Genomic DNA, 72,089 nt, shown 5'->3' with positions numbered 1-72,089 from the left:
ATGAACAATACATATATTTCCAATACAGATCATGGTTCATAATTTGCCAACATTACAATATCATCAGAATTTACGTAATTTAAACTATGTGATTACAAGAAGAACGAAGACTAAACTAATCCTAATCTAAAAAAAAAAAAGGAAAGTGGTCAAGAAGCAATCATACCCAAAAATGATCTTGTGCACGAAAGCCATATGCGCAGGCGGAGAGTGCTTCAGAGTTCTATTAAGTATGAGTTTTTCCGACCTCTGTAAAGGTCCGTAATCCTTGTATTTATAGAGCAATCAAGAGCGGTTAATTCTGTGCATGTACGCCTCTAACTCATAACCGCTATCCACTATATTTGCTACGTGGTCTTGAATTATAACTTCCTTTAACCGCTCTTCCCACGTTTCTTGTTTCTTCGATTGATTTTTTGGTAACCGTTTTGGCTTAACCTCCATGTTCTGAGAGAGTCTCAATTTTTCAACTATTCTCGAGTAACACTTGCTTGTTCGATTCTATCTCGAGTGCTCCCACGTCCCACGTGAGATTTGTCACAAGTACTCAGCATGTGTTGATTTGACTTCTCGGGCAGCGCTATCAATCTTTTTCGAGTCCCATAATTTCGAGTGGATCCAACAGGTTCTTAAATGAGTCTCACAATTACAAATTATTTATATCTAATTTTTTTACATATATAATATAAGCAACTCATCTCTTGAATCCAGTAAGGCAGTACGTCTAAAATTTTCCCTGAACATATAAATAATTTCATATCCTTATATATATATATATATATATATATATATATTTTTTTTATCTCTATTTCATAAAATTACATGCCGAAAAGACCCGCAATTTTTAAAAACATACATTGTGAGATTTTTTAAGGAATGCTTAATAAATATAGGGAAACCTTATCAAGCATCGGTGCTTAATAATAAAAGGTTAAATAAGAATCATTGTAGAAAATATCGGTATAATTTATTTTAAATCGTTGAATATAACTGAAACATATATTTAAATTAATTTTAATAATAAATTTATATTATGATGTGTGTTCATAGTGTAACATTTATTTTGGTAGTAAACTAAGCAAATCTTTAATAAATGTTTCATAAAATGAATTTATTAGTTAGATTGACTCTTAAGTTTAATCTATTTTAAAACTTAAAATCATGAACCATAATTTTGTTGGATTTTTTAAAACAACCTGACCGACATTAATAAGTTGAGTTGAGAAATCAGGATAACTGATTAAAATATTAATATTAAAAAAAAATCAAAAAATGGAAATATTCAATAAAAATTAGAAAATGTGTCAAGATATCCAAAATTTGATTGAAATTATAAAATTATTTGTAATTTTTGTTTGGTGTGGATGAATTTACATTTTTATGCATACCGATAAGTGATAAATAATAATAATAAAGTGAATAATTATTATTTTATTATTAATATTATATTTAGATTAAATTGATGTTGTTTCTTTTATTGAAATCTCTTTAGTCCAATACTCAACTCAACGATTCAACCAACTTTTTAAAATGTAATTGAATTAGATTAAGTTACCAACTTTTTTTTTTTTTTTTTTTTACACTCATTACTTAACATCATTAAATTCTATTTTATTTCCTCTTTCTTTTTTTTTTAAATCAGAATTGTTATTTGGTATTAAAAAAATAGGCGAGAAAATGCGGAAGTTGATGGTTATTTTTTATTGGGTGAAAATTAAATAAATAAAAGGAAAAAAATAGAGGAATTTGACATGAAACATGTTAAGTTAATGAATTCTAAATAATGTAATCGTCATGTTATAAACTAGGCCTTCGAACAAGCTTATTAACTTAACATATTCTTCTTCAAAGCTAACATATTCTTCTTCAGGTATCCTAATAATTGAGACTTGACCTCTTGGATAGTTTTTTCGGCCACTAAAGGCAATAACAATTTAAATTTAAGGGTAGGTTTAAATAAGTTCTAAAAAAAAATTATTAGAGAGAAAAATAAAAATAAACAAATAAATCTTGTTAAAAGTTAAAATTAATTTATGCACAAATTAAATTGCAAAAGTTTTATCATGTTAATTTATTTAAGATATATCTTTTTAACTCATATAACTTATTTTAGGATTTAAGGTTTATGATTTATAAAAAGTAGGTTACACTCATCGAATATTCTAGATTAGGACGATAGGGTTAGATTCTCATAGAATTCCACTGCAGCTAGTTAAAGCAATGACCATATAAAACGTTTCAACGAAGAAAACGTGACAACAAATGTTTGAACTTAATAGAGTGCCATGCATTGACATGATCGCTCATCTTCAAGATGTATTAAAGCCGTTCGGTTCGCCATAAATCCACTCATCCACATCTACACGTTCCCACCACAAATATTAGTCTTTCATATTCAATTTTAGTTTCATTCCCTTTTCAGAAATCATGAATGATGAGGCCATACCACATTTCATTTATTCCTATATCTACAATAGAATAGTATTGTTAATAACAATTTTTTTTTTATACATTCTTAATTTATTTTCACTTCAAAACTTTAAATTCAATTCTTTTATACATTATAAAAAAAAATATCACCATAATAAATTAATCAATTCTTATATATTAAACGTGAACAATTATATAGTATGAAAGTATTTTTAAGAAGTCATTCTTCAACAAGAATGTTTGAAAGATTTTTTTAATTTCTTATCTAAATTAATTAATTATTTATTATTATTTATAAATTAAATTTTAATATTTTAAAATAAATTATCAATAATTAAAATAATCTTTTGATATAATATAAATTATTTATTTTAAATATAATTTATATAATTAAAATATCTATCAATACAAATTACAAATATAATTTATATATATAATTTATTATAAATTTTAGTTATATATAATAAACATAAAGCTTGTGCAATTCACAAGTTAAACTACTAATTATTAAAAAAGATAGAGTTTAATAAACATATGTCGTTAATATAAAGTAGATACATTGTTGTTGTTAGATTATTTAATCTAATATTGATATTTAAGGAATGACTTTTAATGAAAATATTTTTAATGTGATGATTGTTAGATTTAAAATATATTAAAAGTTATTGGGGATTATTTTTAAGTTATCAAATTAATTTCCTTCCTTCTCACTTCATTAAGGACAATTTTGACAACAAAGAAAAAGTAGTTTGAAACATTAATTAATAAATAAATGGAAGTTATGGAAGTTAAGAGGTGATCTTTTACAAAAGGACAACCTCTTTCTTTTTCTTTACTACTCTTTTTCTTCATTTCTACATTCATGGAGGGTTTTGAAAAGAAATAAAAGAAAATTGTCAAGAATATTTAAAAGGGGTTTTCAACACCATCAAGAGACCAATTATAGGAAATAAGAGAAGAAAGATCAACTATCAAAAAATTGAATTGTATTATGGATCCAGGTATGTCTTCTAAATTTCCCATAAAATGATTGAGTATAAGAATAGTGAGAAATATATTATCTAAGATCCTTCAAATTTATGGAGTATAATTATCTTGAATGATGAACACATAAAAATTATTTTGAATGATGAACACATAAAAATTATCTAACGGTTGTCTCTATTTTACTTTTACACATTTTTATATTTACTTATTATCTTTTAAATTAATTTTCACCACTCTTTATATGCATCTCATAGAAGATAATTAATTTTTTTCCCTCTTCATCTCAAGACTACATGAACCAATATATATATATATATATATATATATATATATATATATATATATATATATATATATTAAATAAACATATAGCAACATAAAACATTTCTTTCTCACTAGTATTCAACAAATGATTTACTTATATAATCTTAAAAATGAACAAAATCATTATAAATATTATATGCCAAAAAAATATGTCTGTTATATTATTACGATATATAAATAATATAAAATATAAAGATATACTAAATTATAAATATATTATCGTATTTGTATGTATGTCATAATAATGTATGAATTAGTAGTATAAGAGCATAGGCTGAGAGAAGGAAATAAGTTTGGACATTTGGGTGGGAGGAGAGCGTTTGTTATGCTTCAAGAACACCTTCTGTCTCTTTGAGAGCCTCTGTTAGCTGACTCTCTGCCCAGTACCTTCCAGAGATATTAGTTTCTTTTCTTTTGTTTTTTTCCTTGTATTTTTTTTTTTTTGTTTTCTCTTGTTTTTTTTTTTTTAAAGAGCATGTTTAAAAAAATATTATAATCCAACATTTCAGTTATTCCTTTTTTTTTATTTTAGAAAAAATTTTGTAAAACAAATTGTATGTTAAGAACAACAACTTAAATTTATAAATATATAGTATTTTAGCATATGCAATGGACACACTAAATATTTATTATGTGTATTAAATTTTGTAATAAATAAAATATACAAATAAATAGTATGTTTGAATATATAATTATATTTAAAATTTGTATAAATAGATAATTTTAAATATATAAATTATATTTAAGATTTATAATAAATAATATATATTATAGTATAATATTATTTTCATTTAATTATAATTTATTTTAAAAAATATTAAAAAATAATAATTAATAAAATTTAAATTAGATAAAAAATTAAATTTTTTTTAAAAGTTCTCTCGTAGAAGAAAAATTCTTAAAAATATTCTAGAGATTCGAGTTTAATATATAAAAGTTGATTAAAATTTATAATAAATTATATATATATATATATAAATACTATGTTTAAATATAAAAATTATATTTAAAACTAGTACACATAAATATTTTTAAATATATAAATAATATTTTAAATTTATGATAAATAATTTATATTGTAAAAAAATATTTTTATTTATTAATAATTTATTTTAAAATATTAATGTTTAATTCATAGATAATTATGATAAGTAAAAATTGAATTAGATAAAAACTTAAAAAGAATTTAAAAACTCTTTCATTTAAAAAAAAAAAAAAAAACTCCCTAAAAACACTCTCACACAAGACAAGGGTTCGTGTTTAATACAGAAGAATTATTTTTTTTCTAAAAAATAATTTATTTTTATAAAATTTATGATTATTTCTCAATAATTTTTTTAAGTTGATTTATTACATAAAAACTAATTATTTTATTGTATCCAAATAAAATTTAACATCTTAAAATTATTAATTAAAAAATTTACCAAAAATAAAATTTCATTTTGATTATAATGATCAATTGTAATAATAATTGATTAATCATATAATTAATTATTAAAATAATACAATTTTTCAAACACGTGTATAATATATATTATATAACCTTGAGCGAAACATTATAAATACATATTATAATATACGTAATATAAAGAAAAAAAGTAAAAATAATAATTCAACAAGAAAAAAGTAAAAATAACAAGGCATTTTACGCAGCTGGAAAAACATTATGCTAATACTAGTAGGGGAAATTATGAGCTGTTACTTTATTTATTTTTATTTTTTTACAAATAAGAAGTATAAGGATACACTTAAAAATAGAAGAAAAAAATATTTTTTATTACACATCTCCTTTATAATAGATATAACTTATAGTTCATGAGAGGGAAAAAAAAAAGAAAAGTAACGGCGTGAATCTGGAAGTATAGGTAACATCATTATTCAATTTTGGCGGAAAACAAAATTGATTAAACAATGTGTCCCAACTCCTAATATATAGGACACTGTTTTATAGTGTCCTGTTTTATGTCTTCAATCTTCATCCACCCAAGTTGTAGCATAACAACTCTTTTTCGTTTGACCTTAACATTTATAAGTGATAGGCATATATAATGCTAGATGGTCGATAGAAATTAGATGCCACTGTGTGTTTGAAATCCATTCAACAAATTTTTACACATTTTAATGTACTAAATAAAAAAGTAACTCTTGTTTCATTTAATTAAAAGCAAATCAGTCCCATTCAGTGAATTCTCTTTTTGTTTTTTTGTAACATGGCAAAAGTGAATGAAGTGGGAGATTATTAGTTTAGGAGGAGAAAGTTAAAATGATATTAAAGAAAGTCAATTAACTTTGTATAATACGGGTCGTATTTCTGTACAAGTTGCACTTAATTATTTGTTGTAGTCCTGTGACTGTGAGCCACCTATCAATTTAATTTCACTATTTGCAGTTATTATAACATGCAGGTTGGTGCCACACTGCCACCTATGTCTAAATCATTTCCTTTTTCTGCCTTCCATAGTTATACAGATGACTAGTTATAAATACGGTTATGTTTGGTTGTATATTTGTCCCATCAAATCCAGCAACATTATGATTTATTTTACAAGTCAAGTGTATATTCTGAATATGCACCATCAGCACAAAAATATTGTTGATGTTAATCTCTAACATAAAAAATTAATGCCACTTCTTTTGAATGAGATAGATTTCTAATTTTATGTTTCTTACACTTCCATATATCATATTATTATTACTATAAAAAAAAATAATAAAAGAAAAGGGAAGCACGTTATGTAAGCTTTTTAATTACATTGAATATGTAGGGTGGATTTTAATAGTTTTAATTTATATATACAGAAAGTATAAATGTTTTTTTTCCTATATAATAAATTAAATTCTCTTCTGAAATATACAGTATTATATTTCCCAATAAATTGGAGAGTATGACATTTCTCTATTTTTTACTTTTTATTCAAGTTCCTTTTTTAAAAAAATATATTAACAAAATATCTTTTACATTTTTTTTCTATTCAATGGAGGGTTAAAGCCCAAACTTACAAAGGAATGAATCGGGGTACAAAAACCTTCAGAACATCACCCAAAAGTACAACGGTTACACACATAGGTGGGATATGCAAAATATGAAATCCAATCGGGCGATGGTAAGCAATAGAAGTAAAAAAAATAAAAATCAGCACTTCTATTTGCTTCCCGATAGATATGAGAAGCCTTGACTCCCCCAATCTCTTGACATCCAATTTCCGAACACTATCCACAATAGCACGAAATGGATGGCAAGAAACAACTCCATGATGATTTATAAATTGTATTGCAATTTTGGAGTCATTTCCAACCCATACTTGTCTGATCCTTGTCTCCCAAGCCACATGTAAAGACTAAGGAATACCGTACAATTTTGTCATAAGGACATTTGAAACAACACATGTTGCATGCAAACCATTGTCTTTCATGGAAGCATCAATGTTCAACTTAATCTAGTCAAAAGTGGGGTTACCCAATGTAACATTGTGTTAGCTTTATTAATTAGTTATATGATATATGTGATTAATTATTGTTGTTTTAGAATTAGGAGTCAAGGGATCCTTGAGAGTTAAATTGTTGTTGAGGTAGTTTTAATTAGGGTCAAGTTGACCAAGTGTAAGAAAGTGTATATAAGATTTTTCTTAAGACGTGAATCTCATAAGTTTATATCTTAAGAAAAGTTAAAGAGAAACTAGAGAGATAAGTTTTAGAGTTAGAGAAAATCTTTGCTCTTTCTAATTCTTCTAGAACCTTGTAAGACCTTTCCCTCAATTGAGCAATGATAATCGATTGTTAGATTCGAAGCTTGGAAGCTAAGAATCTAAAGTTGACAGTCGTACAAAGTTTGAGTTCTTCTTCCTTCTTCCTCGCCTCTTCTCATTTTGAAGTGATTTGAGGTAAAGGGAGTTTGTAGATTGAAAGTTGTTGATATATAATTGTTGTTTGTTGTTTGGAATCATCATTTGTAGTTGAAATTAAAATTGTATGAAATCATGAGATGACGAGTTATTGGTTCCTTGAAGGTGTTTTGGATAGAATTTGATGACTTTTGAATTTAGATGAATGCATGTTGTATTTTGTGTTGGAAATGGATCATATAAGTTGTGTATGCGTTGTAGGTTGTGATGCATGCTGGTTTAGATGAGTATCTTGTAGTTTGAGCCAATTTGAGATTTCTACCAAGTGCAAAAATCTTCATCACACTGGGTGCGGCTTCATGGCGTTAAACGTGACTTAAGTTAGAGGCTCTTCGCCTAAACAATGGTAGAGCGGGATTGGTAGCGTTAAGTGTGAGTTAGTGAGAAACTATCTGACTTTGTCATGTTGGGCATGGAAAAAAGAGACGTTAGGCATGATTGCTCAAGGAGCTTTCTCACTTGACGGAGTTGAACTCAGGTTGAAAGGCATTAGGCATGAGCAAGTCAATAACTTTCTACCTAGACAATGTTAGACACAAGTTTTATGGAACGAGTGTGATTTAGGTAGAGGTTGTCTACTTGTGTAAGGTTGGTGTATGTTTATCTATGTCAAACATGATTAACATAGGGGCTCTCTATCTCATCCACATTGGATGCATGTGGATTATTGTCGACTTTGGGCAAGCTAAAAACTTTCTGGCTCAATGATGTAGGGCATAAGAAGAATGACATCAGACGTGATTCGCTAAATGAACAAACTCGTTGATATTTAACTTAAGTGTTGAGAATGAGTGTAGTATATTGATTACTCGTATGATTTACAATGTTGTATGATTGTAGTTCATTATGCATTGATTTAGGATGATGTATAATGATGTCTAAAGTTGCTTTAGTTGTAAGTTGATTATGAATGAAAGTTGTTTAAGTTGTAAGTTGTTTGTTGATTAAGATGTTAAGTTGTATAAACATGTGGTGATGAGATGCATGTTTAAGTTGAGATACATAAAAGTTAAAGAAGACTAAATTTGTTTTAAAAATTAAAATATCTCATTGTGTGGATATAATTTGTGGTGCTTTGAGAGCCAAGAGTTGAAAATCCTCTAATGAGTAAGTTGCTTTTTGGATGTGTAGTTGTTTTTAAGTTGTCTTCTTTAGGTTTTATATGAAAATAGTATGGTGTTAGGTCGAGACATACTAATTATAAGGTGACTAAATGTATATATGTATGACATTAAGGTCAAACCATATGTATACAAAATGACCAAACTGAATAATGTATGAAGTTGATGGATAAAATTTTTAAATAATTGTTGGAAAGGTGAGAAGTACTTTGAGGATATTCGATGAGGCTTACATATGCATGTTAAGGTCGTGATAGACTCATACTCAAATTGTTTTATCCTAACAATAATATTAGATTTTTCTAGTTTAAGTAACAAAACCTTAAAAATTAGTTTAAGTTGTTTACCAAGTGCTTAGGGAGGCCTAAATTTGTATCTATTAGACCTAGTTGTGATAGGTTAGATGTATTGATTTGATAGGGTCAAGTCATTTATATTGTTTACCTTTGTTGTAGGAGAGATTCATAAGTTAATATACATGATGATGCATTAGTTGTTTAATATTGTTTACGTTGTGATTAAATTTGTTTATGTTTAGAATGTTGTTTATGTTGTAAATGTTGTAAGTTGTATTTGATGATTGAAAGTTGTGAATGATATAGTAAGATAGTTTATGCCATGAAATAGTTTGATATTGTTTAAGTGGTTTAAGTTGAACTTGATTGATGAAGTTGTTATTTTTGTATGTTAATGATGATGTTAATTCTTTCACAAACTTATCCTTTCTTTTTCTTTTGATTGGACTGCAATGATCATACTTAGTATGGAAGTAAGACATGATTAGCTTGGATGGCTTGGATTGTTGGTGTATGGTCAAGCTAGAGATGACTAGTTTTGTATATACTACTCTAATTTAGTATGGTTGTGTATAGATGCTTGACAGATAAGGTTTAAGTTTTCAGTACTTATTTATTTTAATGTATATTGTATATATGTACATGGTATATATGTAATCTCATAAGGGGTTATATGTTTTCCAATCTTATAAGTAGGAATTATTTTAAGTTTGTTGCACACTATAGATATATTTATTGCGTAAATGTCTAAGTATTTATTGCATGAGGAACTTTATATTTTTTTGTTGCAGAGTAACTTTATTATATTAAATATAATGACTTATCGGATTGTTACATTCAAGCAATATTCTAATGTTAATATACCTAACTGCCATCATTAAATTCGCACGATATCTTCACTAATGACTCACAAAAGTGAACTCTACTTCAAATGTCTCTACAAATACGCTATAAAGAAGGAGAGCAATTTCCAAAAGTGATGTCGCTATGTAGATGTCAAATTCTATCTTTTACATTTTTAAATATGTTATAAGAAGAGGGTTATAATAACACCAATGTAACTTTTACTAAGTATTACACCGTTCAATAACTTTATATTAAAAATTTTGCAAATCCAACCGTTAGATTTAAAGTTCTTTAATCTTAGATCATATATACAAAATTTTATATTAATCCAATATGATTTGATACTTCATTCTTATAAAATAAAATTAACGTAATATATACATCTCAAAATATACTAAAATATCAACACTTTGATTACCTTCAAGTTCTTGTTCAATTTTAACAAAATTTGATATAAACATATAAAGTGATATGAACTTTCAATCTAACGATTAGATTTACAAAATTTACATTTAATATAAAATTATTAAGTAATGTAATACTTAGTAAAAATTATACCAATATTATTATAATCCTCCTCTTATTTTATAAATATCTTTTACATTATTATTATCACTTTAGAGATATAGGTGTAACATATTCCTTTTTCGTGAGTGGTCTTATATGTTGATTGCATATTATAATTAATGTATCAATTAATTAAAATAGTTTAAATTTAATTTGGTCTTTTGATTTGATATTTAAAATGGGATCCTATGTGAGTTATGTGTTTTTTGAGTTGATCCAATTTTGGGCTAATTTTTAAAATATTTTTGTAATTATTTTTGTTGACAAGTGTTTATTTTAGAGTAAAAATAAAAAAAAATAGATAATTATATTATTGTATTATTTCATTTACTAAAAATTGAAAAGTGGTATTTGTAACGACCCGCCGTGGTCCCTACACTTAGTGGAATCGCACTAAAAATAGTGAACTAAGATAAATAATAAAATTGGATAACTTATAAATACAAAAACATAAAAAAAAATATAAGAATCATTAAGTTTTTAAGTAATAGGTATTTATACAGTTATCCAAAACTACTATCTCCTAGTGCCGGTCAAGCACAAAACTGTTACCCAAGGTGGTAACTCTAACACGAGGATCAAAACTCCCTGTCTCGCAGCGGTCACCTCAACTCCAAGTTAGCCCTGACCTGCTCCCATACCAAGTATGATCATTGCAGTTCCACCACATGGAAACAGAAGGGTAAGCTAGAGTTCAAAAATCAATCATACAAGTACAGACAATAGTCTATACCATACAATCATCCAATTATTAATCATGTTCATAGAGTCACACCATACTCTATCCAATACTACTCATGCATCCATCAATCATGAAGCAAGACACTACACACTTCATCATATTAACAATCATGCAATAAATGCATAACAATCATCATCACAAACGACCATACAGTTCAACATAAAAACCCAACTCATTCGTACAACTTAGAAGCAACTTTAATACAACAACAACAACAATTATACAACTTAATATTTAATGCGTCGTCACGCATGTACAACTGGGAGATTTCCAACAAATGAGGTTGAGCAGTCTAGGTGGCATAAACCCTACTGAATCCAACATTTGACCTATCTCAACCAGTTCAGGTATAGAACAACGTTAGGAACTCCGAAGAGAACCAGGTATAGACAACAATAGTTGATTGCTCAGGTGTGTCACTTAGACTTTGAGGTCTAGTACTACTATCAGGACAGAAGGGTTTGGGTATGAGCCTACCACGACCTTGGCTAGCATCACCAATCCACATATGGAGTTAGCCCACCCACTGTCCTCCAAGTACCACGCACCCTCCAGTACCTAGTTAAAGACTACATCTCTAACTAGATACCTTATTCAAATTGGTCATTCAACCATGACTTGGATCGACTAATTCCATGTTCCCCACACAGTACTAAGGGATTCAACTTTAAAACAACTTTCAACTTATCACCTTAGTACTATGTATCTCAACATAGGACACATATCTTCACCATATGTCCCCAACTTTTCAACTTTACAACAATAGACACCATAACAACTTTACAACAATAAACATCTGGCGCTTGTAATCGGTATAGCTCGGCCTGGCCCCTATACCGTGGTCGCTTTGTACACGTGTGCCTCGACCTTGCCCACACACGGGATCAACTAAGTCCTAGAGGAGAACAATACAATGTCCACTCCAAGGGACAACTTCCCAAGGAGGGTTTTTCAACAAATTGAGCTCTCAGAGCACCACAACTATCTCAATCCACACAATAGGATGAGCAACTTCGAAAATATCTCCCCTAGTCCTAGTGATCAACAACTTATCATCACAACTTAATAAACGTAACAACTTAAACAACATATAACTTTTCAGCAATAAACATCTTATCAACTTTACAGCAATATACATCTTAACAACAATAGACAACTAACAACATGCAAATAACTTAATTAAACAACTATAGTCATTACAATATCAACTTAATGCAACTTAACAACTTTATAAACAACTTTAGCAATATACAACATATTTAAAATTCATCTATCATGTCAACTTATATAAACAACATAAATCAACTTAAGCACCCAACAACTCAACTATTTCAACAAAAGAACACCATGCATAAAACTTCCCTAACTCTCCTGAAATTAAATAACCTACATTCTAGCTTCCCTCACCTGAAGATTGGTTCAAAATAGCCAATAACTGAGAAGAAGTAGAATTCCCTTCCGAAGCTCAACCCGAAACTTCCATCCTCCCAAAGCAAGTTTCCTAGTCTGAATTTCAAGAAAATCCAGAAGGCGTTAGTGATCTAGAGGAGAAAATGAATCATATAGAGAAATTTGGGAGAGAAAGGAGTTCACAGACCCAGAGTCCTTCTCTCTAAAACTTTTCTCTAAAAACTCACATTTCCTCTTCCACCACAACCCCTATGTATAGAAATTCCGGAGTGGCCAGAACAGCCTGTTCCAAATCCGGAACGGCCCATTCTGCACCTTCACATCTCGTACAAAAATCACATGCAGAACGGCCCGTTCTAAAATCAGAACGGCCCGTTCTAGTATTCATCCAGAACGACCCGTTCTCCATCCAGAACGGCCCGTACTCCCTCCGAAACGGCTCGTTTTGGGGTTTGGAACGGCCCGTTCTCCCTCCAGAACGGTCCGTTCTCAACTAAGTTTTATAGGTCAATTCAGTAGTTTGGAACGATCCGTTCCAGTTTGGGAATGACCCGTTCTGGACTACTGAATCAGTCATACTGAGCTTTTGGACCTTCTAAAATAACCTACTACGTTACAGTATTATGGTCATCACCACAATCCTTTAAAAAAATTGTTATCAAAATATTTTTATATTTTTAATTATATTAAAAATATTCTTTACATCATTATCTTAGTGTTATATTATCTTCTTTTATGAATTTGTTTGATATGTTGATCGCATATTATAATTAATGTTTCAATTGACTAAAATAGTATAAATTTAATTTAGTCTTTTAATACGATGTTTAAATTTTAATACTTTTCTAACAGATCCAATATTTTATGGCTGATTTTTAAAATATTACTGTAATTATTTTTTGTTGAAACGTGTTTATTTTAGAGTAAAAATAAAAAAAAATTATGTAATTCTATTATTAATTTCATTTTGAACAAATTGAAAAGGGATTTTATGATCATCACTCACCCTTTAAAAAATATTATAAAAATATATTTTAGATTTTTCAATTATTTTAATTCTTTGCATTATTATTATTTCAAAGATATAAGTATTACATTATTTTTTTGTGGTTGACTTATATGTTGATTACATAATATTATAATTAACGTATCTATTGACTAAAATAATTTAAATTTAATTTTTGGTCATATATGCAAGTTATGAATTTTTTTTAGCAGATCTAATATTTTGTGGCAGATTTTTTAAAATATTATTGTAATTATTTTTGTTGGTACATGTTTCTTTGATCGAGTTAAAATAAAAAGATAGATGAATTTGAAATCACGTGCTCCAAGTAACATTTGTTAAAATCAAATATCAAAGTTTATCTTAAACAAATAAAAAATTCATATAGTAAATATCAGACACTATTTTTAGTCTCCTTTTAATTTTAAGTTCTGTCAAGAAATTTTTTTTATAAAAAAAAGTGAGTAGTCTAATATTCTTTCAAGTTTAAACTCCACATTTTATCAAGACAGATCAACTCAACAGGATATAAAAAAATGAAAATAAAATAAAAAAATAACTCAAGAGACATTTTTACTTTAAATAAGAGAATTATGTGTGAAATCTTTTTAATTTTATCGACATATGAAACCTTTGCACTTTATAAAAATTAATAACAATTAATTTTTTGTTATAGACATAAATTTAAGTCAAACTCACTCATTTTATAACCTTTACTTATATATCTTTGGAGATATTCTGCTTAAATTAATTTGAAACATTATTCTGAGACTAAAATATTTATTCTAATTAAAATGTTACATTATTTTGAATTTTAGTATCACTTTTGTTTCGGTGTAAAAAAAAATATAGATATTTAAGTTATTTTATATTATATTATAATGTTACATTAAAATTCACGGAGAAAATTATATTAAATCCGTTGCAAAAACTTATGTTAATTAGGAATTAAATCACTAATTAATCAAATATAGCCCTCTTTTCAAATACTAAAAACACTAATTATCCATTTATATATAACAAAACAATATTAATCCTTGTTTTTGTTTTTGGACAGAAAGAATTTTTTGTACTTGAGTTGATATCTGTTATATGTTGCGTAGGTTGAAAAGAAGACCAGAAATCGTCAACAAGTTAGTTTTCTGTTGTAATCAAGAAGTTTTATGAGAAGACCAGAAATCGAAAACACTGTGCCCCAAAGTTAGCTTTCTGTTGTAATCAAGTTTTGTGAGAATATAACAGGACTGGATTTCCATAGTGTAGTGATCCATCTAGACACCAACCAGAAAAAGATTGAATTGAAAAAGAAAGAGAGAGAGAGAGAAAATCATCTCCCTTGTGACGTTGTCACTTCACTAGGATATCTGGTAACGTTGAGGTTCTGTAGTTGCTGTATACACACACAAAAAAAAAAAAAAAACCATCAGACATTTTACCATAACGTTCGAAATTATATATTGACTTCACTTGTAATATGATCAAAATAATATTTTTTTTAATGTTATTAGTATAATGTATATAATTTAGAAGTAATTCTTATTTTACAGATTAATTTTATAAATTAAATTGAACTGAAAATTCATATTGAGTAAAGATTTGGAATTATTATTAATAATTAGATTTATGCCGAAGAGGAAGAATGAGAGATGATTCCTATCAATGACTAAGCAAACTCATGAAAAAAAAAAGTTTATAATAGAGGTATAATAATTCTTTATAGGTTTCTTGGGTGGGTCCAAACTCAATAAGATTAATATAAATAGTGATAAATAAGAGAGAGAATATAAGTGATTTTTGACTGTATTTCCTTATTTTCCCTTGTATAGGTAAACTTGAAAAGGAAGAATAAGAGATAACACCGAAGAGTCTTCGGTACCTATCAATGACTAAGCAAACTCATGAAAGAAAAAAAGGTTATAATAAAAATAAAGTTAATCATCCATAAATTGTTAGCGTAAAATTTTTTTACACTGATAACCAATCATATCTTTTAAAAATGGATGATTAATTTATAAAAATATAATGATTCTTTATATGGATCTTGACTCAATAAAATTAATATAAATAATAATAAATAAAAGAGAGAATATAAGTGATTTTTGCATGTAATCCGTTATTTCCTCTTGTACAAGTAAACTTGAAGATTACAACTTGGATAGAACCAAAATGATTTAAAAGGAGACTTGACACAAGAAAATTACAAAAGTACCTCTGTATAAGTACAAAATTAATATATAAATTGAAAATAAATAAGAATTGTAGACGAGATTTATGAGTCTGATTTAAATCATTTAACACTTTCAACAAAAACATAAATGGTGCTTTTGATTTTCCTTGTTGACGTGAAGAATTTATTGTAGGGTAATTTTTAAGTACTAAGCTCTAATAAAACCTTAAAACTTATTTCTAATGAGTTTCTGAAATTCAATTTACATAAATTTTTTATTTAGAAAAAGAAAAACATAGTTGGTAAACTTGATACCTAATTAATTTCTTTAAATATGTTGTCACTGCTGTGATTCCTAGCCATGTATAGAAAAACTTTTTTTAGAGACAAAATCTTAATCCAATATGAAAACCTTTAGACTTCCAAAGAAATTACTGGTGTCTAAATATGGCATGAGAATATCTTGGTGAGTTGGTGAAAAAAAATATATATATACCTGACTGAATTAGAATTGATTGGCCTTCTGAATTCTGATACAAATTAAGCAGAAGTAGAAGAAACAGGTCATGTGTCGCTGACGTTCCCGAACTACTTTGAGTGCTTTGAGAATCGTAAAAATTGAGGTACTTCACGTGGGTTCCATTCCAATTTTACACAGCATCATGGGCCCCATAACTTTCGTGTGTAAGATCAAAAAAATAGTGTAATTTGGTCGTTGAGGGAATTCAATTATCAACAGCTCTTCACCGGTGAGAATTTAATACACCCAATCTTTGGTCCAAAACAAGGGAATTTGCAACCTGCAACCTTCCAAACCTTGTGTTTATAACTACACTCATGCTTTCCTTCCCCCATCATCTCATCGCTAACTCCACTGGCCCCACATTCATCTTATTATTGACCCATATACTTGTAGTAACCTTTGCTTCCACAACATGCACATGTGTATAAATATATACACATAGCTTTATACAGTGATCTATTTGTATTCAGACCAAAAAAGGAAATTAAGCTTTCGGCTTTCACCACAGATTTGATTTTTCTCTATTTGTGTGATAGCAATATGGTGGGTATCTTTTCGTTGGTTACAGGGAGGCCTGGACCTAGTGGTTTCGGATCTGCCTCAACTGCTGAACATGTTACTGAAGGAATTGATGCCAGCAACCTCACTGCAATTATCACAGGTAAGTTTTTCGCAATGTTAATTAATGTTGCTTGCTTTTTGACTCAGTTTCATAGCATGCTAATGTTATAACTTAAAGTTATGACTCTCGCATGGTATAAATTTTTTTTCATGATTTTACTATATACTTTCATGTCTGTCTTGTGTTGGCCATTTCGTGTCTAGTGTCTTCATTATTTCTCTTGCTTTTGTTTTATTTATTTTATTGGATCATTCTGTGTGTGAATCAATGGTTTACATGTTGTTTATCAGTGTCTCGCATGGTATCAACATGTGAGTTACAGTGGCAGCTTGAGGCTGTGATTGGACCCAATTGCTCTGCATATGATCACAGAAATGAGAATCCTCTGCAGCCGCATTTTTCTTTATCCAGAATCTCAATTATTCATCATATTCTTTTTCCCCTCTTATTACTGTGCAATTGATTAGTCAAAACAATAAGAGAAACGATGATTTATAAGAAGACGAATGTCTCGATTAATATGAATCTTTTTGGATAATGATAAAAAGCAGATCCAAATTCAGCATTAATGAATGTTTGATGGTGTAGCTTGATTCTCTATTTGCGGCAATGTTTCAAGTGTGCAAATGTTTCTGATTTAGAGTCTGTTTATTTTGTCTGGTTGAATCTTGATTAAACTATTATAATTTAATTAGCTGGTTTCGAAACACCAACCTATTCCTAGGACTTGTTATGATTGGTGAGACACAGAGACAAGGTTTTCTAATTTTACTTTCTGTTTCTACATATAATTCTAAAATCATAGCATTATTTTCCTTTTCTTGGTATCACGGATGACAAAAAATCGAAAAGTAAACACACTATCCATATGATTTGCATTAAAAGTTTAATGGATACTTGCCGATAAAATAAACATTTTTTATTTACCTACTTATTAATGAGACATGATGGATACCCAAGATATTCATGTCGGTGAATACTCGCCATAAGAAATGATTTATTTTTAGTATAAAAATTCACAAGAATTTAAATACTGAAAACATATTTAATTTTCAAGTCTATTATTTTTCAACACCTTTTATCTCTGTCTCTAACAGGTGTAGGCACTAGAGATGTCAAACGACCATTATCTGTTTTGAAAATTTAGATGGATCTAAAACCTGGTTAAGATCCACTTTCAGTCTCCAGTTCTTATAATATTTCCAAGGGAAAAAAAAAAAAGCTTTTGATCATTTTTTTCCCTTGATTATTTTATCATTTTTCTGTTATATTATTTTATTATTTTTATTTTCATAATACTAATTGAACCAAATGGTATATGAAAAATTAAATAAAATATGGCACTGGTACAAGATGTCTTTAATAATTTTCGTAGTTATTGATCCAGAGGAATAGAAAGTAGGTAAGCCAACATCTCCTACCAAAAGCTGTAGTTAGGCAACAGTTACCCTTGAATCTATTTCTTCCATACTAAACTCAGTATGAATTAATATTCAATCTTCCTTGGAATAAATAGTTATTAAATACATGTCATTCATCTCAGTACGGGGGCAGGTGGAAGAACTTGAGAAACAATGATCGATGTAGATACTAGATACACGATCAAATTCAATAAGTTTATGAAGTAGCAAAAGTTTGTAGATGAGAATTCGAAACATACATAAATGAAGACGGATGGTGTAGTTGGATTGAAGATTAATTGAAAATGATGTATATTCCAATAGAGCATGATTATTTAATATAGCTAGGAAAAGATTTAAATATATATTGATAATTTGTATAATAATCATTAAGGTTGATTTTCAAGTTTGGTTAGAAAATAAGACGGAAACATAAAAATTTGCATCTAAGTTTTCTCCGATTATCATAACGCAGGAGGAGCAAGTGGCATTGGGTTGGAGACAGCGCGGGTGTTGGCTCTTCGAAAGGCCCATGTCATTATTGGTGCAAGAAACATGCAATCTGCAAAGGAAGCAAAACAACTCATTCTGCAGGAAAACGAGTCAGCTCGTGTGGACATCATGAAGCTTGACCTCTGCTCAGTGAATTCTGTCAGATCATTTGTGGACAACTTCATTGCTCTTGGTCTTCCTCTCAACATTTTAATGTACTTTCTTTAACCCTCTCTCTCATTCTCAATAACTTAGAATACCCCCATTAGTATTTGGTTTTGAAATATACTAAAACTTTATAATATTGTGCAACAAGATTAGAAGTTACAAAATGGTCGTAGAATATGCTGTTTATTAAAAAGTAAAACAAATTTGAATAAATAATAATTTTTATTTAAATTAATAAAATAATTTTACTGAATTATCTTATACTTAAAAAAGAGATAATAAGTAAAACATAAAGACGGTTTAAAAATATGTACGTAAAAATATTAAAAGTTCGTCCTTCTGATATGTTGACAATTATTTGACATTGTTGGTCTTGGTTTCAGAAACAATGCTGGAGTCATGTTCTGCCCCTATCAGAAAACAGAAGATGGGTTCGAGATGCAGTTTGCAACAAATCATCTTGGTACTAGCGTCTCAGCACTTGTGTATATATATAAATGTTTGTACTCCAATTGTTAGTATTCTTATTTATTACCTTTCTTTTTAATTTCTCAGGTCATTTCCTCTTGACGAACCTTCTTCTTGACAAGATGAAACAAACCGCAAAAACCACTGGAATTGAGGGCAGGATCATAAATCTGTCTTCAATTGCTCACGTTTACACCTACGAAGAGGGGATTCGATTTGATAACATCAATGATGAAGATGGGTATGTAACTATGAATGCTAATTACACTTTGAATCCACTCCCACTCTCCCTCAGAATAATTTTTTACGTGCATAGTTATATAATGAGATCATGTGATCCGGATAATTTCTAAGAACATCTAATCATATTTTTCAATTTAGACAAAAACTAACAATATGTTACATATTTGAAATTATTCGGGTGCCACCATGTAAAACTTTCTGTCCTTTCTGCAGGAAAACTATAGCTTAACAATTTTATTTTTGTTTTACCAATATTGGTATAAATTTTCAGATACTCTGATAAGAAAGCCTATGGGCAGTCCAAGCTGGCCAACATATTACACGCAAACGAGCTTTCTCGTCGCTTCCAGGTGAACCTACCGTATTGAATATTGTTAGTATCTTAAGGTTAGTAGGTAAAAAAATATAAAACAAATTTTTTTATTAAAAATTAAGATGTAAGTAAATTAATGGTACTTTTGGATAAAATCTTTCCATTATTTTTATCAGTATATATCCTTATCATTTTTGTTTCCCTCATTTATTGATTGAAACAGGAAGAGGGTGTTAACATCACAGCCAACTCAGTTCATCCCGGGGTGATAATGACTCCTCTCATGAGACACTCTTCTTTACTTATGAGTACGGTTGTCCAAAAATTCGTACAAATATTAATAATAAAACAAAAAAAAAAACAGTTAATATTCTTTTCGTTGCTTATTTGTCTAAGACAATTAATGATATAATTTCATGTAGACTTTCTGAAGATGTTCACCTTCTTCATGTGGAAGAGCATACCCCAGGTATATTATATTCTATTTGTTTTCCTCCTTCCAGCTAGGATTGATAGTCTAAAACAAATGTTGCATTGGAGGGTGTTGAAAATAATTAAAGTCACTCATGGATCATAATATCATGTAGTTTCTAATTTTGACCAATTAAGCAGGGAGCAGCCACAACGTGCTATGTTGCTATACACCCCAACCTGAAAGGGATAACCGGGAAGTACTTTCTGGATTGTAACGAGTTTCAACCAAGTGCACTTGCTTCAAACCAACTCTTAGGAAGGAAACTCTGGGATTTTAGCAACAAGTTGATCAATTCACTTTCAAAACCTTGATTCTACCTGCTGCATGCTCCAGTGTTTCTCCCTTTACGTCTTCGTCATGCTTAATTAATATAGCCACTACAAATATAAACATAAGTTCTATATGTGAGGATATTTCCCCAACATATTATTCGTTATTTCTTCACTCTATATTTTGTAGAGTTTTTTATTTTTATTTTTTTTTTATTTTTTTATTTTTATTGTATCAAGCATATATATTCTCTAAATATAAAGTAAGAAAGAAAAACTAAGACAGCAAGCTATGTTGTGTATGTGGATGAAGATGAACGTTGTTAAAACTGGACCGTATAACTAATAAATATTAGTTTCAGAATCAGTCGATTGTACTCACTGATTGATTCATACTACCCTAACCCGTCATTACAGACAATTCTACAGTTGAATGGTCAATTCTAAGATTCAGGTGACATATAATTGCCTTGCATAGAAAAACTTTGATGTCCCATCTGCACACAGTAGTAATCTTTTGTTCTATATCAAAGACATTGGCATGTGGATCGATAAATTGAATTAGGTTTAATCATGCTGCCATAGGCCCACAGCTCTTACTACGAAAGCAGAAGCAGCAAGAATTAATTAGCGCCGCAAAGAGTGGTTGAACAGTGAAATCGATGTGGGACTTGGTGAAAAGGTGAACAGGGAAACACGGTGACTCCTCCAGTTAGATTAGCAGAGGCCATGAACAGATGAAATTAGAGTGTGGAGTGGGAGAGAAATTATTTCCTAGTTCAAATCTTAAATATTTTTATTATATAACATGTATTTAAAATTTTTTTATAAAACTATTAATATTTTATAAAAAATAATTAGGGACAATGTAAATAATTTATGGCGGAGTTGTTGGTGGGGGCGAATGAGGTGTGGTTGTAGGCTAGTGTGAGGCGTAGAAATATAGGAGTGCTTTGTGGGTTGGGTTTAGCATGTTAGGCAAGAAACTGGAGAGCCAAATCTTTAAGCCCTTGTTTGCTTCCACTGATTTACTGTACACGATAAAGGAAAGACGAGGATGGAACGTGTTTGTTTTCAGCGAAATACGAAGAAAGAAAAGCGAAGAAAAGCGGGAGAAGCGTAAAGAGGCTTCTTCGATAAACCGTGAAAAAAAGCGAAAAAAACCACGTTGGCAAGGATTGAAAGACGTAAAAACCCTTCTGAAAATTACGTGCATAATCGATTATGCAGGACACATAATCGATTATGTGCCATGCATAATCGATTATGTTGGCACATAATCGATTATGTGCCACGCATAATTGATTATGCAAGGCACATAATCGATTATGTGCCAACATAATCGATTATACGGGCCGTTCCAAAATTGGAACGGCCCGTTCCAAACTACAAAAACATGTGTATTTTAGTATCTTAAAACGGGTCGTTCCAAAACTGGAACGGGCCGTTCCCAAACCAGAACGGGCCGTTCCCAAACCGGAACGGGCCGTTCCATAATAGTAAATTAGCTTAAAAACCCTAGTTGAGAACGACCCGTTCCACTTTCTTAAAAATGCAACATGTTAAAATTTTCTTAATTTTTTAATTGGTAAAAATTAACTTCTAAAATTAACAAATATATCTTCATTTCATTCTAATTTATGTTAATAATTTATCAAATTTTTAATTTATTAATTAACTTTCAAAAATTTTATTATACATTTTTTTATATTAAGAAAATTCTATTATTTAAATATTGACATCAAAAAGTGAAAATAAAATAAAATAAAATAAAATAATGTATGCTTATAAAATTAAAATAATAACACTTTCATAAATATTAATAAAATAATGTTAAAAATATAATTATCATAATATATTTTGTTATTATTATTTATTATTATAAATATTATTATTATTATTATTATTATTATTTATTATAATTAGTAGTATTATTATTTATTATGATTCTTATTATTTTTCTAATATTTGTTATTATTATTATCATTATTTATTATTTTTTTAATAAATTATACCTATTAATATAATTTTATAGTAATTATTATTATTTACAATAAATAATATTATACTCATTTTTAATTTAAGGGTAAAAGTGTAAATCACGTATTCATCTATTAAATTTTTAATTTTTATCTATCATTAAATTTAAAGCAAATATTTAAATTAAATTATTTTTAAATTAAGATTTTATATTTATTTTTTTAGTTAAATTTTTTATATTTATCTTTTAATTATAATAATTATAAACTTTTTTTTAACCTAAGGGCAAAATAGTAATCTTATAAAATTATCAATTAAAAAATTTATTTTTATCTATCACATCAATCAATTCACTCACAAACTTTTACAAACTTTCTCTACACTTTTCATTCACTTTCCCTTAATCCAAACAACTTCACTTTCCACTCACTTTCCCTTCAAATCCCTCCTTTTCCACTCCCCTTTTTCCATCCTCAAATTCAAACAAAGCCTAAAGAAGGGTGGTTGAAGGGAGATAGTAATTAACTGCCTGCACAGAGAATTTCACTCACTTGTAGAATGATACCAATGTTTTTCTAAACACCAGAAAATGTTAGCAACGTATATTTGAAACTAACATGCAGGAGTAAATTCACACTAGCTATTACAGAGCTTCAATCACCCCGGGATTCATCCAAAGAAATTAAACTGCCCTAGCATGCATAACCACAACAATCGCCCCGTGAGGTTAACATGAACAAATTCCAAAGAGAAAAAAAACGCCTTTATTTCTAGTGATTTTAATATAGGACAAAACTAAATCTCATAAATGGTAGACTAACAAATCTTATGTCCAGGGATAACTTTTCGGTATTAAATTTTAAAAATCTACAACCGGCTTTTAGTGGTGACATTGTCTATCGTGATGGTTTATATGGTTATAGTGTTATTGAGTAGTGGAGGACTTGCTTTGAATATTTTAGTGTTCGAAAAAATGAAAAAAAATATGATATTCTTATTATTATTTAAATATTACTTACAAATGTGATTTTTAAATTTTAATATTTAAATAACAAACAATTAAACACATATTAGCTTAAAAATAATGACTAAACATATGATTTATGCATCTAAAACTATGACTTATTCTTTTAGGTCATTGTATAATTAATAGGTCGATAAAAATAAGGATCGATAATAATGACATGTTACAAAGAAGCTTATGATAATTGAAAAGTAAATGTTTATGATTTGATTTTGAGATTTCAATAAAATAAGAGAGGTTCGATTTAAAGAATATAAAAAAATTAAAGAAACTAAAAATAAAAAAATAAAAAAGTTTAAGGTAACTTTTATTTATAATTTTAAGTTAACACTTATGAGTAAATTTTTGTTGAAAAGTGGATACATCATTTATAAATTAATTGTTCATAGAGATGGATATACAACCTAATCCAATTTATTTAAGATTTGGTATGTGAAGCTTGCATTCTTAACAAGCCAAATAGGTCCAACATGTGAAATAAATACTTTTTTTTGGGCATGTATCCATCCTGCGAAACCTGTAATTAAATATATGAAAAGTCTACAAGCCTAATGAAAAATTAAAAATTAATTCTTCCTTTTTTATGCTAAGAAAATATAAGAGAGAAATACATTAAAAAAATATAATATAAAAGTATAAACATCAAACATTTTAAAATAAAAAAAAATTATGAAATATAAAAGTTTACACATTTAAATCGAAATGTTAAAGTATAACATATCAAACTTGTACATTTAATTTAAATATATTAAGATAAAAAGGTATAATATATTTTAAATAGAAAATATATTAAATTCAATACTTATTACTTTTTACTTATTTACTAATGTACATAACACTAAAATCACTCATATTTTAAAGTTCTCACATAAAGTTAGTAGAAATAATAATTCTCTTAAACTATGGGACATAAACAGGTCAAGTTGGATTTAAACTATTTTAGTATCCAAACTAATTAATTTTATTCGAGTTGGGTTGGGTTTGTGAATTATTTTTAAGTGACCCAAATCAAAATAACTCGATTGCTATCAAGTTGGGTCAAGTCGGGTCATTGGGTACTAAACAATCAAAAAATAAATATATTTTTAGAAATTAAAATAAATATAAATAGAAAAAATACTTAATTCAAATTTTCATACACGAGTTAAAGTACAAATAACATTATGATAATTATAAATGAGAAATTTCAAAAATTTCAAACAAGCAAATATTATGTCATACTAATTAAATTTTTTTGAATTACATAGTATGTGAAATTAAATTATCCTTTTTACTCTATTATCTTCTTCAATCTGATCAATCAACTCCTTACTACAACATTGGTGAAAAAAAAAAGTAGAATTGAATATATGTAGTGGAGTGTATTATGCCTTGTGTTATGTGAGATATTTTTAATTTAATTTAATAATTTATTATAAGTCGGATTCATCATGTAACTAATCCCTTGATTGATCATTACCTAACCCAATTATAATTGGATAACATAAAAATTACCTAACCCGATCCAACCCACAAAAAAATAATTGGGTTGGTTCAAGTATTAGATCCGTGAGTACGACATCACTCACTTGCATCCTTATCTTAAACATGTCAATCTACAGAGCTTGTAGGTTAAGCTAGTGAAATCTGCAAGCTTCATAGGCTAGGCTTAATTTTTTCTATAATTATGTAAATTTATAAAAATAAATAAAATAAAATAAAACAGGCTTGTTAATTGTGTAGGTATGAGCTAACCTACAAACTTGAGCCTATATACCCACTCTTATTCTCAAGACACAAAATATAAACAAAATCATCATTAAAATAGTCACCACATCAATACACATAATAATCAATAACAAGAATAAGCGATTAAAATTAACTACCGCTAATCAATATGTAAATAGCATCAATGGAATCATTCCTCACCCCCCTCCCCCCTTTATACCTTTAAATTGTTGGCTTGGGAACTGAGGAATGAGGATTGTGTGACGATGAGATGGTGATGATAGTGGTGATAATGACAATAGTGATGATGGTAACAATAGTGATAATGACAATGATGGTTGTGATAGTGGTTGTAATGGTGACAACGATAATGAGAGGGTTAGTGAGTTAGAAAATTTTAAAAGATTAATCTTATAAATGAGAGAATATGATACATATTAATGAGTGTTTTAATCACAACTTTTAATTTTAATATAACGGTTGAAAGTGATTCTTTTCATTCTCACGTAAAAATGTCATTCTCTTAACATTAGTCCCTTGTATATACACACAAGTACTCATATACACACATTTAAGTGAATATTTTGGAAGTCATACGTAATTATCTTAAATTTAATAATATTTATTATTATATTTCTTACGAGATCTATTTGTCTGTCACAAATTCAACGCATTCTTCACATGATTGTTCATCCTCAATGAAGGTAGGATTTCATATTCATTCATTTAGCAAGAAAAAATAATTAAAACTTTAGCTATTAAAATATTGTATTAGTTTACTTTTCTTTTATTTTAATTTTATCATTTTTAATATTTTTTTTCATTTTTATTGTTACTTTGAATGTTTTATAAAAATGTAGAATCATTTCTTTCAATTTTTAAATATTAGAAATTTTTATGATATAAATTCATTGAAATCTAAATTTTAAAATATTTATTATATTTAAAAAAAAGTTAAATTATATTTTGGACCTAATATAATATTTCAATATGTAATTTTGGTTTCAATTTTTAATTATGTAATTTTAACTTGACTGGTAAATGTTCATTTGTCGCAGATCGAATATTACAGGAAAATTAAAAGTAAAATTTAGTCTAAAAAATCTTAAAAATCATTACATTTTCATATGATTAAAATGTTACACGAGTGCAAATTGGTCTTTAGTTATCAGTTTAGGGACATTGTGTGGATCATGTCCATGAATAAAAAAACATTCCTATATTTTTCTTTTTTCAAAAAGCCTGTATGATCTTTTAAATATATGAAACTTTTTTATGTAAAAATATTTTTTTAAAATTTTCAATCCAATACACTTTAATTTTGATTTTTTATACAATTTTTTAATCACAAGATTCTTACTTTTAGTACTTTTATAAAGATGATGCTCCATGTAAAGACTAATAATAAGAAATTTTCATATTCAACTCAAACAATAATTTTTTTTCTTGTCACGGGTATCATTCAGTCCATTAGATTAGAGACTAATCTCACTCATAATATTATTACTATTGTTGATCTGACAATTTTTCACATTCAATAAAAATCAAACATGAATTATATGTTAAATTATTTTTATATGTAAATACAAAATGTCTTACCACTATGTATTGGATTTATATGACTTATATAGTTAGTTATTTTTGTTTTCTAATTTCCTTCTCTTGTATATATATTGGCTTTGCCATTCTAAAATACAATATATAGATGCATTTTTCAATCATTCACTTTTCCTTTCTTCTTCCTCATCTCATCATGATGTTCAACTTTTATCATTCTTTAGTACCTTTGTGTGCATCTCTATTCATGTATCTGAGTTCAACAAGGTATCCGAAGAGATTATTCAATACGATCCAAGATCCATTCCCCAACACTCAAACTGCCACTCTGATTGATTTCCTTATCCACTCATGGCTGATCAAGCAAAAGATCCAAGCCAAGATGTCTCCAATCCTCTTTTTCTACATCATTCGGATGGGCCTGGCCTTGTTCTTACATCTCAACCTCTTGATCATAAAAATTACACCACGTGGAGCAGAGCAATGCAGGTTGCCCTTTTTGTGAAAAACAAATTGGCCTTCATTGATGGTACCCTCCCGAAACCTGCGAGTACTGATTCAACCTTTGTTGCTTGGAATCGTGCCAATAACGTCGTCATCTCTTGGCTCTACAATTCTGTCTCCAAAGATATTATTACTAGCATCCTGTTTGCGTCTACTGCCCAAGAAATTTGGCACGATTTAAAAACAAGATTCTAAAAAAAGAATGGTTCTCGCATCTTTCAACTTCGGCGCCAATTGATGTCTCTCCACCAAGGCATGGATGATATCAGCACATATTATACCAAGCTCAAGTCAATCTGGGAAGAATTATCCGGCTACAAACCAACCTTCCAATGCACCTGTGGAGGACTTCAGCAACTTCAATCATTTACTGAATCTGAATATGTGATGTCATTCTTGATGGGTTTGAATGACTCTTTTTCTCAAATTCGGGGTCAAATTCTCCTTTCAGACCCCTTACCCTCCATTGGAAATGTTTTTTCTCTTGTTCTTCAAGATGAAGCCCAACGTGAAATTGCTGTCACTTCTTCTCCCCCTGTTGCTAATTCAGATAACATTGTCTTTACTGTCAACTCTTCACAACCAGCAACTAGTAGGAATAGATTCACCAAGAAAGAAAGGCCCAGGTGTGCACACTGCAACATATTGGGGCACACCAAAGATACGTGTTACAAGCTGGTTGGATATCCTCCAAATTATTTCAAGAATCATACTACCAATACTGTGAATCAGGTTACGGGTAGCCCTGATAACGTACTTACTTCTCAGTCTTCAAATTTAACTCCTGATCAACGTCAACAATTAATCAACTTTCTAACAAATCAAATGCAAGCTGATACTACCTTAGATGCAATTGCTACTAATGTGACAGGTATCTGTATGAATGTTGCTCTAGATAATAATTATCATACATGGATCATAGATTCTGGTGCAACCTCTCATATTTGCTGTTTTAAACATTTATTTCATTCTTATACTGCCATACATGATTCGCATGTCCTTTTACCAAACTCCACAAAAGTTAAGGTAGAAGGTATTGGAAGTATCAAGATTAATGATGATATTTTCCTTCATAATGTGTTTTACATAACTACATTCATATTTAATCTTTTATCTTTTCTAACGTTAATCAATGAAAATTCTTTTAGATTTACTATGGAACCTAACTCTTTCACTCTCTAGGACCTCAAGACATTGAGGAAGATTGGCACGGCTAAACAGCAACAAAGATTACTGGTTTTTGAGTTTCCTACATGCACTTTTCCTTCCAATTGTATCAATTCTTGTAATGTTGTTACCTATGATACTTGGCATAAGAGATTAGGACATGTGCCTAAATTTGTTTATAGATTGATTGCTAATAAAACTGATCTTAGTTCTATTGATTCTAGTTATCACTGTAGTATTTGCAATATTGCTAAGAAAAATAGATTACCTTTCTCTAATTCTAATAAATTTAGTCCCAATTGTTTTGATTTAATCCATTCTGACATATGGGGCCCCTTTAGACAACCCACCTATGATGGCTTTAGGTATTTCTTGACTTTGGTGGATGATAAGAGTAGATTCACTTGGGTTTACATGCTTCACAATAAATCTGATTGTATTCATATCATACCCCAGTTTTTTGCCTATGTTGAAAATAAATTCCATACTAAAATCAAAACATTTAGATCTGACAATGCAAGAGAACTTAATTTCAAAGATTTTTTCTACAAAAGGGTGTTCTGCACCAATATTCTTGTGTTGAAAGGCCTGAACAAAATAGTGTTGTTGAACGCAAACATTTACACATATTGAATATTGCTCGTGCCTTAATGTTTCAATCTAACTTCCCTATGACCATATGGGGAGATTGTGTTAAAACTGTTGTTTTTCTCATGAACAGAACTCCCAGTCCTATTCTAAACCACAAATCCCCTTATGAAATTTTATATGATAAATTTCCTAATTATTCTAATTTCAGAATCTTTGGTACTTTATGTTACGCTTCTACATTACTATCCAGCAGACATAAATTTAGTCCCAGAGCCACTACAACTATTTTCATTGGGTATCCTCATGGTTATAAAGGTTATAAACTTCTCAACTTGGTCACACACCAAACCTTCATCTATAGAGACGTGAAGTTTTATGAAAACATATTCCCATTCCAGACCAGCAACTCCTCTGCTCCTACTCCTAATGGTTTTCACAATCACATCACACCCAATACACGCCGAATCTTATGATGATCCTGATCCTACACCTACCATTATCAATCAAAACATTGCAGAACAACAACACATGATACCTCCTGCAACTCCCCCTGAACAACACCACCTAAGAAGTCCAGCAGAGTTATCAATCCTCCTGGTTACCTCTCTGATTATCACTGCTACAATGTGACCACCAATAACAGTCCCCTCTATCCTATTCAAATCTCCATCAGCTATTCCAATTTATCCAAAAGTCATACACATTACCTCTGTCAAGTTTCAACCAATTATGAATCCCAAACTTATAAGCAAGCCATCAAATTTCCTCACTGGAAGCAGGCAATACAATATGAACTTACAACTATGGAAGTAAATAACACCTGGTCCATTACCCCTTTTCCTCCTAACAAAAATCCTATTAGCTGCAAGTGGCTCTTCAAATTAAAGCTCAATTCAGATGGCATTGTTGCCAAACACAAAGCCAGATTAGTTGCTAGAGGCTTCACTCAACAATATGGATTGGATTTTCAAGAAACTTTCTCACCAGTAGCAAAAATAACCACTCTCAGGTTACTTTTATCCCTTGCAGCATCTCAGCATTGGCACCTTGCTCAACTTGATGTCAACAATGCATTTCTAAATGGCAACCTTGCTGAGGACATCTACATGCAAATTCCTCAAGGTTATACTCATCACATCCTTCCTACTTCCTGTGCCCCCTTAGTATGCAAGCTACACAAGTCTATATATGACCTCAAACAAGCCTCAAGAAGTTGGTTCAATAAATTTAGCACCACACTAACTTCTCAAGGATTCAACCAGTCCAAGTATGACTACACCTTGTTCACTTAAGGTACCAATTCAACATTCATTGCCATACTTGTCTATGTTGATGACATTGTTATTGCTAGTCCAAACCCTGTTGCTATCACCTCTGTCAAAGACATGCTCCACCGACACTTCAAATTGAAGGACCTAGGTGATTTAAAATTTTTCTTGGGTTTGGAACTATCAAAATCTAAGTCAAGGATTTTCATGTGTCAAAGACATTACACTCTCTCCATTCTTGAAGACTGTGGAATGTTGGCCTGCAAACCCTCAGTTGTTCCTATGGAAGCTTCGTTGAAACTACATGTTGAATCTGGCACAACACTCTCTGATCCAGGTGCATATAGAAGGCTTATAGGGAGGCTCTTGTATTTAACCATTTCTAGACCAGATATTAGCTACACTGTTCACAAATTGAGTCATTTTGTCTCTGATCCTCATTCTGGTCACATGGATGCTGCTCATATGCTATTAAGATATCTTAAACACACTGCTAGTCAAGGAATTTTATTCAAGACCAATTCTGACACTAAACTTCATGCATATGTGGATGCAGATTGGGGTTCCTGCATTGATAGTAGAAGATCCACCACCAGTTTCTGTGTTTTCTTTGGAAATTCTCTTGTTTCCTAGAAAGCTAAGCGGTAGAATACTGTTAGCAAATCCTCTGCAGAAGCAGAATACATATCTCTAGCATTTGTCTCTACTGGACTAACTTGGTTGAGGAATTTACTCACTAATTTTAACATACATATTCCATATGCTACTGTTTACTGTGACAACCAGGCTGTTATTCACATTGCTTCTAACCCCACATATCATGAAAGAACTAAACATCTTGAAATTGATCTTCATTATGTCAGGGAACAAGTGGACAAAGGTGCTCTCAAGTTAATCAGTGTCAGAAAACATCATCAACTAGCTAATATCTTCACTAAGTCCTTACCCCATACTGCGTTTCTTAATATCTTGTCCAAGCTGGGAGTTGAGAACATATTCCTCCCATCTTGAAGAGGGGTATTGGATTTATATGACTTATATAGTTAGTTTTTTTTTCCTTCTAATTTCCTTCTTGTTGGGTTTTCTGGGCAAGCGCACCTAAGTCTCTGTAGTATGATTAAAAGGTTGTTGATCCTCAAAGACTTGTGAAGTAAGCTATGATTTCTATTATACTAATTGATACTTGTAAATTGGAAATTGAGTAATTACACATGTTCGAAACTTGCTGTGAATAATTGATCAAACTTAAGTAACCAAAGGATAAATTAATTTGAGGAAAACTGATATGAGAAACAGTTGGGATTAGATTTCATCAATCTCCCTCCTATGCATTCCTATTGATTCTTTCAAAAGATTCCATTACTCATTGCCATTGAGTTCTCTAAATTCATTCAGACCCAATCCCTTGGCATAAGAAATTCTAAGATATTTAACTCAATGAATGATTCCTCACTTCATTCAGTTAAATATCCCGCATTAAGAGTCAGAACTTGTTGCAACTATTAATTTCAAGACCATCCCTGGCTCTCAAAACTAATAGGTGATTCGTTCCAAGTCTAGATTTAGAAAACGTTTTCCAACTCAATTCTAAATCCAAAATCAAAGATAAATGATCAGTTCATCAAAGCATTAAGAACAGAAACAAATCACTGACATAGAGTAATAGATGAGATATATATATGAATCAAAGAGGAATGCAAAGGAGTTTGACGATTACATCAATCCTAACCCTAGAGCTTAGTTCTCCATAGTACAAGAAATCACCAAATAACAAGATGAAAGGTAGAAGAAGAAAGAGATCCTTTGAAGATTCACGTTCCCACATGCTTTATTTCCTCCCTTCTCTCTGTTCTCCTTTTCGTGCAGCTAGATGATGCTCTTTTTCTCTCTCCCCTGGCCTTTTATAAGTGCTGGAATTAAAACAGAGTAGGCAGGAAAGAGAAGAATCCGCTCAGCGCCTTGAAACGGTTGAGCGATTTGAAGAATTCTTCATCATGAAGTAATCTGAAGGGCTGAGCCGTTCAAATCCGCTGAGCGCCTGAGAGATTCTTCACAGTTAAGCAAGCACAAGGGGCTAGGCGCTTCATATCCGTTGAGCGCCTAGGAAGCAGAGAGCGCAACTTCTTCCAGGGCCAAAACTGCTCAGCGCCTTAGAGTGGCTGAGCGCCTCTCCTTTGCTGCATTTGTTGAGCTCTCTAGCTTGAAAGCGCTCAGCCTTTTTAAACGGCTGAGCCGTTTGCCTCTAGATTTCAAAACCTACAAAATAACACAAAATTTGATCAAAAGATTCATCGCTCCCTGTACTAACATAAATCAAAAGTCCCTCTTTGATTCTAATCATATATAGACCAAAATAATATCAATATGTACAAAAATTGTGCTAGATAAGTGTCTCAAATTTATATTTAATCAGATTAATTAGACACTTATCACTTCTCTTCTATAAATATTGGCTTTGCCATTCTAAAATACAAGATATAGATGCATTTTTCAGTCATTCACTTTTCCTTTCTTCTTCCTCCTCTCATCATGATGTTTAACTTTATTATTCTTCAGTACCTTTGTGTGCATCTTTGTGCATGTATCTGAGTTCAACACTATGTCAATCCATCAAAATAAATTAAAAAGTAAATCACCGTTAATATTTAATGGGCTTCAATTTATTATGTTCACAACTACCATATACCATGTACATACTCCAACAAGAGTGAAATCTTTCGCACGACACAATCTGAACACTTTTACTTCATTACCTATCACATTAGCACAATTTTATCTAAGCTAATTTGGTTGATCGATGGTGAACTATTTAAATATTTTGTTTTGAATTGATGGTTTATGCGATCACATGTTTTAAATATTCTATACTTATATATCAAAAAGACAAGATCTTGATACTTCTTTGTTGCTTCAACACGAAGCTTTTTGAAGTTTTTGTGAAAAGGTGAGGGTTCATCCCCAACAAAGATCGTTTTTGCTTTAAGAGATGTGGATTTGAAGATAATTTTTCCATTGGTAGTTCACTTTCTTTTTCTTTGTTTAAAAGTTTTCAGGTGCATGATTTTGTATTTGTTTTGGCAAACATCTAATTGCCTACTTGGAAGACTTCTATGAGGACGTTAAACTCAAGACGATGGTTGTGTTGTTATAATTTCACAAAATTGATGAGATTGGTATTATTTTGCCTCAATTTTAATGACAGGTGTTTTCATTATTTTTAATTAGCTTAAATCTAATTTTGATCTCTAAATAATAATTATTATAAATTTGATCATCTAATTTTTAAATAATATTATTTAACTGTTAAGTACTTATAACTATTTTTTGAAAATTATATATGTAAAAGTTGTGGTGTGTTTATATACATATCATTGACTTTTAAATTTAATTCTTATACATATATCATTATCATTATCATTATGATTACTATTATTAATAATAATAATAATTTCAAGAGATTTCAAGAGATAAGATGCTGATTCTCAAGAGATAAGATGTTCATACCACAATATTCAAAATACTTTTGAGGACAAGATTTTCCCGAGATTTTTCTGCCATAGACAAGACATAAAGAAGATGCCTCTACCATTTCAAAATATGTCTCTGCCATCTATAGCGATAGACTAGGCTTCTTTATAATAATGTTTTTACTATATTTCGTTTTCCAACTTTGCCCTTAATAATTCAGGATATTAAATACCCTTATATGTAAATTAGATATGTAGTGTTAACTATAAATAGGACTCTTGGATGTATACCAAGGTATCGAGTGTTTCTAAGAAAATAAAACGCTTGCTTTGCTCTCTTCATTTCTTGTTGCAATCTTTCTCTACTTTCTGTAAGTGTTTCATCATGATCCTTTTTTCCTTTACCATATTAATAATTATATTTTGTTCATACATCAGTTCCTGTATGTTTCCGTCAATAATGGTATCAAAGCCTTGAGTTCTGATATTTTATCATTTCTTATTCTTAATCCTACTTTGCTAAATAGTTTTCCTATAATCTTGTCATTTTTAACCTTCTTTGGGGGAAGTAGTAGTTAAGGTTATACACTCTTGTTGGTAGTCCCGGCAGTAAAACCCAAGTGTGGTAGTGAGTCCGTTGGTCAACCATGGATAGAGGCCAAGCTGTTACACCTATAAAAGAAGCGTAAAAAATGTCAAGGTTATTTGATTCTATTAGTAATTTAGGATTAAAGAATAAAAACAAGCAGGTAGTTATTAGGAATCCTAGTCAACAAGATGCATCCTCATCAAGTTCACAAGACATGGTAGAACAAGAGCTTAGAATAGCATAAATAGAAAACTCTCTCCATAATTGGTCAATACCCTTAGTCAAAAAATGTGAAGTTTATAAACAACGTAGTATATGGTCTACTAATCAAGATGAAGTTCATATATTAGAATATAGTTATCCAGGTACAAAGACTAACAAGATTATTAATTTATTAGAACAAACAGTTTTAAATGAGCACATTAGAAAGGGGTATAATTTTATACACCTAGGATTAATTCAAGTAGCAGCAAAACCTAATTATAGATTAGGAGTTAATAGTCCAATATTATTGTTACTTAGGGATCTTAGAATGAAACAGTTTTCTGATTCGATAATAGCAATATTAGAAAGCAACTTGCATGATGGTCCCGCCTTTTTTAATTGTTATCCAAATTTTTCAATGAATATTAGAAATGAAAAAACTTGTAACGCTTTAAAATTGTATGTCAAAATTCCAGATGAGATATTAGATGAAGAGTCAGGACCAATACAGATAATCTTTAGAATTTATTACAAGGTAACTAAGATTGATTATAATTATAAAGCTTTAAGGTCTTCGCCTAAAAATGAAACTATTTTAGTTGAAGCCAATCTGAAAAAATCCTCCATACAGGTTCCAAGACGTCTTAGTCATGAAGAAGTTATTAGTAAAATCCCTGAAGATTGGTATTTAGAAGAAATAGTAGAAGAGCCTAAAATATATAACACCCAGGTTAGAGATATTATTCAAGAAGGAACCAATATTAGATTAAGAATGAATAGGTCAAGATCACTAAAAATACGAGAACCTCAAATGATTTATAAAGGTAGTGGCGCAAGACATTCAGTAGATGGGTCAAGCATTAATATAGATCTTACTAAATTAGATATTAATTCAAAAATAGCTAAACTTGTTTATCATCAAGATATAGAAGATTCTGAAGATTATAATCCTACTCCATCACAGGTATTAAATACTATTACTCAAGAAGAACCTTTTAAAATAGATAAAATATGGATTAATGAAAATTTTAAGGCAGATTACAATAAAGAAAAAAGAAATTGGTATTTTTCAACATTTACAACAGATAAAACAATAGAGTTTAGAACTTTATATTATAATTTTATGGAAGAACAAGAGATAAATGTTTACTTTTTTTATTGGTTTGCAAAATTTTGTAAAGACAATAAAATAGATTATCCTTTTAAAAAACATATAAATCATCTTTCAAATATTGCTACAAATTGGACGACTATTGATAATAAAATAATAAAATCTGAATATCCTGCAACATTAGGAATAAAATTTATAATAGATAATTCATATATAGAAGCTAGTCCTTATAAAATTATTAATGAAACCGAAAAGGAAGTCAATAAAAAAGATATTAAAAAATTACATTCTCAAATTAATTATTCTAATGTTATGTTAGAAACTATGTCAAAACAGTTAATTAGAATAAAAAATCAAGAGCATTCTAGCAGTAGTAATTCCATGGTCCTCACTAAACCCTTAGTTAAGCTCATTTACTAGCTCAATACTCAAATAGAAACTATAAACCTTGAAAGTAGTACTGATAAAAAGATAGAAGAAATTAGAAAAAATTTAGAACAATTAACCTTAAAAAAATCTTCCTTAAATGTTATAGAAGACCTTTCCCTCAATAAGCTAAGAACCTATCCCAAGCTTAAAACTTATTATCAGAGACCTTCTCCTGCTGATGTTCTTTATGAAGAACGAGGAGATCTAGTTCAAAATAGTTATTCAGGTAGTGATATATGTAAATGGAATATAAATGGTATGAGTGAACAAGGAATATTAGATTTTATTTGTCAAATGACTATGGCAGCTAGTGCTTACAAAAGAAGAGGAAATTCAGATAGAGCAACAGCCATGACTCTTGTCCAAGGATTTACAGGACAATTGAAAGGATGGTGGGATAATTTTTGCACTCCCTCTGATAGATAAACAATATTAGGAGCAATGAAAAATGAAAATGAAGAAGATGTTGTAGCAACTCTTATCTATACTATTATTCAACATTTTGTAGGAGATCCAAATATTTTTAAAGATAGAGCTGCTAGTCAACTAGCAAATCTATATTGCCCAATAATAATAATGTCTGATTAGGTGGTATAAATATGTTTTTATGTCAAAAATTACTCTTAGAGAAGATGGATTTCAAGGATTTTGGAAAGAAAGATTTATTGCAGGATTGCCAAAATTATTTTCTGAAAAGGTAAAATCAAAGTTAGAAACCCATTTTGTTAACCTAATACCCTGTCCATCTTTAACCTACGGACAAATTCATAGTATAGTAATTGAAATTGGTATTCAAGTTTGTAATGATTTCAAACTTCAGAATAGGATTAGAAAAGAAAGTACCACCAATAGGAAAGAGATAGGTAACTTTTGCCAACAATATGGAGTAGAATCTATTAGAGCACCAAGTGCCCAGCATAAAAGACAGAATAAGAAAAGAATAACTTTTCAAAAGAATCAATACAAGCCTTATAAAAAATTCAATAGATATCACAAAAAGAAAGATGAGCAGCAAGGAGAATCGAAACAAAAATCAAAAACAAAGTATAATAATAATAATAAGAATAATAAAAAGAATATTACTTGTTGGAAATGTGGAAGAGCATGTGATGGAGGAGGCCCATGGGCCAAAGGCCCAACTACTAGGGCTATGGCAAAGAGGATCCAAGAGGAGTGGGCCCAAGCTCAAGGAAAGTCCATCACATTGTTTAGTTGGGCTTTGACTCAAGCCCAAGTAGAGTAGGAGTAGTGTAGGGTTGGGCCTTAAGGCCTTGTATTTCTTAGGGCCTTGTATTTCTGGCCATTTAGTTTAGGATTTACATTTAATGGTCATTTGAATTTAGAGTTTATTTAAGGTTGCATGTGTATTTGCATTAGAATGTAATTAGCTTTACATTTGATGTGCATTTCGGCCATGTGCAACACATGCACATGGTGTGACCTAAATGCAACTCAAATGAAAGCTTAATTACATTCCAAATGAGGTGCACATGGTGTGAATCCGGGTTTGGCTCCAAAATTTGAATTTTGAATTCAAATTTTGGCCGCCCAAGGTTAAGTGAACCATACCATGGTTTCACTTAACCTTAGGCTAACCCATGGTTCCTTTAACCTAATTTTTTCCTATAAATTCAAAGTGGCCGAGAATTGTATTTACTTTTGGATTATATACATGAGACTTCTCACGTTAGAACTCTCTCCCTCCGAAAGTCACTCTATCCTACCTCTACCCTCCTTGAGCTCCTCCCTTTGTAGAGCTAGGATACTTCTCCTTCTTCCGGACTTAGCTTGAGCAAGCATAGGTCATATTGGTGCTTCTTGGAGTCTTCCTCCTTGACATCTCTCCAAGGAATCCGAGAAGCATTGAAGGTGTTCTTGAGGATTCACAAGTGGAACCTCATCAGCTTGTCATTTTGCTAATAAGTGTATAGTTCAACAAAAGATTAATGAATTAGAAATAGATGAGTCTATTAAGAAAAGTCTTTTAAATGTATTAATAAATTCAGATCCCGAAAAAGAAGAAGACAGTTTATCTTCATCTCTAGAAGAAGAAAGCAATACTGAGGAAATGATTTATCAACTAGAAGAAGAAACTTCTAGTAGTATAGACGATGTTGATAATGATTATTGTTTAGGACCAGAATTATGTACTTGTAATAATTGTAAATCCATTAATATGTTATCCTCTGAACAAACTACAACTTTATTAGAGATAGTTCAAAAATTAGAAGATGGTTCATTAAAAGATGAGTTTATTAGTCAATTAGATAAATTAGTTAAAAAAGATAAAAGAGAACAAGAGGTAATTCAAGATATAGATTTAAAAGAAATATATAATAGATTTAGAAAACCTGGTCCAATAACAATAAAGGATTTACAAGATGAAATAAAAATTTTAAAACAAGAAATACAAGAGTTAAAACAAAATGATATTGCCTTAGAATATAGAATATTAGAACTAGAAGGTCTTAAGTTACAAGAAAATTATAAACCAGTAAATGAAGAAGCTTCAACCTCACATATGAATTATTTAAATTTAATATCTGTTCATAAATGGTATTATAAGATTAGGTTAATAATAGGACAAGAAGAATTTAATTTAATAGCCCTAATAGATTCAGGAGCTAATATAATAATAATAATAATAATAATAATAATAATAATAATAACAATAATAATAATAATAACAATAATAACAATAATAATAACAACAATAATAATAATAATAACAATAACAACAATAACAATAATAATAATAACAATAACAACAATAATAATATTAACAATAATAATAATAACAATAATAACAATAATAACAATAATAATAATAATAATAATAATAACAATAATAATAATAATAACAATAATAACAATAATAATAATAACAATAATAATAAAAATAATAATAATAATAATAATAACAATAATAATAATAGCAATAATAATAATAACAATAATAATAATAATAATAATCTATACTTACTAATATATAAAGGAGATACACTTTTTAGTAACTACCTTGGTCTCCACAATTTTTGGATTATTATACCCTTCTATTTTAAAAAAATTAGAAAAAATATTTTTTTTATCAAATTTAAGAACTTAAAACTAATAAATTAATCATAATATCAATTAGATTAATATACTTTTATTATTTAATTTTAATTTTAATTTTATTTTATATAGACCATTTTATCTTTTATTTATTTTTCAATAATTATTTTTTTTATGAGTAACTTCTCATTTTTTAATACAATGCAAGCATGAAGTACCTTTTTTCTAGTACTAGTAATAATAATAATAATAATAATAATACTAATAATAATAATAATAATAGTAAAAATAATAATAATAATACTAATAATACTACTACTACTACTACTAATAATAATAATAATAATAATAATAATAATAATAATAATAATCATAATAATCATAATAATAATAATAATAATTATTATTATTATTATTATTATTATTATTTTACTATTAATAAAGGGATTATCCCATTTTGTGTCCATATTTTATTGGACAATTTTATCCTTATGCCTATCTCTCAAATTACTATTTTTTTTTCGACTATTTTTTTCTTCAAAAAATTACCTTTATAGTACAACTCTTTCTTATGAGGTTGGCCTTTATAAAGGTAAAATGATATCTCCAATTGTAACTCTATGCCTAAGACTAGGATTGAGCTTCAATCCTTAGTTAAAGAAGTGTCAAATTATTTGAACCAAAGACTTTTGGTTCAAACTTTCTTATTATTAATTCATCCTTTTTTTTAATACAAAGAGGTATAAATTATTTTTTTTACACAAGTAGTAATAATTATATACTATTAATAAAAGGGATCATCTCATTTTGTGTCAATATTTTATTAAATAATTTTGTCTTCATAATTATCCCCTCAAATTACTATTTTATTTCTCTTGTACATGTATTTATATTTTTCTTATATATATAATCAAATTACATCCAAGTATATGACATACCGTTTACAAGTTATTGAGTAACAAGTAACCAACAAAATAGTGTCTTATGAGTCCTCCATGTGATTACTATATATTTATCACAATTTAATGAAAATATTATTTAATTGCATTTCCTCGAAAGATTACAATAAATACACCACTACTCCACTATATGATATTAAATGATGACTCCCACAAAAAAAAACTATAACATATTAATGCTGACATGCAAAAGTTACCCATACAACTTCACCATCATTGAATTTGTATCTCTCAATCATCCATCATCACATTCCAGTTAAATGATCGGTAATGCTTTTAGGCACATCAACTTTGTCGTATATATTTTTCACTATGTAATTTGTTTGTCCACAATACATGCAAATGTGTTTGCAGTGTATTGATTGAACAAGTAAGAAAAGGTAGGATCATATATCTAAAGCCACAACTAGTTGGCAAAAAGAGTATCTCGTGTAATTTCTTCTAGATTCACACACTTATTTTGAAAGACACATTTATTGCTTTTATTCCATATAATCCACACCAAGGAGCACCAAATAAATCTCCACTTAATGTTTGTAGTACTAATTCTTCCTGACATAATGTGTTGCAAAAAATTTGCCTTTGCATATGCAAGGGAAACAAATTGAATACCAAGCATTGAGAATAATGAATCCCAAATCCCTGCAATAATATTACACACAAATAAAACATGGTTCAAAGACTCATCTTGTCTTTCATAGAAAGGGCATGATAAATCTCCCTCATTAACCATAATATTTTCCATTGTCAAATTCTCCTCGGTTGCTAATCTATCTAACATAAACCTCCATTAGAAGAAAGTCACTTTCGGTGATAATTGCAACTTCCATAATTAAACAAAAAGTTTCTTCTTGATGTGATGGATATTATGAAGCATGTAATGCCTCATATGTCAATCTCACTGAGTATAGGTTGGATGTCTCTTCTAGTCAAATCCAAGTATCCCAAGTCTCCTTGCAAGGCTCTAGGTCTTCAAACTAACAAAGGAAGTGATTAAATTGTCCTCTTTCCCACTTGAACCATTCTCTCCACCAAGAATCACCCTCCCAAACACCCATACCACCAATTGTTGTTGTCCTTGGATAAGATGCTTCCAAGGATTGATCTCCAAGTCATGGATCTCTCCAAAACCTCATTTTCTCTTCATCCTATGTCTTCCATTATATCATAATAGCAAATCACTTATTATTATTTGACCACTACAAACCTTGCACATATCCCTTTACCACAAAGATAATGATCTGTTAAGTTACACTTGAAGGAGTCCCCTCCAACCTTCATATTTACACTCCAAAATTTCATAACTAATTTATTTCCTATAACACTACAAGAAAATTACATATTAGCAAGGGACTATTCTCTCGCTATTTCTTCTCTAATCTCTCGCTAATCAGATTTGCGATAGAATAGTAAAGGAATCGCAAGAGAACATTCCCTCGCTAAATACACATCCCTCGTTTATCTGTAGCACATAGCATTGCCAAACCCTCACTAAGTTCCTCACTAATTGTATTAAGGATGCTTATTGTGTACCTCGCTAATTTGCGATCAGGCTTCCCCATTATTCCCTTGCTAAGGGCTTGCAAAATATCACTCTTTAATTTTTAGTTACTCCCTTGCTAATTTTCCCTCACAAAGCACTCTCTATTCCCTAGCTACATTTCTTAGCTATGCTTTCGCAATTCCTTCGCTGAATTTCCCTCGCAGACCCTTCTCTATTCCCTCGCTACTTTTCCCTAGCAATTGTCTCGCTATTCCCTTGCTATATTTCCCTAGCTATTCGCTCTTTATTCTCTCGCTAAGTATCCCTCGCAAACCTGAGGTTAGCAGAAATACACATAGAAGGGGGGGTTGAATATGTGTTTGTGTGAACAACGATATTTTATAACTTTTTCGCAACGGTAGTGCTCTTCGTCCACTGCACTTTTGAATATCAGATGATTAACCAGAGTTTGCTTAACTTACTATCAATGCGTCTGAAGATTTATCGTCCACTAGAGAAAATGTAAAGGTATTAATTGAAGCTCTTACATTTCCTTTTTAAAATGGTTTCGTTTAAGGATAAGTGGCAGATGAAACTTTCAGTGCAATAAGTCTGTTAAGCAAGGTTGGCGTCTTCGTCTAAAAGTTGTTTTAAAGCTATATAAACGTTGGACGAAGTATTTCACAAAGGTTTCATCAATAAGGAAAATTTGTGTCTAAGTAAGTAAGGAATGCAATCATTTTATACTGGTTCACTCAACTGTGCTACATCCAGTCTCCTTCAACTTGAAGGGTTCCACTAGATATAAGATGAAGTACATTGAGTATTATCGTCCACTCCTGGACTTAAGTATTCTCGACCACTCATGGCCCTGAGTATTTCCGACCACTCCTAGCCCAAGTATTCTCGACCACTCCTGGCCCGTCGGCTTCACTCACCAACACTAGTATTCTTAAACCACTTATGATTCTCCAAGTATTCTCGACCACTTCTGGCCTGTCGGCTTCACTCACCAACGCTAGTATTTTCTTATCAGCCACTTCTAGCTAGCAGTGAGTATTCTTTGACAAGCCCATCCGGGCTTTACAAGTATTCTTTCCCTAGCCTCTTCAGGCTTTACAACTGATAAATGTATAGTCAGGTTCAAGTGTATTGGGTTACTCTCACAGAGATGATACATATATGATCTACACTCACTAAGGTTTGCTACCTTAGTTTTACAGAGATTTTGAGTGTGTGGGTTACTCTCATGGAGAGGATACATAAGTTTACAACACTCATGGAGAGCTGAGAACAAATTCAAGAGATGAGTTGGAACAAGATTGTAAAGTTAGAAGAAATGGTTTTGAATGGTATCATGTTAGAGAAAGGGCAGAGAAGAGGAAAAAAATGAGTCTTTCTACTTTCAGGCCACACAATCCAATATGTATGTAAGCAAAGGAAGAGGAAACAACATCAACATTAAATCATACTTGAAACGTCGAAAGCGAGGGCGAGTGGTGCATGTGGCTAAGCGGAGAGGTGCGCAGTGGAGTGGTGTGCACGACTGAGCGAAGCAATGCGCGGTTCAGCAGAGCGGTGCGCGCAGCTAAGCGGAGCAGTTCGCGCGGCTGAGCAAAGCGGTGCGCGCGGCTGATCGGAGTAGTGCGTGTGGCTGAGTAGAGCTATGCGTGTGGATGAGAGGAGCGGAGTGAGAATTTTCAGGGATTGGGTGAAAAATTGGAGGGATAGGGTGAAAAAAAAACTGTGCGAGAAAAGTTAAAGAGGGAAAATGATAAAAAAAATTTCAGGAAAAAAGGTATGTAAATTTGGGAGGGCATAAACCCCCTCAAAAAATGATAAAAACCACCACTATTTTCATAATTTTAGGCGTTTCCCAAAAACGCCGCAATTCATGTTAATTTGAGGGGGTTTTGAAAACCTCCGTAAAATAACCTCCACTAAATAACATTTTTTTTGTAGTGATTGACATTTTCGAACACCTTAGTCTACAGAGATAAAAATACAACATTACATTGTACATATGACTATGTAAGTTCATCTCTGGTCCTTTTCTCGTGGGCTTGATTTCACTCTTTTTCTTTTTATCGAAAAGCCCAGGGCAAGGCATAAAATCATTCTTTCGTTGCTTCTTGCCTAACCTCTTTCGTTTTGATGTTGTTGCATATTTATAGGCCTGTCGCAACCCGAAAATTTCTGATCTTGCGGCTAATGGTTTAGACATCCTTTTAAAAGTCTCATCAATTAAGGAATGCCCGGACACCAGACTAATCCTTAATTAATGATTTTGAAAATAGGTTCATGGAGTCGCCACCAATATTTTACTCAAAATATTGGAAAAAGAAAAGGTTTTTAAAAGTCTAATAATGGCCTTGATAACCAGATTTGGGTTCGGGAGTCGGTTACGTGTAGGGAAGGTATTAAGCACCCCTACAACGCCCTTAATCGGTACCCTATGACGAAGTTAACATTATAAATAATAATAATATAAATATTAAATCCCCTTTTATTGATGACTATTTACATGCTTGAAATTTAAATTAAACAATTGACTCTAAAATATCTACATGATTATTTTTATTATAACAATGTAAAATAAAAGAAGAGAAAGATAAAACAAGAGATTGATGAGTAATACCTCGTAACAAGCTTTATTGGATCTTCAACTATGGAGGTTTTAGGTGCTTTGTGGCAGCCTTTCACACTACAATAAGCCTCACAAAACTCAAGAAGTACAATAGGAGAGAGAGAGAAAAAAAAGGGAGAAATTTCGAGCTCTAAGTTGCTTTGGACGAAATTATTGGAGGTCCCTTGAACTGTGCCCGAGATTTCTTATTTATAGGCATCAGATGTGGGCCGGAACGACCCGTTCTGGATTCGGAACGGCCCGTTCCGGATCTGAACGTTAAGTGTTAACTTTGTACCCTAGAACGGCCCGTTCTGAAATCAAAACGGCCCGTTCCAGAGAACCAGAACGGCCCGTTTTGATTTCAGAACGGCCCGTTCTAGGGAACACTTTTTAGGCCATTTGATGGGTTTGGAACGGCCCGTTCTGGCCTAGAACGGGCCGTTCCAACCTAACTTTTTTAGTCCTTTTGATTGGTTTGGAACGGCCCGTTCCGATTTTGGAACGGCCCGTTCTGGGCCACTAAAAAAATTGATTTGGACCCTCTGATGTCCTATTTTGCTAATTGTATGCCCCCGGGGCCCCTCTTTACTTGTCCTTTGGAATATAAAAGTGACATACTTGGTTGATATTAAGAGATGGTCTGATATCAGTATTAAGTCATTCCAAAAGCCAACCACAAGATCATACTCGTGGAGTATAAAAGTGTCTGTTTCCAACATGTCTATAAATCATATGTATATGAGCAGTGCTATGCTCTAAAATAGTGTTGCGTCATAGGTTAAAACAGTGATGAAACTACAAACATTGAACAAATCATATTAAGGTTTAAAAATTACCAAAAATAAAAAATGTACCTAGCAGATTCTCTTTCCAATACCATCTCACTATCCTGTATACACAAACCAACAACATATACTTTGCACCACTCCACTTACAAAAAAATAAAAGACATACACCAAAACAAAAATAAGGGCTTAATTGAAAGTGCAAGAAGAAGCATAATCTATTTAACCCAAAATTCATCCATACATTTAAAAAAAAACCCTAAATTCACCCAAATATCCAATAACCAAAAGAAAAAAAAACTCAAATAATCAGCACGAGACAAAGTTATGCAGTTAGCTAGCAGCTTATCCAGCCTCCTATCTAACATCAATAGCAAAATGTTCACCTCATCTCAAAAACCCAAACCACAACAATTTCTAGAGGTGCAAATCATCAAATTTTTTTAAAATGTGTTATGTATAGGACTATTTGCGAAACTAAAGTGAACGTTAAGAAGGGGAACGACAAACTTACTGAGGGATCAAAGGTCTTGAAGATATTGAGGAATGTAGGAGTTTTTCTTGACGAACAACTGGAGAGGCTGTGCCGCCAAGATGAAGAGTGCTTCGAGGAGGTGGTCGACGTTGTTCTACAACGATTAGGAACGGATGAGAGAGTTACGGATTAGGAACTGACGAGAGGGTTAGGGATTACGGTGGCTATTTGGTGAATGTGATTTGTTTTTCAATTTCTTTTTTACGGTATGTTTATAATATACGTTTTACAAATAATATAAATTATTATATAATGTCAAAAAAAATTTTAAACAATATAAATAGAAATATAAATTATTAATATATTAGTTTTTATTTGCTAAAAACTTATTTTCATTCTTTAATTTGTTTCTTAAGTTTAATTTCATAATTTTTATTTCAAAAGGTATTAATTAATTTTTTATTTGTTAAAATGTATTCGATTCGATTTATTTTAAAATTAAATTTATTCTTATATTTTGAAAATATTTGAAGTTAAAAGGAAAAGAAATTTGATTAAATTAATGTCATTTTAAAAAATTAAAGATTCAATCAAACCTTTTCAAAAAAATTTAATATTTAAATAACAAAATTAATTATTGAACCTTTTAAAAATAAGATAACCAAATTCAACTTAAAAAATATTAAATATAAATAATATAAATTATTATATATTATAAGAAAAATTTATAACTAATATAAATAGAAATATAAATTATTAATTGTTATATTAGTTTTTATTTTTTAAAAAAATTCAATCTTTAATTTTTTTTCTTATGTTTAATAACATTATTTTTATTTTAAAAGGTATAAATTAAGTTTTTATTTATTAAAATGTGTTGAATTTGATTTATTGTAAAATTAAATTTGCTCTTTTTTTTTTTTGAAAATATTTGAAGTTAAAAAGAAAAAAATTGATTAAATTAATCTTATTTTTAAAAATTAAAGGCTGAATTCAACCTTCTCAAAATAAATTTAATAATTAAATAAGAAAATAAATTATTAATCATTTTAAAAATAAGAGAACCAAGTTCAACTTAAAAAATTATTAAATAAATAACTTATGTTATATATTGAATTTGAACAATTTAACCATTGAATTAAATGTTCTAAAGTTATAGATGAATTTATAGAATTTTCAAAATAAAAATAAAAATCATTTGATATGTTATATAGATTCAAAATTTAAATGTTTTTGTGATTATCCATTAATTTGAATTAATGAAACAAAGTATCAAATGATTTTTAATTTTTAAATTTTTAAATTTATCCAACCATATTTTTAAACTCAAACTCGATTTGATCAAGATTGAAAAATATAATAGATAAGTTCAAGTTTGACCCAACTTTATTATACTATATGTTAGTTTTAAATAGAGTAAATATTTTTTAAAACCAACTAATATAGTGTAAAGTTAAATTTGTAAAATAAAGGAAGTGCAAAATCTAATTTAAAGTATATTTTTACTATATATTTTAAAAAATAATTTTATTACCAATTACACTATATGATGTTTTAACTTATTTTATTGAGTAAATTATGTTAACCTCTGTAGACCCCTAAAATTGTCCGGGTCGGAAATAAAAGCTTGAAGACTCTCGAAGACTGAAGGATAATCAACCAGAAGGACTCCTCGAAGGCCCTAGGAGGGTTCTCTGTAGGTCCAGAGGTCTTAGAATAGCTCAAAATAAAGAAGTGGAGGGAAAAAGCCCAATACGGCCGTACTGAACTCAATACGGCCGTATTGAAGCTTCAATACGGCCATACTGAAGTCAGTACGACCGTATTGACACTTCAATACGACCGCTGCGAACTCAATACGGGCGTATTGAAATTTCTGACTTTCAATACGACCGTATTGAACCCCAATACGACCGTATTGAAGTTCAAAAATTTCAATACGGCCGTATTGGCCCTGTAGGCCGTACTGCGCCTATTCCCTATAAATATGACGTCAATTGGACGTCATTCCACACTTTTCAACATAGTTTGAACCCTCTCCTTGAGTATTCTGGGGTTTTTGAGCAGTGTTCTGCCCTAGAAATCACTCGGAGAGTTGATCCGACGAAGTTCTTGAGCCCCGAGCCATTTTGCTTGAGGATCGAACCTAGTCGAGGGGAAATCTTTTGGATTCCCTTAGTTAAAATTTTGTTCTAGGAAAGCGAGGAGCGGGCTTGTAGAGCGAGGGAACGCCAAAACGCTTCCCAGTTCATTTTTTAAAAAGCACGCTTCAAGAGGTTTCCCTTCAATCCTTCCTTTTACTGCTTTCTGTGTGCATATTTAAACTGTCATCATGTAGATAGTCAAATCATAATTGTTTAGAATAAATAGGGGTAATTTAGTAATTTTACGCTGTTATTTTAGAAAATAATCTGTCATAGGGAACCCGAAAGGGGCGCTGTGGGGTGCTAACACCTTCCCCACGCGTAACCGACTCCCTTACCCAACTCTGGTTGTAGTGGCCAAAGTTGATTTTTAAATCAATTGCCTTATCCCTTTTTCCAATGTTTTGAGTAAAACATTGGTGGCGACTCCGCGAACCCTCCTTTTATGAAAACCACTAATCCATGGAGGGTCCCGCTTGGGATTAATATGGATTAGTGAGCCTTTTAATAAAATTGCTCGTTTGACGAGGTCTCAGTTTGAGAATAAGTCATTCTAGCAATCCACTATTTTTAAACAAAATAAACGAGTCCAACCATCCTTCGCGAATGCCGAAAGCCCGTTTCGGGTCGGTGGCGACAGATGGCGACTTCACTGGGGAAGCCTCGAGAGTCAGTCCCATTTAGTGACAGATTATTTTTAACAAATAATAGTTAAAATTACTTTATTACCCCTCACTTGTATGATAACATGTTTATCTATTTGGCTTTAATAACTGTTGTATTTTTAAATTTACGCAATTGTTTGAAATAAAAACTGTACACAAACCTTTGCACACAACAGTTCCCTCTATACCCGGGGGCATGAGTGATTAACCATAGGGAGTGGATGTTAGTACGGCCGGTTGTCGAATGGGTCTATAGGTGCCCGTAGACCGTTGTCGGAAAACATCACTCAAGGTGATAACCATGAACTTGAGTCCGACGGTGCGTTGGAACTTTCCATCGACCTACGACGAGAGGAATTGGGTCCCTATAATGGGGGCACCTTGGGGGCCTTGGACTGGTGAGAACAGTTAGAACCTACCTTGAATATGCACCATTTCTGCAGGAGACCCCTACCTCGTGATTCGCTCGTGACTGTTCGTGGATGAGTGAATTGTTTGTGTAAATGTTTACGTGCAATTGTTTGTGCATTAATAAATAACCTCGTGATAAGGTCTAAAAATAATCCCCATGCATAAAAAACCATGACATGAGAGGAAAGACCATGTGTGAAAATATAATAAAAGTGAGAAGCATGTACATCATTACCAATAAGACATCATGCATCCTCATAAAAACATACATTTTAGGATCACCAATACCTCTTGACATGAGTGAAAGAGACCCATGACTATAGAGATTCTCCGTTGGGGAGAAATCATAGACAAAGAAGGGTGATAAACTTCCGTCTTAAAAAGGCAGCGCCTTAAAGATGGAGGTTTATCAAGCTCATGTTAAAGAGTGTATTCATTCCGTAAAATAAACTAACTAAACATTCATTTTAGAAAGTGGCTGGTCATCTCTCTGTCCTTACGCGCGCACAGAAAATCAAGAAAATGGAAGCATTGGAAGAGCAAAACAAAAAGCTCACAACCGAGCTTTCACAACTTAAAGAGCAAATGGCGCAAATGATGGAACTCATGCGTCACCACAACGTCCATGGATCTCATCACAGTGAGCATGGGTCCCATCATGAGGAAGAGGAGGAAGAGCATGAAAAAGATCCTCCAAACGCCGTACCCCTTGGGGCAGGAATTATAATAAAAGAGCCCGAGGTATCAAAGGAACAATTCCATGCCCTCGAGGATCGGCTAAGGGCTATGGAGGGGCACGACTTTGACATTAAGGATGCCGCCGACATGTGTTTAGTGAGGGACATTCAATTCCCTCCTAAATTTAAAGTGCCAGATTTCCCAAAGTACGTGGGATCGACTTGCCCTAAAAGTCATCTCACCATGTACTGTCGCAAGATGGCTGCATATGCCACAAATGAAAAGCTCTTGATCCACTGCTTTCAAGAGAGCTTAGCTGAAACTGCACTCAACTGGTATATGCAGCTAGATGGAAATCTAGTACACACATGGAGGCAGTTGGCCGACGCCTTCCTCAAGCGCTACAAATACAACATCGACCTAACACCCGATAGGTCTGATCTTCAAGCCTTGAGTAAAAAGAACGATGAATCCTTCAAGGCGTACGCCCAACGTTGGAGGGAGTTGGCGGCACAGATAGAGCCCCCACTGTCGGATAAAGAGACGGTGTCCTTATTCATCAACTCGTTGACTGGTCCCTATTACGATAAAATGATAGGGAACACAACGACACTCTTCTCGGACATCATCACCATAGGAGAAAGGGTGGAACAAGGACTTAAAAGTGGGAAGCTGGCTAAGCCTTCCCAATCATATGAAGCTAAGAAGGCCTTTGGGAAGAAGAAAGAAGGAGGAGTCAACACTGTAACCATTGCTCCGTCTTCTTCCGCTTCGAAGTCAGGCAAATCGCAAAACAACTCTGTGAAGAAGTTTGATAGACTTCCGACCACTTACAGCGATCTCCTGCCGAAGCTAGTGGAGGCGCGCCTTATAGCTTACATTCCACCAAAGAAGGTGAATCCACCCTACCCCGATTGGTACAATCCACAAGACAAATGTCTATACCACTCGGGGGCACAGGGGCATTCAACGGAGAACTGCCGAGCTCTCAAGTATAAGGTCCAAGACCTTATCGACGCTGGGTGGGTCACTTTCGATTCGACGGCGCCCGATGTGAGCAAGAATCCTCTACCGCAGCAGGAGTAGAGAGAAGGGCAAGCCATGATAGGGCCCCTCCACATTTTTTCTTTTAGGGACTCATGATCAGTACCCGAGATCATGAGGACCTTTTCATGTAAATAAAGGGTTTTGTACAGTTTTACACTCATATGTCAATAAAAAGGCATTTTTCACGCATTATTCTCTCATTTTGTTCTATTCTCTCTCTCTCATTAATAAACTCTAAACCTAAACAGAACCAATAAATAATTATGTCTGTGATTGCTCGCTCTGACCGGGATCTGAAAGCCGAGGGTGAATGGGTTGAGTTGGACAGTGATGAGGAGACCATCTCTCCGGATCTGCAAAGACTGCTAGATCAAGAAGCTCGTCTACTCCAACCGAATCAAGAAGAATTGGAGACCGTGAATTTGGGGCAGGGTCAAGAATTGAAAGAGGTCAATATTGGGACCCGTATCAGTGATGGAATAAAAACGCAATTAATTCAATTATTGAGGGAATACAAGGACGTATTTGCATGGTCGTACCATGATATGCCCGGGTTGGACTCCAACATTGTCGAACACAAGTTGCCCTTAAAAGAGGGGTTTCGACCTATTAAGCAAAAGCTTCGACGAATCAAGCCCGAATGGTCGTTAAAGATTAAGGAGGAGGTAGAAAAACAATTGGACGCGGGATTCTTGGTTGTATCCCAGTATCCCGAATGGCTGGCTAACATTGTGCCAGTCGTCAAAAAGAATGGGAAGGTTAGAGTGTGTGTTGATTATAGGGATTTGAATCGTGCCAGCCCAAAGGACGATTTTCCCTTGCCACATATTGATACACTCGTGGATCACACCGCCACAAACACACTCTATTCCTTTATGGATGGATACTCGGGGTATAATCAAATCAAGATGAATATAGAAGACCGCGAGAAAACTTCTTTCATTACACCCTGGGGAACTTTCTGCTACAGGGTGATGCCTTTTGGACTTAAAAATGCGGGGGCCACCTACCAACGAGCGATGGTGACTCTATTCCACGATATGATCCACAAAGAAATTGAAGTATACGTGGATGACATGATCGCAAAGTCAAAAGACGAAATGGACCACATCCAATATTTGAGAAAATTATTCAATCGGCTTCGTAAGTATCAGCTTAAGCTAAACCCGGCTAAGTGTACTTTCGGAGTTCGGTCGGGTAAGCTTCTTGGGTTCATCGTCAGTAAAAAAGGCATAGAGGTTGACCCCGATAAAGTAAAGGCAATAATGGAAATGCCTCCTCCTAAAACTGAGAAAGAAATTAGAGGATTCCTCGGCAGGGTGAACTACGTCGCAAGGTTCATCGCACAGTTGACTGACACGTGCAAACCAATATTCAAGCTGTTGCGCAAGAATCATTCCGAAACTTGGGATGAGAATTGTCAACGAGCTTTTGACAAGGTCAAACAGTGCTTGGCCAATCCACCAATATTGGTGCCACCTGTCGAGGGAAGGCCATTAATCCTCTATCTGACAGTGCTTGATGAGTCCATGGGAGCCGTGCTAGGGCAACAGGACGAAACTGGAAAGAAAGAACAAGCCATCTACTACCTGAGCAAAAAGTTCCTTGATTATGAAACCCGCTACACGCCGTTAGAAAAGACTTGCTGTGCGTTGGCGTGGGCAACACAAAGGCTCAGGCAGTACATGATAAGGCATACTACTTGGTTGGTTTCCAAAATGGACCCAATTAAGTACGTGTTCGACAAACCAATAATCACTGGGAAGATTGCCCGATGGCAAGTGCAATTATCAGAATTTGACATCATACATGTCACACAAAAGGCCATCAAAGGCAGTACCCTAGCTGATTACCTAGCACATGGGCCGACCAATGATTACCAATCCCTTCAGGATGATTTCCCCGACGAGCACATAATGAGTATACAACATGAAGAACTAAAAGACGATGCGTGGACCATGTATTTTGATGGAGCCTCCAACATGCTTGGACAAGGGATTGGGACAGTATTAATTTCCCCGCAAGGAAAGCATATCCCCTTAACGGCAAGACTCAACTTTGATTGTACAAATAACATGGCCGAATACGAGGCTTGCGCGTTAGGAATCCAAGCAGCAATCAACAATGGTATCCTAAAGCTCAAAGTATTTGGAGATTCGGCTTTAGTCATTCACCAACTGCGAGGTGACTGGGAAGTCCGAAATCCTAAACTGATACCATATGTTGAGCATATCAAAGATTTGATACAATTTTTCCAAAGTGTCATCTTTGAATACATTCCAAGGGAGGAGAATCAGTTTGCTGACGCTCTTGCTACACTATCATCGATGTTCGCCTTGGATAAGGAGCATGAAATGCCCATCATCAATATCCGGCGGCACGATAAGCAAGCGTTCTGCCTACTGATAGATGAAGCTGTTGACGATCATCCATGGTTCCATGACATCAAACAATATCTGTCAAAAGGGGAATATCCTGATATGGCTAGTGATAATGATAAAAAGCATATCCGAAGAAGGGCCATGGGATTTCTGTTGATTGGAGAAACCCTCTACAAAAAGAATTATGACTCGGTCTTGTTGAGATGTATAGACCAAGTCGAAGCTCAAAATGTAATCAAAGAAATACATGAGGGGGTTTTCGGTACCCATATTCCCGGGCCTGCAATGGCTAAGAAAATCCTCAGAGCAGGATATTATTGGTCGACCATTGAAAAGGATTGTTACCAATACGTCCGGAAATGCCATAAGTGTCAAGCATATGCCGACAACATTCATGTCCCACCAACGCCACTCAATGTTCTGGCTTCACCATGGCCATTTGCAATGTGGGGCATGGATGTTATTGGACCCATCGAGCCAAAGGCATCCAATGGACATAGGTTCATCCTTGTGGCCATTGACTATTTCACCAAATGGGTAGAAGCGGCATCGTATGCTCACGTGACCCGAAAGGTGGTAACATCCTTCATCAGAAAGAATATCATATGCAGATACGGTATTCCTGATAAAATCATCACTGATAATGGATCCAATTTGAACAATAAGATGGTGGAAGAGCTGTGCAAAGAGTTCAAAATTCAGCACCATAACTCTTCCCCATATCGACCAAAGATGAATGGGGCAGTTGAGGCAGCCAATAAGAATATCAAGAAGATAGTACAAAAGATGGTTGTCTCATTCAGAGACTGGCATGAGATGCTACCCTTCGCTCTCCACGGTTATAGGACTTCAGTACGTACATCCACAGGAGCTACTCCATTCTCCCTTGTTTATGGAATGGAGGCAGTTCTGCCGATTGAAGTCGAGATACCGTCTCTGAGAGTAATCATGGAAGCAAAACTTTCCGAGGCAGAATGGGTTCAAAGTCGATACAACCAATTGAACCTTATCGAAGAAAAACGACTGAACGCCATATGCCATGGTCAAGCCTACCAAAGGAAGATCAAAAAGGCTTTCGACAAAAAAGTCCATCCTCGGATCTACCATGAGGGAGAGCTGGTGATGAAGAAATTACTACCAGCTCAAAAGGACAAAATCGGAAAGTGGGCCCCAAATTACGAAGGACCATATGTGGTGAAGCGAGCTTTCTCCGGAGGAGCATTGATTCTCACAGACATGGACGGAGAAGAACTTCGATACCCAGTCAACGCTGACGTGGTAAAGAAGTATTATGCTTGAAGACGTTGCTTGCATCAGCCCGCTAGGATGAAAACCCAAAAAGGGCATCCTAGGCAAAAGTTAGGGCAAGACAAAAAGCCCGCCAGTACAAGGGTACTAGGCAAAACAAAGGCAAAATTATCCCCGCTAGGACATGTCCTAGGCAAAAATTAGGGGCAAAAGAATAAGATATAAAAACAAAGCAAGCAACGATCACTTGAACCGAAAACCAAAAGGCGGTTCAAGTGATAATCTTCTAGAAGCAAGCGTCTTGCAGTATCTACACTCCTGGCTCAGGCATCTCACCCGAAACAACTAGGGAAACGGGAAGAGCAGCAATTACAGATATAATTGTTTAAGCCAAAAATGTATAGCCAACCTTGGCCAGCCATTCTTCAGAAATTCCCTTTGTAAATCTTTCTGTATAAACATTTGTGAATATCAATAAAATATCCATTTGTTTCTTTTCTTTCTTGACCTTGTGATTATGCCTTTAAATTGATGTTTTTAAAAATTGTACGAAACTCTTAATAATCGGTCAATAAAAGAAAATTGGAGGGGTTCCTGTAAAATCCATAATCTCCTGCATAAAGGCTCACAAAAATACTCCCTCGCGTCAATGACAGAAAGTCCTCCAAGAAGAAGAGGATAGGGAGAGCCACTCACTTTTCTAAATAAATGAACAAAAATAAAAAAATTGTATTGCATTTGTGCATCACACACACATTAGTTGCACATTCAAAGACCTTATCATGAGGCAACTGCATAAAATAGAAAAATAGAAAATTGCTTGTGTATGACAGCAGCAAGCAAAATACAAAGATTCAGAAAATCGGCAGCATCTCTCAGAATAATTGAGCCTGGAGAGGCTTGCCGAAAGAATACTCTCAGAATAATTGAGCCTGGAGAGGCTCGCCGAAATAATACTCTCTCATAATAACTGAATTTAATTTAAATTCTGTACAGCAAAAGCCAAAAACATAAAAAAAAAAGGCAAGATACAGAAAAAGCCAAAAAATAAAAAGGCAAGAATACAGAAAATCCAACAACCAGTTCGCACAGAATAACTGAGCCTGGAGAGGCTCGCCGAAACAATACTCCTCATCCCCCACATCTCAAAATAATTGAGCCTGGAGAGGCTCGCAGAAATAATACTCCCCAGAGAAACCTCAACTCACGCTCTTGGACTCAAAATCCCCAGCAAGAGCTATCAAAGCAAAATCGTCAAAGACCCCAATGGAAGTACGATCACCCAAACAGAATATCCAAGTCAAAGGACTTAAACTTCCTCAGTGAAGATAGCTCTCCAACTCGAGTGTCGAGTGAGGCTAAGCCTGTAGAGGCTTCCTAAATAATACTCTGGGATACATAAGATCCCCAAATCCCCAGTCGCCTACTCAAGAGGCATCCCTGCAGAAGGAGAAGAAAATAAAAATCAATAATCATTCCCCAAGTGGAATCTGGCTCTCAGCCAATCATTGAACGTCAAGCTGATATGCCTAACAGAAGAGGCTAATCAAAATCAACAACAAAATCCCCCAGTGGATAACAGCCTACACAGAGGCAGCAAAATCAGAAAACAAAAAGAGTTACCCGAACAAGGATAACCGGGATACTCCACCAACGTCGAAAGGACGTCAGCCAATCATAAGGCACCGCTCACATCAGAAAGAGCATCTTTGTGTCTATACCCCAAAGGAATCAGAAATTCTCCAGAGGGCACCAACTACGCAATGGAAAGTTGGGACACAAGAACCTATGAGTAACTGCACATCCCCTAGACGGATCCCTGCGTTATCCAGCCCTTAGTGGCACAAAATCAAAAAACAACCGTCGAAACAGCATCGTGGACTGTGGAGACAAAATCATCACCAAATCCCTGGAAAGGAGATATTCACGCTACCCCGTCGTCACAAACACGGAGGTATGCAGCCTCCGGCTCGGACAATGAGCGAAGCTATCTCTGAAAAAGGGTACTCACCGCCTACCGTTGTCATAAAGGTACTTAGCTTCCGGCTCGAACAAAGAGTGAAGTTAAGCCTGGAGAGACGGTACTTACAGCTTCCAGCTTGGGCAACAAGCAAAGCAAGGCCTGGAGAGGCAAAACTCATACTGCTCACCGTCGTCACAAGGGTGTTTAGCTTCCGGCTCAAACAAAGAGTGAAGCTAAGCCTGGAGAGACGGTACTTACAGCTTCCAGCTTGGACAACAAGCAAAGCAAGGCCTGGAGAGGCAAAACTCATACTGCTCACCGTCGTCACAAAGGTGCTTAGCTTCCGGCTCGAACAAAGAGTGAAGTTAAGCCTGGAGAGACGGTACTCACAGCTTCCAGCTTGGGCAACAAGCAAAGCAAGGCCTGGAGAGACAAAACTCACACCGCTCACCGTCGTCGCAAAGGTGCTTGGTTTCCGGCTCAAACAAAGAGTGAAGCTAAGCCTGGAGAGGCGGTACTCAACCATCAGCGTCATCAGAGGTGCGTTGATGTCCAACTTCCGGCTCGAGCGTCGAGTGAAGTTGACCTTGGAGAAGGTAAACTCAGCTACCGAGGATGTCAAAAGCGCCGAGGTATGCACCCACCTGGAGAGGCTACTCAACATTTTTCCACCGGAAGACGCTACAAGTCAGAAGGTCGGCACAATACCCGGACAATTGGGTCAACTCCTTTACTTGTCAGCCGATACACCAAAAGGCCGTCCGACTAAGTAAAGGGGGGGCAGCTGTAGACCCCTAAAATTGTCCGGGTCGGAAATAAAAGCTTGAAGACTCTCGAAGACTGAAGGATAATCAACCAGAAGGACTCCTCGAAGGCCCTAGGAGGGTTCTCTGTAGGTCCAGAGGTCTTAGAATAGCTCAAAATAAAGAAGTGGAGGGAAAAAGCCCAATACGGCCGTACTGAACTCAATACGGCCGTATTGAAGCTTCAATACGGCCATACTGAAGTCAGTACGACCGTATTGACACTTCAATACGACCGCTGCGAACTCAATACGGGCGTATTGAAATTTCTGACTTTCAATACGACCGTATTGAACCCCAATACGACCGTATTGAAGTTCAAAAATTTCAATACGGCCGTATTGGCCCTGTAGGCCGTACTGCGCCTATTCCCTATAAATATGACGTCAATTGGACGTCATTCCACACTTTTCAACATAGTTTGAACCCTCTCCTTGAGTATTCTGGGGTTTTTGAGCAGTGTTCTGCCCTAGAAATCACTCGGAGAGTTGATCCGACGAAGTTCTTGAGCCCCGAGCCATTTTGCTTGAGGATCGAACCTAGTCGAGGGGAAATCTTTTGGATTCCCTTAGTTAAAATTTTGTTCTAGGAAAGCGAGGAGCGGGCTTGTAGAGCGAGGGAACGCCAAAACGCTTCCCAGTTCATTTTTTAAAAAGCACGCTTCAAGAGGTTTCCCTTCAATCCTTCCTTTTACTGCTTTCTGTGTGCATATTTAAACTGTCATCATGTAGATAGTCAAATCATAATTGTTTAGAATAAATAGGGGTAATTTAGTAATTTTACGCTGTTATTTTAGAAAATAATCTGTCATAGGGAACCCGAAAGGGGCGCTGTGGGGTGCTAACACCTTCCCCACGCGTAACCGACTCCCTTACCCAACTCTGGTTGTAGTGGCCAAAGTTGATTTTTAAATCAATTGCCTTATCCCTTTTTCCAATGTTTTGAGTAAAACATTGGTGGCGACTCCGCGAACCCTCCTTTTATGAAAACCACTAATCCATGGAGGGTCCCGCTTGGGATTAATATGGATTAGTGAGCCTTTTAATAAAATTGCTCGTTTGACGAGGTCTCAGTTTGAGAATAAGTCATTCTAGCAATCCACTATTTTTAAACAAAATAAACGAGTCCAACCATCCTTCGCGAATGCCGAAAGCCCGTTTCGGGTCGGTGGCGACAACCTCCTCTGAGAGATGAGTGTGTTCTAGTTATCTTCACTATTATGTTAAAATATACAATTTAGTACATTTAATTTAATGTAATTAGTGTAAATTACACTCTCTTTCTACAAGTAACATAAGTATTACATTATTCATTCTTCATATATTAAAATATCAAATAAATTATATTTTTATCCCTTACATATAACACAATTAACTATTATATCATAAAACACTAATTTTGTAGATATTATAAAATATTTTTATATAAATTATATCTTAATACTCATATATTACCTTTAATATATGTAATTCATATTATATAATGAAAATGTTATTTTATTTAAATATTTATTATTAACAAAATACATTAACTACATCTATTAACTATTGTTTTAATACTCATATATTATCTTTAATATATGTAATTAATATTATGTAATGAAAATTTTATTTTATTTAAAAAAAATAAATTTACTATAGTCAACTTTGCGAGGGAAAGACGAGAAATACTTTCCCTCGCTAAATAAACTTTTATTATCTCTACTTTTGTGAATGATTGGCGAGAGAAATTTTTCCTTACTAAAGTAAGCTTTACTATTTTAATTATAGTGACACATTAGTGACCAAAGTATTTCCTCGCTAAAATAAATTTTAGATTTTTCTCTTTAGCGAGGGATTAGCGAAGGAAATTTAACCTCGCCAAAACAAATTAAATATTCTAGACATTTTGTGAAGCATTAGCGAGAGAATTTGTTTCTCGCTAATTATTTGTGAGCAATTAGCGACAAAATTTGTGTTCCTCGCAAATTAGCTAGGACTTAGATAAAGATTATTTTTTATCGTGAATTTGTTGCTATTTAGCAAGGGAATAGCTAGACAAAATTTCTCACGTTAAAATCCCTTGCTAATTAACAATTTTCTTGTAGTGTAGTAAATTATGTATATAATTTAATAACATATTTTTTTTATATTCTATAAGCTAAATAATATTTTTTGTGTTCCTCTAAAAATGATCCTTGGGCGATTGTCTCGCCATTCATGCTCAGGGCTGCTTCTCAATAATGTTGAAGGTGGCAGTGGTGGACTAGTAATAGTCATGATGTTGATAATGCTAGTGATAGTGATAGTGACAGTGATAGTGATAGTGATAGCGACGATAATTGGTTATAGTATACTTTTTTATAAATAAAATTCAAATTCACAAATCATTTTTTTTCAAAGATGAATGTAAAGTATTTCTAATTTACAACCACTCCATAAAAAAATACACTTTCACTTTCTTTTTGACTAACAATGGCAACAAACACTCTTTCACCTCATTTCTACACTTTTGGTTTTCTATTTTTTTCCTCTCACAGTTCAAGGTATCAATAACTCAATTTTTCTTTTTGTCCCCAACCTCTAAGACTTCAATATCTCCACCAACCACCTTTCTAATGAGATACCCTAAAATAAGAGAGGGTGTTTGGTGGGTTTGTATAGAATGAAGTGAATTTGAAATTATGAGAAGATGAAAAGACTTAACATAATAAAGAGACCAACAAATTGTTAATTCGAGTAATACCGAACTCGGTCTCTTTAAATAAGGTTTTAAGTTCAAATTTTGTATATAAAAAATGTTGAAAGGAAAGATTTTATTAAAAATGGTTAGTCAAATTCCCCAAAATAATGAAGAGAGAACAATAATAATTTAGATAGAGTCATATTTAATTAAACAATAAAAATTGATTGATAGTAAATAATTAATACACATCAACATGTACAAATTTTTAATCTTTTAATAATTATTGATTATTTTAAAATAGTAAATAATTATCGAATGATTAAAACATATTTAAGTTTAAAAAACATTACAAATATGATGATAATAAAAATTTAATTTTTTTTTCAAACATAAGTTAATAATTCTTTTTTTTTTTTATATAGCAATTTGAATAATATTTTAAAATTAAAAAATTCCACGTGATCTTATGGCACCAAAAACCACCGATTTTTAAGGGCATGGACGCCAGTAATTAATGGTAAAGGTAAACTAATAAACTTGTTGAAATCGAAGTGAACTAGCCTCTTACCCGAAACTCGAGATTTTCTTCTGGTCCTCATCCGACAAGAGAGTCGCCGATATTTCACTCCCATCCACATTCCACACTCTTCACTCTTCACTCTTCACTCTTCACTCACCGCATTGCACATGTTTGTGAAATTGTCTCAATGACCCTCTCCTCCCTCCACTCCCACGCTCATCCTCTTCCCTGCACCTTAGTAACCCACCACCACACAACAACCCCATTCTCTTTCTCATTCCCCTTCTCTCCCACTCTCCGCTGCCCCCTCCTCTCCGCCACCGCCTCCGCCTCCCACCACCCTCTCCCCCCGGACTTCTCCCCCTCCCAGCTCCTCGACCTCCTCCGCCGCCAACCGGACTCCTCCTCCGCGCTCCGCCTCTTCCAATGGGCCTCGGCCCAGCCCAGCTTCGCCCCCCACCCCTCCATCTTCCACGAACTCCTCCGCCACCTCAGCAGCGCCGGCTCGGTGGACTCCATGGTCTCCCTCCTCCACCAAATGAAAACCTCCTCCTGCCCCCTCGACGCCTCCACCTTTCTCACCCTCATCGAAACCTGCGCCACCTTCCACCTCCACCACCGCATCAACGACGTCGTTCACCTCATGGAACACGACTTCGGCGTCATCCCCGACACGCGCTTCTACAACGTGGCGCTCGGCCTCCTCGTCAAGGCCAACAAGCTCAAACTCGTGGAGACGCTGCATTCGAAAATGGTCACTGACGGGGTCACCCCCGACGTGTCCACTTTCAACGTCCTCATTCGGGCCCTCTGCAAGGCCCACCAGCTTCGGCCCGCGATCCTCATGCTCGAGGACATGCCCAATTACGGCCTCAGGCCCGACGAGAAAACGTTCACCACGCTCATGCAGGGCTTCATCGAGGAGGCTGACTTGGACGGCGCCTTGAGGATTAAGGATCTCATGGTGGAGTCCGGGTGCGCGCTCACCAGCGTTTCCGTCAACGTTTTGGTCAACGGCCTTTGCAAAGAGGGTAGGGTTGTGGAAGCTTTGACCTTTATTCATGATGAACAAGGGTTTATCCCTGATCAGGTTACTTTCAATGCTTTGGTTAATGGGTTGTGTAGGACTGGACATATTAAGCAAGGTTTGGAGATGATGGATTTCATGCTTGAGAAAGGCTTTGATTTGGATGTTTACACTTATAACTCTCTTATCTCTGGCTTGTGTAAATTGGGTGAGATTGATGAGGCCGTTGAAATTCTCCACCACATGGTTTCCAGAGATTGTTCGCCCAATACCGTAACTTATAACACGCTGATTAGTACATTGTGTAAGGAGAATCACGTCGAAGCTGCCACTGAGCTTGCCCGTGTTCTTACTAGCAAGGGGATTGTGCCTGATGTTTGTACATTCAATAGTTTGATACAGGGTTTGTGTTTGACGAGTAATCGGGAGATTGCGATGGAGTTGTTTGAGGATATGAAGGAGAAAGGGTGTGAGCCGGATGAGTTTACGTATAGTATCTTGATTGAGAGCTTGTGTTCAGAGAGGAGGCTTAAGGAAGGGTTGATGCTGCTCAAGGAAATGGAGTCTAGTGGCTGTGCGAGGAATGTGGTGGTGTATAATACTTTGATTGATGGTTTGTGCAAGAACAATAGGGTTCGGGAGGCAGAGGAGATCTTTGATCAGATGGAAATGTTGGGGGTGTCGAGAAGTTCGGTCACATATAATACCCTTATTAATTGCCTGTATAAGAGCAAGAGAGTGGAAGATGCTGCTCAGCTTATGGATCAGATGATAATGGAAGGGTTAAAGCCTGACAAGTTCACTTATACTTCAATGCTTAAGTACTTTTGCCAACAAGGGGATATAAAGAAGGCAGCTGATATTGTGCAAAATATGACTTCAAATGGGTGCGAACCAGACATTGTTACCTATGGGACCCTTATTGGGGGGCTGTGTAAGGCAGGTAGAGTAGACGTTGCAAGTAAGCTCCTCAGATCTGTTCAGATGAAAGGTATGGTCTTGACTCCACAAGCATATAACCCCGTGATTCAGGCACTCTGCAAAAGGAAGAGAATGAAAGAAGCCATGAGGCTTTTCAGAGAAATGATGGAAAAGGGTGATCCTCCGGACGCTATAACGTACAAGATTGTTTTCCGTGGCCTCTGTAATGGTGGAGGGCCGATACAAGAGGCTGTTGATTTTACGGTTGAGATGTTGGAGAAAGGAATATTGCCAGAGTTCCCATCATTTGGTTTCTTGGCTGAAGGCCTTTGTTCTTTATCCATGGAGGACACCCTCATTGAACTCGTCAATATGGTGATGGAGAAAGCAAGATTCTCACAAGCTGAAACATCTATTATCAGAGGCTTCCTCAAGATTCGGAAATTTAATGATGCATTAGCTAATCTTGCTGGTATCCTGGATAGGAAAAAGCCCAGAAGATTTTGAGCGGTGAAAGGCTTTGTTTTAAGTGCACTCTGGTGATGGTTTTAAGAATGTAATGGGAAAGTTCCTCATTGCATAAAGGTGCTGAAGCATATGGGGGAGTTCAAAATCCAGGACTCAAGTCTATATTATAGACTTGGAGTCAATACATTTCAGCACTAGTGTTGCATTCATCTGGCTGGCATCATCGATGAATACCACTTATTCGGCCTCATTATTTCCTGTTTCAAGGGGGAAATATGAACTTGTAACTTGTACCTAGCATTCATATGAATATTTCTTAGTGGATTTAAAGCATAAGAAAGGAGTAGATTCACTTCTTAATTTTAACTATTTTAATGCCAGGATGAGAATAACATGTTTATATTTGACTTGGATTAGGTATGCTCATTAAGAGTCAAGTCAGTCTCAAATTGGTATTATGGTTAAATATGAAAGAAATAATATTCTAAAGATCTAAACATGGCAAAATCAAAAGCAAACACGTTCAGATCATTCTCATAATTGCGGAAATTAAAGGACCAACCTCCAGCCATTGTTGTTCGCTTGCTCCTTCAGGTTTCTGAACCCTTGCTCTCTATACGCGATGGTGTAGTATACTGAAGAGGAGAGTAGGCTCAAGGACCCAAACAGAGATACGCGTTCAATTTTTATAGAACTCTAATCCATCGTAGAGCATCTTTGAACGTTGGAGAAAACGTGCGGGAATCACGGTACCATATTCGCAAGTTATTTGATAATGGGTTGAAAAATGGACCACATTCATGATATGTTAACCGCAGCAAGTAGAAGAATCAGGAAAGCAACGTGAAAATCGGAAGCACGTTGTTTCCTTTTACGTGGCTGTTGCAAACGTGTTACTGTTGCAAAAACGGTTTTTCAAAATGACGTATATGCCAACATTCTCCCACTTGGTCCATTTATCCAATTATCAATCAAATAGGAAACCAAATATATCTTGATAATGAGTATTATCTCCCATGTATCACAATATATTAAGTCTCTCATTCTAATCTCTTAGCTCTAATGAATAAACCATACGTTTATTCCAGGTCGCAATTAATGAGTTTTCTCAAAGTAAATAGGTATGTGCACAAGATAAATGAGAAAACATCAAACTAAATAAATAAGAGTTTTAACAAGTAATTACAATGATTGTCACATCATGGAACCAAGTCCCATTCGAGTTACATGATCCTTAAAATTCTTTGGTGGCATGCCTTTAGTTAAAGGATCAACAATCATTAACTCAGTGCTAACGTGCTCAATGACAACTTTCTTTTCCTTAACACGTTCTCTTATGGCTAGATATTTAATGTCGATATGCTTACTTCGACTTCCACTTTTATTATTCTTAGCCATGAAAACAGCAGCGGAGTTATCACAATACAACTTCAATGGCTTAGCAATTGAGTCCACAACTCTAAGCCCTGATATAAAACTCTTCAACCATACACCATGTGAGGTAGCCTCAAAACAAGAAACGAACTCAGCCTCCATAGTAAAAGTAGCAGTCAAGGTCTGCTTTCTGCTGCTCTAAGATACAGCTCCACAAGCCAGCATAAAAACATAGCCAGATGTAGATTTTCTGGTATCAATGCAACCAGCGAAGTCTGAATCAGAGTAGCCTATCACCTCCAAACTATCAGTCCGTCTATATATGAGCATGAAATCTTTTGTTCCTTGAAGGTATCTCATTACCTTCTTTGCAGCTTTCCAATGGTCAACACCAGGATTACTCTGATATCTTCCTAAAACTCCAACTGCAAATGCAATGTCAGGTCTAGTACAAACCTGAGCATACATAAGACTTCCAACAGCTAAAGCATATGGAATATTTTTCATGTGTTCCCGCTCAAGATTATTTTTCGGGCACTGACTCAACTCAAGTTTGTCACCCTTCACAATGGGAGCTACACTTGGTGAACAATCTTTCATGTTAAACCTCTCTAAAACCTTGTTGATATAGGTTTCTTGAGATAAACCCAAAATACCTCGAGATCTTTCTCTATGGATCTTAATGCCTATAACATATGATGCCTCACCCATATCCTTCATATCAAAGTTCTTTGAGAGAAATTGTTTCACCTCGTACAATATACCCTTGTCATTAGTTGCAAGCAAAATGTCATCCACATATAAAGCAAGAAAGCAAATCTTGCTCCCACTAACCTTCTGGTATACACATTGATCCATGATGTTTTCTTCAAAACCAAATGAAGATACAACTTCATGAAATTTTAAATACCATTGGCGTGAGGCTTGTTTTAATCCATAGATGGATTTGTTAAGCTTACATACTAAGTGCTCACCATCACTAGAGAAAAATCCTTCAGGTTGTTTCATGTAAACCTCTTCCTCTAGATTACCATTAAGGAATGTTGTTTTCACATCCATTTGATGTAGTTCAAAATCAAAATGAGCTACTAATGCCATGATTATTCGTAGAGAATCCTTCTTAGATACAGGAGAAAATGTCTCACTATAATCAATTCCTTCTCTTTGAGTGAATTCTTTGGCAACAAGTCTTGCTTTATGTCTTTCAATGTTACCTTGTGAGTCCTTTTTAGTTTTAAAGACCCATCTACATCCAATGGATTTTACACCATGAGGCAACTCAACAAGATCCCAGACTTGATTAGACGTCATAGAATTCATCTCTTCTTTCATAGCATTATACCACAAATTTGATTCCTTAGAATTCATGGCTTGTGAAAACGTTTCAGGATCATTTTCGGCTCCAATGTTATAATCTGATTCTTGTAAATACACTACATAATCACTAGAAATTGCTGATCTTTTGATTCTAGTAGATTTTCTTAATGTTGTCTCATCACCTTGGTCAGGAACTTGTTGTTCAACCGATTGCTCAATAGGTTGTTCAACATTTACTTGTTGCTCCTGGTCAACAACTTGATCTACATTATAATCTTCAGCAACTTGTGGAACTTGAATCACTGGTTGTCTAACACACTTTTGAACTGAAGGAGCGTGATTGACTAACAGTCTGTCATTTGATTGAGAGGGTTGAACTTCATAGTGATCCTTTTCAAAATTAATATCTTGAATTAAATCACTCCCATTAATCAAGTCATTTTCAAGAAATTTTGCATTTCTTGATTCCACAATTCTAGTGTTATGAGATGGGCAATAGAATCTATACCCTTTGGACTTTTCAGCATATCCAATGAAATACCCACTAATAGTCCTCGGGTCTAGTTTCTTCTCTTGTGGGTTATAAATCCTTACTTCAGACGGACATCCCCAAACGCGTACATGTCGTAAACTAGGTTTCCAACCTTTGAATAACTCAAAAGGTGTCTTTGAAACAGCCTTGGTTGGAACTCGGTTTACTATATACACAGCCGTTTTAAGTGCTTCAGCCCACAAGAATTGAGGAAGTTTTGCATTACTCCTCATACTTCTCACCATATCCATTAATGTTCGATTTCTTCTTTCTGCCACACCATTTTGATCTGGAGAACCAGGCATAGTGTATTGGGCAACAATCCCATGTTCTTGAAGAAATCTCGCAAATGGACCAGGTGCTTGTCCATTCTCTGTGTATTTACCATAGTACTCTCCACCTCTATCTGATCTCACAATCTTAATTTGCTTTCCACATTGTAGCTCTACTTCAGCCTTAAAAACTTTAAAGGCATCCAAGGCTTCATCCTTAGAACGAAGTAAGTAAAGGTACATATATCGTGAGTAATCATCAATAAAGGTGATGAAGTATCTTGGACTATTTGCATCCATATCCGGACAACAAATATCTGTATGAATGATTTCTAGTATGTTTGAACTCCTCTTGGCACCCTTCTTAGACTTGTTAGTTTGCTTACCCTTGATGCAATCCACACAAGTCTCAAAATCAGCAAAATCTAAAGTACTAAGTACTCCATCATTTACTAATCATTTTATTCTATCAATGGAGATATGTCCTAATCTCCGGTGCCACAACATACAAGAATCCTCATTCATAACACAACGTTTTAACCCAGAAGAAACATGCATAGAATTATAAGAAGCGTCATTATTTTGCAAATTAATAGAGTAAAGACCATCACGTAATTCACCAAAACCAATAACTTTGGATTTATTCAACAAAGTAAAACCAGAATCCATAAATTTAAAAGAAAAACCCAAAGGTGCAAGTTGCGAAATTGAAATCAAGTTTTTACTAAAACTAGGAACATAAAAAGTCCTTTCTAAATTTAAAATAAAACCACTGCTCAAAACTAAATTGCATGTCCCAACGGCCTCCACATGTGAACTCATCTTGCTTCCTGAATAGATGCATTGCTCACTTCCCATCGGTTTCCTTAGGTTCTGCATACCCTGTAAGGTATTAGAAACATGGATTGTAGATCCAGAATCAATCCACCATGTGTTATGATTAGTACTAGTCATATTAGATTCATAACAAACAAAAGCAAATAAATTACCTTTCTTTTCCAGCCAATTCTTAAACTTCAAACAATCCTTCTTCATGTGTCCTTTCTTTTTACAAAAGAAGCACTTGGATTCTTTCTTAATAATTGGTTGAGCTGGAATCTTTCCCTTCTTATTATCTTGATTCTTCTTTTTCTTAAAAGAACCAGTTAAGAGCACCTGCTCTCCTTCTTCCATCATTAACCTTTCCTCTTCTTGAACACACATGGTCAACAATTCATTAATAGACCACTTATCCTTATGTGTGTTGTAAGAGATTTTAAAGGGGGCATAATGGTGAGGCAAGGTGCACAAAATATAGTGCACTAGGAAAGAATCAGACATGGTAACCTCTAAAGCTTTCAGTTGAGCCACAATATCCCTTATGCGCATGATATGATCACGCACTCCTTTAATCCCAGTGAGCTTTAAGGATGAAAACTGCATTATAAGGGTGCTGGCAAGAGATTTATCAGATGTGGTAAATTGTTCATCAATAGCCTTTAGTAAATCCTTGACATTGTCATGATGGTCAACAGAACCCCGAATTCCAACAGAAATGATGGTCTTTATGAACGTCACAGAGAGACGATTTGACCTCTCCCATTTTTCATAAAGATCAACTGCATCTGGAGTGCTGGTCTCAGTAATACCCGGTGGTGCTGGTTTCCTAATAGCATAGTCAATGTCCATCCAGCCTAAATGAAGAAGAACTCTCTCCTTCCAAACCTTATAATTGTCACCCTTTAATTCGGGAATGCCACACTTGATATCAGAAATATTCATAGATTGAGAAACTGCAAATGTCAAAAGCATGTTCATCATCATAACTTGAGACTAAAATAAATGTCATGTTTTACCAATGCAAACATGTCTCTTTTAACGAATCTAGTGATATAAAACTTGCCTGTGGGCTAAAGTCATACTCAATTAGACTCATGTAACCTTATGATAAAACTATCAAATTATGTTCTCTTTCTTAATTCCTGTGGGCAAATTAAGAAATATAATATAATATTTTATCCTGATCAATCATACAAATGTAAGAAATTTCCTGTGGGTATATTTCATCACATCACATATAATTAATTACAATTAATGTTTTTCTTAATGTGATCTTAAAAATATATAATTTTAATTAATTAAAGATGTTGTGGCTATTCTCTAACTTATTAAAATTATATGTATCACTAAACATTAATATAAAATAAATAAATCTTATTTTTATTTTAATATCAAATAAAATAAATATAAGAAAACATTACGTATTGCAGTCAAGAATAACACCTATTAAATTTACTATGTAGGTGACGTGTCTCTTTACGTAATTTGTGATATTATGTAGGTAACGTGTGTCAGCATGCAAGAAATCATATGACTATAATTACGAAACATTCCAGCATGCAAGAAATCAGAAATCATTTGATCACGTATGAAGCATGCAACCACGTAATTACGAAAATTAATTACGTAACTTGTGATATGACGTGTCTCCAGCATCATGCAAGACACCAACAGGATTCGAACCCATGCGATGACAGCTATATCACAAGTGAACATACCACTGCACCAAGCGCTTTATCTCAGAAGTATGATACAATTTAAAAATAAAACATATGCATGTCAATAGCAAACAAATAAACAAAACGCGAAAATACATTGCGTTTCACTCGTCTTCAACCTTGAGACGGGTCAGTTCAACGCATTTATGACCCGCGGACCCGAAACGAAAACCCGACCATTTCTCCACGTTTTGAACATCGAAAAACACCATTTTAATTACAGAAACGGTAGAAAAATCATCCTCTACTCCCTCTCCAGTTTTAGAAACAATTATGGGGTTGAAAAGAGATACCCAAAATACCCGATACAAAACAAGGCAGAGGATTAACATGCTCTGATACCAAATGAAAGAAATAATATTCTAAAGATCTAAACATGGCAAAATCAAAAGCAAACACGTTCAGATCATTCTCATAATTGCGGAAATTAAAGGACCAACCTCCAGCCATTGTTGTTCGCTTGCTCCTTCAGGTTTCTGAACCCTTGCTCTCTATACGCGATGGTGTAGTATACTGAAGAGGAGAGTAGGCTCAGGAACCCAAACAGAGATACGCGTTCAATTTTTATAGAACTCTAATCCATCGTAGAGCGTCTTTGAACGTTGGAGAAAACGTGCGGGAATCACGGTACCATATCCGCAAGTTATTTGATAATGGGTTGAAAAATGGACCACATTCATGATATGTTAACCGCAGCAAGTAGAAGAATCAGGAAAGCAACGTGAAAATCGGAAACACGTTGTTTCCTTTTACGTGGTTGTTGCAAACGTGTTACTGTTGCAAAAAAGGTTTTTCAAAATGACGTATATGCCAACAAAATACAGCAAGCTTTTTACGGTAAACTTCAAATTAGAATATGCTTCCAAGTATAAGTAAACATCAAATGCTAACCCTGTATCCCATTCGAGCAATCATGTGTTGGATAAGTTGTTTCCCCAAAATGTAATCAACTAGTCAATACAAACGCCATGCCTGTTCTATATTTCATGCATTTGGAAGCTCGATTCTACTGTTGGTGAATGTATACTTCAAACTTTTAGAATTCTTAAGTAGTTTGGTTCTTAGGGGGTGTTACCGCCCAGTTTTTGGGTCTGACTGTCTGAGACAAAACATCCCTCGAGGTCGAGGTCGAGGCACTAAAGTTGCCTCTTCCAACTCTCCTGCAGGTTCATATACCTGACATTGCAGGACCCTTAATTGCTGAACATGAGCTTGCTGACCCCTTGAATCACTCTAATGGATGTTTTGTGATTTTTGATAGCATGCTAGGGACTACCATGGAGCTCTCATACTTAACACAATTTTCGCTCATCATTGTCATCGCCAAAGGGTAATCCAGACTAATTGGTAGGTACCCACTCTTGGGTGTTAAGGTGAATACTTATGGCTCAGTAGTTATGAGCACAAGCATTTATGGAAGAATGACCTGGGGAGGATGCATCGTTTGTTGCGGTTTCCTCTTGCAATCTTGGCACTTATCCTGTAACACTTGCTAATTGAGTATTAAACTATATATCATGGTTTGAGGTTGACGAAGGAGCTAAATATTTCTCATCTAATACTGTCTGTGCGTTTAACTGCTGAGCCTGAGATCAAGATGCAACAGTGGTCACCTGTGTTATGTTGGTCATGGCCATCCAAATACTCATGCAGCAGTTCTCATAGAAGCAAATTCATCGTTTTTACCATTAAGGAACCGATTGTGCCAAACTGCCAATGAACCAGCCAAGCATGATTATTCACTGAACTTGGGGATGCATAGATCAGGTCCCACCCTTCTTGAATTTACGTTTCCTTACTGCCTGTGGTAGTGTACCTTGTTTGCCGGGATTGTTCATTGTTTTGCTACTACTTTTGGATTTTTTCGTTGTTTAACTACTAAAAAATAAAATTTTGATTGGCGTGGTCTGATTCTCCAATACGTACTGCTACACACTTGCAAAATTGGAATGTTAAATGTATAAGGAGCTGAAAAGAAGCTATGTTATTATTTTTGTGTTTTCGCCTAGTTCATCAAGATGGCTCATAGGATTTTGATGAAATAAAAGATTTAGGTAATAAAAGTACACTTAATTACATTTTCATGTCATTTACTTTTGTCAATTGCCAATTTGTCCAATAATCTGTCTAATGAAGCTTTCGGCTTTCACGTTAACATTAGATATGTAGTACCTGCATTTGTGTGGCATCAGGCATCACACGGCAGTGTAAGGCACGATAATTGTTTTTGCTTTTTTTTTTTATCCTTTTAATTCATAATGTTGTGTAGAAACATCATAAGCTACCAGATCAATTATGATTCTGCTATGACGCTTCTTTCCTTAGCTGTAACTTGTTGGAAGGGATAGTGACACTTTTTAAATATTCTATCGTTTTCCTTTTTTTCTTTCTCTCGCCGCTTTTAACAATTAAATGTTGTGTCCATCACGCCAAACCAGCAATTTACTTTAGAAAATTAGACTATTATGTACGTGTTTGCATTCACGCTCATTTACACTTATTCATGCCCGATTATCAATCATCACATTAAATTACCAGCTTATATAATTGAGTAAATGTTCACGTATTTGATTCTATATTATATTAACGAATTGATGTTGAGGCCATTATTGATTTTAAGTTGAAGCAATTTTAGGTAATTATTATGTTGAATCAAAAAATTTATATTGAATTTCATTACTAACTTTTTAAATAAAAACATTTAAACATAAATCACTTCATTTTAAAATTAATTTTCACTAAAATCAATTTACAAAATCATCTCCATTCAAAATTTGTAAACATTTATTTCAACACATATATTGTCCAAACTGACTAGCTCAATAACTTTTGGATCACAAATAAGAGAATGTATAGATTTTATTACATATTTGACACATTGACAGATTTAAAAGAGAAAAGAGAACAGGGGACGAGGTTAACAAATATACTAATTCTATTGAAAAGATTAAACCGTGGAAAAGTGAATTTCCATTATGTTTTGTTTCCATTATATTTTGTTTTCGTGAGCTATCTTAATATGATCTTTTGTCTGACACCATGACTTCATTAGTTATGGTTGACTTGGTATGTACGTCGAGTATTTTTCTTTTTATTTTTCTTTTTCCATTCAATCGTGCATATTTACTGCAATCGTTATAATAAGCTGTGCGTGGGGTCGTGTACTGATTGACATGAACTTGAGGTTCTAATAAAGCAATGAAAGGAAGCCGAGGAAGAATGTACCCCATTTCTTTGAGATGTCTTTAGTTTCTTCATTACAAGTTACACAACCAAGAGTAAGAGTGCTCATCGATCCTGACTGTACATTGTAGATTTGTACTGTCAGTGCTTCTAATATATTTTTGTTCCGGCCAAGGGATA

At 33.4% G+C, this 72,089-nt stretch overlaps 3 protein-coding genes and 1 long non-coding RNA gene across 4 annotated transcripts; 3 read left to right on the top strand and 1 right to left on the bottom strand.

The window, feature by feature from the left end:
- Positions 1-16,609: 16,609 nt before the first annotated feature.
- Positions 16,610-20,951, top strand: LOC109791340 (short-chain dehydrogenase TIC 32 B, chloroplastic). Its single transcript, XM_020350630.3, has 8 exons — positions 16,610-16,982; positions 18,819-19,050; positions 19,387-19,466; positions 19,559-19,712; positions 19,986-20,064; positions 20,251-20,335; positions 20,450-20,496; positions 20,640-20,951. Exons 1-8 carry the CDS (start codon positions 16,862-16,864, stop codon positions 20,811-20,813), a joined length of 972 nt encoding a protein of 323 aa, XP_020206219.1. The 5' UTR covers positions 16,610-16,861; the 3' UTR covers positions 20,814-20,951.
- A 6,439-nt stretch (positions 20,952-27,390) lies between these two features.
- LOC145950005 (uncharacterized) lies at positions 27,391-27,738 on the top strand. Its single transcript, XM_083060916.1, has one exon. It carries the CDS (start codon positions 27,391-27,393, stop codon positions 27,736-27,738), a length of 348 nt encoding a protein of 115 aa, XP_082917042.1.
- Positions 27,739-34,157: 6,419 nt separating this feature from the next.
- LOC145949534 (uncharacterized) lies at positions 34,158-46,641 on the bottom strand. The gene is made up of 2 exons (XR_014427788.1): positions 45,794-46,641; positions 34,158-34,708 (listed from the first exon to the last, which is right to left on the bottom strand). It is a non-coding gene; the product is annotated as an uncharacterized LOC145949534 (long non-coding RNA).
- A 13,651-nt stretch (positions 46,642-60,292) lies between these two features.
- MEE40 (Pentatricopeptide repeat (PPR) superfamily protein) lies at positions 60,293-63,034 on the top strand. Its single transcript, XM_020381698.3, has one exon. It carries the CDS (start codon positions 60,466-60,468, stop codon positions 62,731-62,733), a length of 2,268 nt encoding a protein of 755 aa, XP_020237287.1. The 5' UTR covers positions 60,293-60,465; the 3' UTR covers positions 62,734-63,034.
- The last annotated feature ends 9,055 nt before the right edge of the window (positions 63,035-72,089 follow it).

This window comes from Cajanus cajan, chromosome 7 (assembly GCF_000230855.2).
Source record: "Cajanus cajan strain Asha chromosome 7, NIPB_CcT2T_4, whole genome shotgun sequence".
NCBI lineage: Eukaryota > Viridiplantae > Streptophyta > Magnoliopsida > Fabales > Fabaceae > Cajanus > Cajanus cajan.
This window is presented reverse-complemented; position numbering and strand designations above follow the sequence as displayed.

Bases quoted from the DNA above. Each gene is read 5' to 3' on its own strand.
- LOC109791340 (XM_020350630.3), top strand. From the start codon at position 16,862: ATGGTGGGTATCTTTTCGTTGGTTACAGGGAGGCCTGGACCTAGTGGT. The intron at 19,713-19,985 runs GTATGTAACTAT...ATAAATTTTCAG, and splicing joins AACATCAATGATGAAGATGG to ATACTCTGATAAGAAAGCCT. The intron at 20,065-20,250 runs GTGAACCTACCG...TGATTGAAACAG, and splicing joins AGCTTTCTCGTCGCTTCCAG to GAAGAGGGTGTTAACATCAC.
- LOC145950005 (XM_083060916.1), top strand. From the start codon at position 27,391: ATGGCTGATCAAGCAAAAGATCCAAGCCAAGATGTCTCCAATCCTCTT.
- MEE40 (XM_020381698.3), top strand. From the start codon at position 60,466: ATGACCCTCTCCTCCCTCCACTCCCACGCTCATCCTCTTCCCTGCACC.